Here is a 72,089-nt window from a genome sequence, read left to right as displayed (position 1 = left end):
CGAGTCCGCCTTTAATATTTCCTAAACATTCCCCATTTTGTCTGTTAGTGTCATCAGTTGCCTTAAATTTTCCCTCCATATAATTCATCATTGTTAACATGTCTTTAACTTCATCCTGTCTTTCAGTACGAGTTTCAACTTTTTATACAGGATCCAGACTATTCATGTTGCAGTCATGTTCGTATGATAAATTTACATCGGTACTAGCGTTGGCAATACCATCACCAATGCTTTCCTCTTTTACAATTGTCATCTTTTTACACAGGAATAAACAACACAATAAATGTATCTTTGCTAAAGGATACTATATTTTCTTACTCACAGTTTACTGTTTTTCTTATCTTATAATATCTTCTTTATTGATTGGTGCCTGATGGAATTCACAACACTGAAACACTACACTTATATGAATATTGCTTTTTTGTTGCACAACACTTTACACTTTTTTCTTCTTTCTTGACTTATTGCACCATTATTATTGCTACAGTAACTGCACTCCGTTGTCTTGAAGGCATCAGCATATGACTTCCTTGAACATTTTCATCCAGGATGTACGAATTCTGTTGTCTTTGCAATATCACTTGTAATTTATTTCGATAACTTTTTCAATAATCCTCTATGTCACCACCATATTGTACTGGTTGGTATCTTACGCATTTCTTAGAAAACTGAATAATTGTTTGTGGAATATTACACGGTATATTGTGGTAGGACAACACTCTCACCACATGTTTCTGAATGGGAATAATACGTCCAGCTCCAGCACAATTTCAGCAAGAATTATTTTTTTCGGTAGCTGCTGAAAGATTACACATTGCCAATCTTGCGTGTCTAGGGGGTTTTCATAGTTTTGTCTGCAAAATAATCTTTCCAATATCAAGCATGGCCTTGGGTTTTCTCCTGTTTAAAATAAACTCCACTGGGTCTGAAATACTTTCAGCTAAAAATAATATTTATTTGTACATTTTTCTCTATCAACATTGATAATCTAAATCCATTATACTACACTTGTCACAAAGACACATCCGTTTACCTTCAAGACTGAAAAAGAAGTGGCAGGCAAGCCAACATTTGCCTGGAAATTGCAGACATTCCCATTTCCTATCTTCTTTGGTCTACTGACCTTATAAACTCCTTTAACATCTTAAAGAAGTGCATTATTTATCATAAAAGACATATTCATAATTAAATATACCAAACACTTTTTCTGGCAACATAATACTATAATGAAATTACCTAACTCTTTACTGTGGGCATTGTACTTTTCGCTTAAGGTAAACCATATCTCTGACAGTTGATTACATTACGGGTGACACTCGTGAAAATGTTTCTGATGTGATTATGGCTGCAAAGTGAGAATCAGGCGACTTTGAATGTGGAATGGTAGTTGGAGCTAGATGCATGGGACATTCCATTTTGGAAATTGTTAGAGAATTCAATAGTCAGAGAGTGACAGTGTCAAGAGTATGCTGAGAATATGAAATTTCAATCTTTGCCCCTCATCATGGACAATACATTGGCTAATGACCTGCACTTAATGACTGACAGCAGCAGCTTTTGCATAGACTTATCAGTGGTGACAGACAAGCAGCATTGTGTGAAATAACCATAGAAGACAGTGTGGGACATACAACAAATGTATCTATTTGGACAGTGTGGGGAAATTTGGTATTAATGGGCTATGGCAGCAGATGACTGATGCCAGTCCCTTTACTAATAGCACGACATGACCTGCAGCACTTCTTCTGGGCTTGTGGCCATGTTGGTTCAATCCTAAATGACTGGTAAACTGTGGCCTAGTCAGATGGGTCCCATTTCAGATGGTAAGAGATGATGGTAGGGGTTTGAGTGTGGTGCAGAGCGCATGAAACCATGGACTCAGATTATCAACAAGGCACTCTGCAAGCTGGTGGTGGCTCCATAATGATACGGGCTGTGTTTACAAGAAATGGGCTGGGTGCTCTCGTCCAAGTGAACCAATCATTGACTGGAAACAGTTATGTTCGGCTACTTGGAGACCATTTGTGGCCATTCAGTGATGGAATTTTTATGGATGACACTGCACCACATCACCAGGCCACAATTGTGTGCAATTGGTTTGAAGAACATTCTGGACAACTCAAGCAAATGAGTTGACCACCCATGATCCCCGACATGAATCCCATCAAACATTTATGGTACATAATTGTGACAATAAATAGTTTGGGCAAGAAGAGAATAGAAGCTGTCAAAATGTGGTGCTACAGAAGAATGCTGAAGATTAGATAGGTAGATCACATAACTAATGAGGTGGTATTGAATACAATTGGGGAGAAGAGGAGTTTGTGGCACAACTTGACAAAAAGAAGGGACCGGTTGGTAGGACATGTTCTGAGGCATCAAGGGATCACAAATTTAGCATTGGGGGGCAGTGTGGAGGGTAAAAATCGTAGAGGGAGACCAAGAGATGAATACACTAAGAAGTTTCAGAAGGATGTATGTTGCAGTAAGTACTGGGAGATGAAGAAGCTTGCACAGGATAGAGTAGCATGGAGAGCTGCATCAAACCAGTCTCAGGACTGAAGACCACAACAACAACAACAACAATTGAGGGTTAGTTTATGTACAAAGTCCAGCAACGGCAACACTTGTGCAATCATGGATGGCCACGGAGGCACAATAGCTCTGTATTTCTGCAGGGGACATCCAACAGCATGTTGAGTCCGTGCCACATCGAGTTGCTGCATTAAGCTGGGCAAAAGGAGGTCCGACAGGATATTAAGAGGTATCTCGTGACTGTTATCACCTCAGCATACAATGACAGTAGAAAATTTGTCAGGACATTTTAAATTGTAAAGTGGTAGCTTTTCTTGCAGACTGTGTAAATAGAACTGATTGACTAACAGCATTATTACTGTTGTCTGTGCTGATGAAAATGTTATGTTGTAAGTATATATGATCACTTTTGAATGTTTATGGTATGTCATAAAAATTTAGTTGTTCAATATTGTAATGTATTTGCTGGCTGTGCAAAAATGGTTAAAAAGACCAATGAAGAGTACAGCAAAATACACAACACGAAAAGGTATATATTCTAGAACTATTGCTTGGCACGTTCATTCTGAAGATAATTACCATTTCTTTTCTTACATCTTTAGGCTCTTCCCTTTACAGTGCACTCCAATTGTTTAGCTTCTCCTTCTACTTTTAGTTCTCCTTTTACCATCTCCCCTTTTCATCTTTTTTGTTTCTATTCCCCCACCACTTATGTAACTGTGCCCCCATAATACTCACCCAGACGTGAAGCCTGGCTGCCATAACGTGGCTATATTATCTTATCAGTTGGACAAAATACAGCAGCAGCTTTGAGACCATGCACTGTTGAAAGTACCAATTTTAAGATTCTTTGAAGTGTTCTACTTGGTCTTTGAAATATGAGGGAAGACCATGTAACTTGGAATCAAGGTGGCTGGTTCATCCGTCTTTCTTTTTCGTATATTTTGAAAGCAGTTTGTCTCTGCCTCATTGTTGTTGGTCTTATCTTGTGTTATCCATGTTTAAAAATATTTTGGAGCATAAGAGCAGATTTGCAGAATCTTAGAAATTGTGAAAAAGTGTAAACATGATGGTGTCGATGATTGAGGCTGGGAGAAAATGAGTGCAGTTTTAAATAAGAATGTATTTTGGCATCTGTTCAAGTTTTATATCCAAATATTTCATCGAGCAAATGCCCACAACTGAGTAACATATTAATAAAATAAAAAAATCTGGTTCAGCTGCCAGTAATGTATTATATATTGCATGACCAGTTTTGAAGCCTGAAGAAAGATTTTCATGTGCCATAATAAAATTATTTGAATGCAACTGACGATGGAGCTTTAGAGTTAGAAACCGGTCGTGCAATAAAAACGAAGTTACTGGCAACTGAAGCGGATATTTTTTATTGTATTAAAGTTTTACATGTTTTAACCACATCTGTCTAATTATTTTAGTGAGTAACCCCTTTGTTGAGTGCCTATAAACCAAGTACACACACAGACATGTGTGTGCATTAGGGCACGCACACACGCGCACACACACACACACACACACACACACACACACACTATAAAGGCACATTTGCATGCCGAGCGTGAGTTTCCTCGGAAACTCGAAATATTAATTAAATAAATAATCAGTGACAAATAAATAAAGCCTATGGCACACGATTGCAGCGCTGTGTCGCTGATAAAACAAAAGCACAATTACGTTACTCTTATGTTTGATTAAGAAAGGGGAGAGCTCTGGTAGAAGTGGTGCGAGAAGCACGTATTTTATTCTATTGTCGGGCACACCGCCATATTTCATGTTATAGAAGAATACTGCGAGTTGCAACCAGACTAGGCACTCGATTCTGTAAAGAATTTATATTTATAAAAGTAAGTAGGATTATGAACTGTAGGCTTATTCACTGAATATATCTGATTTAACTAACTGTGTAACTTTTTTATGTTTAGTAGACAATCACCTCTGTACGACGTTTTGGCATGGCTGGCAAATTATTGTAATATTGAGATTTAGATTATGAGTCCGCACCTACCGCAGCAGTCTTTGGAAACGATTTAATTACGAAGTCCGATTATTTCAGTTTTATTTCACGGTCAACTACGAGTAACATTGCCTTTACGAAAAAAGCCATTGTCAAGCGTCTGATACCGAATAATTAAACGTCCACGTTCCAGATAAGCAAATATCAATTACAATTACAATCACCATCATACAGATAGAATAATTAATATTTAAACAATAATATTTTTATTTTATTTATTTTATATTGGCGACTGCGTGTCGGACTTGTTATTTTGTCATTTGTTACATTGTTCTCTTTGTTTCATGTGAAAAATCAACTTTCTGGACCTGGACGTGAATGTATGAGAGATAACAAAAAATCTGAAGATATTTTCCAATTCTAAAATTTTGCGGGAAGACGCAATGAAACTTCCAGCAAAATAAGGTAAGACGCAGCATCTTTGCATTAGCAGGCTTGACCAGACGTATAATTCAGTGTATTAGCTTTTCAGTAGATTCTGTAGTGTTTCTTTCGTGCATAACAGTTTTCAGTGATAAATTTCATTCTCAGTACTTTTCCTTAAACAATAACGTATGCAACAATACCAATACACGAGTGTACAATATGGCCGACTTCTGTACGATACGTAGTAACATGGACAGCAGCCATTACCAATAATCTCAAATTCAGTTTATATTTTTAAATTAACAGACAGCCATTGTTGCTACGAGCGATTCATGCTAAACTGCATTTTATTTTAAAATCAGTGTCAAATATTTCCTTGAAACATATATCACGTGTGGCATGGTAATAACTAGAAATCAATACGCAAAAATGGAACAGCAAAGACGTACTATTCAGACGCAATCCGACTCGGACGAGAGACAAATGTTAGAAAATGACTTTACGACAGCAACCGGTAGTGACGATTTATCAAACATTGACGCAAGTGTTGACGGAAATTTTGGCAATAGGCCGTCCACTACAAAAATTTCAAAGTCTCAGTCAGAGCCCATGTTGATGCATGACGTCACGTCTAATGACGCGACGGGGGCACAGACCTTGCAAACAGTAAACATTGCCGACATGTTACAAATGCTAATGAAACAAAACGCAGAAAATATGGCATACATAAGGAAACAGAACGCCGAAAACATGGCAACCTTACAGACACAAAATGACGCAATTAAATCTGACCTCATAGCACTCAAGACAGGTAATGACACTTTATGTAAACGTGTGGAACTTATAGACGACACACTGACCAAACAGATGACTGAACTCAGTACTAAATTTTCCCAGCTTAATACGAGACAAGAAAAGACTACAACTGACGTAGCACTTTTACAGACACAAGTAAAAAACCTTAATGTCACGTGTGAAGTTCTTACTGAACAAATTCAAACATATCCTTCAGTACATGACAACCTTGAAAAACGAATTACTGACGTACAGAATAAATTTGACAATGTTGAACAACACCTGACTGACATCTTACAATCTGATGCCACAGCTCATTTTTAAAATATTAATAAAGAATTTCATGATTGGGTAGTGAACAAAGACAAACATTTTGATAGATGCTTACGTGAAAATTTACCAACAATTGTGCTCGACTCCGTAGCGCAATACATTACTAATAACAAACAGCTGATCAGTGACGCAGTACAATCCGTCACTGCACCCATGAGACAATTCACCGATCGACCACAGTCTGAATGTAACGAAAATATCAGTCAAAATGCACAGTTCAGGAACCAATATACATTCGAGTATGACACACACATACCGCACACGACAAACACACAAGAACAAAACACACCACGACTACAACACATACCACGATGTGCAAACACAAACACAAGCTATTATCATGGTAAACCACAGCAACATTATCGTAATTACTCGCCAGCTGAACATACCAGTAATTACAGTGGAATAAATCCATATCACAATGCGAAGGAAGAAGAAAGCTTAATGAAACACAGGCAATTTCAGATTTTTATCCCAGAAAAACGAACCATTCATCCAGCGATTTTTCTTAAATCTTTTAGTAACGCATTTCCACGCACTTGGAGTGACCGGAAAAAGATTTCATATATTGTCGGTTACATCCAAGGCGATGCAGCTGTCTGGGCATACAGTCAAGCTGACGTATGTACCACGTACAGAGAGTTTGAGCGTGCTTTTCTGAACAAATTCTGGTCGCAATCCGTCCAGGAGCGACTCAGAAGACAAATTTTAGAACCTGAAACTTTTAACAGTATAAATGGCAACTTACACAGATATTTTGAAAAATACTTGAACATGGGACACTTTTTAGACGAACCAGTCGCAACGCGTGATATACTCCGTGCGTTGAAGGCCAAATTGCCTTTCAACATTAAAGAAAAACTCCTACATATCCCGGATGACGATTCAGATTATTTTTTAACAGCCTTAGATTCGGTTGACATGTTACTTGAAGATCAGCGCTTCGTGCGGCAAAACAGCAGCCACAATGTTTACACTAGTGGTATGCAAAACATGCAGGCTTGCCAACACAATTCTGGCGCGCCCTCAGTTGGATACGCGGTACAACAAAAACAGCAAACTCACATGCCGTCTCAGTACGGAAATCAAAATCAACACGCGTATTCCAATACAAACAATAGTTACAACAGTAATAACACTTCATGCGGCAATCCATACAAAAGGCACCGCGGTAATAACTACAACGGTAACAACGGATACAAAGGTAATAACAAAAACACAAACAGAAATAGAAATAATAATAACTACTAGCCAAGACAGCATCAAGGTTGGACTCGTAACGATCAGTACTTTCATTCAAACTCTGCTTTACCACAGCAGCCACCAGGACAAAATTGGAGCATACCTTACGACCGACAGGTAAGTTATAATGCGCAACAGCAACAACAACCGCAAAAGTTTGGAGATCATAATAGGCAATATCCGAATGTGAATATAATAGAAATGACACCTGATGCACAACCTCAATCTGTGTCAGTACCTAGTACAAATGCTAATCCAACAAACTAGAAACAGTCACTACTTTGCCCCAGGTCGTGGCTGAAGAATTCTTGGGGGGCGGCTTCAATGTTAATCAGTTATTTGACACCACACTTGAACAACAGAATAATGATATGCCGAGTAATTCTAAACAAAAACTACCTGTTTTATTTATAAGATACAACCACAATAACAATATATCAGATGAACTTTTACAAGACAGTACACAATGTCGTTTAAACACAAATGAAATTGTTTTAGCATCCACTACTGGTGTAGTAGGTGGGATTCCAACTACTATTGTCCTAGATACAGGTGCAGCTGTGAGCGTTTTATCTTTTAATTTTTATAAAAAGATGTGTGAATTGGAACCTTTGCCTGAGTTTCCTGCCCAAAACTGTAAAATAACTACTGCACTAGGTAATAAGTCATGTAGGGTTACGAAGCAAGTTTTTGTAAACGTTAAAATAGGTAATGGAACCGTACAATGGCCATTCCTGGTTGTACAAAACCTTGTGACAAATTGCATATTAGGAAGAGATATTATGAGCGAGAAGGACTCTATTATAGACTTCTCGCAAGGTAAATGTATTTTAAATGATAAAGGCAGTGTAATTATTATTGATTTGGACAGGAGAACTCTAAAGCATGACAAACACTGTACAGGGTACAAGGTTCAGTTAGTACTTGACAATGACATTCAAGATATGCAAACACACTCATCTGACACAGAGCTAATGGACTTGAAAACATTGCTTGATCATAAGATAAGTGAAGCTACAGCTCTCAGAGTACATGAACGTATAAAACTACAGGAAGTGTTATCCAAATATTTACAAGTTTTTACCAAACTATTAGGTGTTATCAACACGTATGTATACAAGATTGAAGTTAAGCCTCACAAGATCTTCTACCACAAGACATATAACGTACCGTTATCTCAACGACCTGCTGTGTGGCAAGAATTAAAACAAATGTTAGACTGGAAGGTCATTGAACCATCCACCTCACCTTATTGTAGTCCTCTACTTGTTGTCAAAAAATCAAATGGAAGCATTAGGTTAGTGTTAGACGCACGAGCAATTAATGAAATAATTTTACCGGTTCACACAAAACCCGAAAATTTAGAAGAGCAATTACAGAAATTTCTAGATGCAAAATATTTTTCCACAATAGATCTCGCTAATTCGTTTTGGCAGGTGGGTATCACTCCTGATTCACGGAAATATACTGCATTTATGTTCGGGGGGCGAACCTATCAGTTTTGTGTTCTACCCTTCGGACTGAATGTCAGCTCTGGGGTATTCATTACAGCCCTGGATACCGTGCTTGGCGACGATTTAGTTGAGACAGTCACACACTATGTAGATGATATACTGATAGCTACACAGTCTTGGAAGGAACACGTTGACACACTTCAAAGAATTTTAGAAAAATACGCACACCGAGATCTTAGAGCATTTCATGCTGAATAATGTCAAAGTCATACCCATCAAAATATTGCTAAGCAACTCGAAAAACGCTGTTGTTACAACACAGATAATAAGTAGTGTAGAAATTTTCTTTTCAGCGGTTCCAGAGTCGCAGTTGAAGGCAGAAGAACTCTTCTTTCAGCGCGCGCCACCACCTGGAAGACGGAATATTAAAATAAAATTTATGATTACGTAGCAGTGAATGATATATTAATTTTTCACGGAACATTTGTTATTGTAGGTACCACTGACTTGGTATGACACCTGATGAACCGACAAACGTCATCTGTGAAGCGATCTTTTACTTTGAGAAATAGATTAGACGCACATCTCTCAACACGAAAAGCATCTATCTAGTCAAGGCCACACAGACACTCTACACACACGCACAAAACGCGAGGAATCGAACATTTTCTCTCTCTTACTATTTTGAATATTTATTGAGTAGTGAAAACGCCTGGTCTTGCCTACTGATGTAATGAATGTTGTGTCTAACCTATCTTAATTTCAGATGACATCACGTGACACAATGTAATAACCTATAGCTATGTAATGATGATGCAAACATGTTTATGTGCAACTGTATTATGTTTATGCTAAGAAAATATGTGACGTGTGTATGTATAATTACTTATTTTTTTAACTGATGTATCATGTAACTGTTACTATGTAAAAATTTGAACAAAACGAGTGCCAAAAAGACATTGCATAGTGAACCTCTGTTCACGGACATTAACGAACATTACTAACTCTGCAACTACGCAGAAACCTATGTGAAGGAAACGGTTAATGCCATTCATTATGCATCGTACCTATGTAAACGCGATGAACGATTTCCATGATTAATAAATACGAACATTTAGGTGAACTATATTCAGCAAAAAAAAAACTGAAAATGTGAAGTGCATAATTCGTGCATCGTCTAGTGACATTACTACAGTACCTAACTTCAAGATGTTAACTGGATTAAATGGACACAAAGTGCCTGTCCAGAAAACAACACGACGGGTGGAAGAATTTTGGTTGGAACTTCAGGGAATGAAATGTTCTCGAAATGTGACGGACACTCTTACCTGGACTGTCCAAGGATCGACGCCAGCTATGTGCCGTCCGAGGTTCTGCAACCAAGCTTCCACGGAATGTAAAAAAAAAACGAACTGCACGTGGACCAATTACTCGACGAGTCACGTCTGATCTGTAATGAGCAATGCCTTTAGTCACAACGAACTGCATCACAACGACTATAATGGAAATGGGAAATGGACACGCTTATGTATTAATCACGTTGTTATACAACGATGTTACTGTGATCAAAAAAACTTTACCGCGACGATACTAACCTGTAAAAAAAAAATTACTGTGCAGCAGATGAATATGAACTGTAATAACGACACGATGTGTATAGGTCAACGCACCTGAAACATACGGACATTTTTCTTTGAAGTATTTCAAAACAATACTATGTAACTAAGAACATTCAACAATCTAAGTTGTATTGTGTTATAACAAATATTGTAAATTTAAAACTAAGTTACCTGTCATAGAATGTAGTCTTCATATGTAGTCTTGGTTGAATATTTTCTTTGTGCAACGACAGAGAAATGCGCGCACACGAACAATATGAACTGCAATACTGTGCCGCGTGATCTAACTGTACGATATAACGGCAGTGCCGGAGTCACACAGACGCTTCTGCGCATGCGCGCACTCTATCTGCCAACATAAGAACTTTTACGGCGCACCCGCGTCATTCAAATTTTGTATATAATGTGTATAATGTAGGTCATGTAAATAGTTGTAGATAACTTAGATTTTCTTGTGCCTTTAGGTGAATTGCTCGCCTGCAGGTGTGTCCTTTCGCCTCGCAATTCAGGGGGCAATATAAAGGCACATTTGCATGTCGAGCGTGAGTTTCCTCGGAAACTCGAAATATTAATTAAATAAATAATCAGTGACAAATAAATAAAGCCTATGGCACACAATTGCAGCGCTGTGTCGCTGATAAAACAAAAGCACAATTACATTACTCTTATATTTGATTAAGAAAGGGGAGAGCTCTGGTAGAAGTGGTGCGAGAAGCACGTATTTTATTCTATTGTCGGGCACACCGCCATATTTCATGTTATAGAAGAATACTGCGAGTTGCAACCAGACTAGGCACTCGATTCTGTAAAGAATTTATATTTATAAAAGTAAGTAGGATTATGAACTGTAGGCTTATTCACTGAATATATCTGATTTAACTAACTGTGTAACTTTTTTATGTTTAGTAGACAATCACCTCTGTACGACGTTTTGGCATGGCTGGCAAATTATTGTAATATTGAGATTTAGATTATGAGTCCGCACCTACCGCAGCAGTCTTTGGAAACGATTTAATTACGAAGTCCGATTATTTCAGTTTTATTTCACGGTCAACTACGAGTAACATTGCCTTTACGAAAAAAGCCATTGTCAAGCGTCTGATACCGAATAATTAAACGTCCACGTTCCAGATAAGCAAATATCAATTACAATTACAATCACCATCATACAGATAGAATAATTAATATTTAAACAATATTTTTTATTTTATTTATTTTATAACACACACACACACACACACACACACACACACACACACACACTCCACCAAACAGTGAAATGTATTATACAGTTATGAATATTTTTTACAGATCAACACAGTTTAGTGTATCAATACACAAAATCCAGGCCAACAGACAAGATATTGGGTTCAAGCAGTCAGCCAAGCAAGGAGTTTTAATCTGTACAGAAATTCAAAATAAACTTGAAAACACACTGACGTCATCTGATGTGGTTTCTTAACACTGGAGAACACAAGCATAATAACAGATTCTCACACTGAGGAAGGAACCAACACACTAAGTGGACATGACTCAGTTGGGATTAACATGTAAGCGACCCAAACCAACAACACATGACACTGCATGCCATAACACAGCCACAAACAATACAAAAGGCAGTAACAATCATAAAACAAGAAAAGCGCTGGCACAAACAGTGAAACCACACACTAATACTCTAGTAATAAGGTAACCTTGCTTGGAATAAAAGTTCTTCTAGCCTTTTCCTCCCGAGGCTCCATCTCCCCAATGACACATTGTGTATTGTATATAGTACACTGTACACAAGCAGCAATGTATTATTCATCTCATTATGTGTAGGCAGAAGTATACCATCTTCTTCATGTAAAGATACAATCAATTGTTACTTATAGAATATTCTCTGTATAAACCATGTATAAAACTGAAAATGTAACGTATGGTTTAAGAAATACTGCACTCAATTAGCAATGAACTACATTCTCTTTCTCCTAATAAATTTACAGCCATAAGTTTATTCTTCCCATAAAGCTAAAATTTATGTATTCCATGTATCAAATGCTCAGTCAGTATATAATTTGTATAACACCAGGTGTGTATTTATCTGATGTATCTCACAGAATATAGCACAACTACCAACAACTAGACAAACAACTACTGAACATCCCACAGTGACTAAGATGCATAATTCAAAGTAATAAATCAATACACACAAGCATAGCAAACCTACATAAGCACACATTATTTGAGATGAGAACAGCTCGAGGTTCTACTGAGACCTTCTCGTATGAAGTACGTAAACTAGGCTGCTATCAACCAATGCGCTACTTAGACCATATTACACAGCCAAAGGTAGCATATCACTTTATTCTACATACTGCAACTTATTTTTACCACACTTATTGCATCACACTTGAAACCTGGTTTATGAAGGAAGGCAGGATTTGGTTGCGATTGTGGATGGGGCCATAATCAGTTACTATTGGCTGCCTTTTTCAGTTACACACATTTATTTTTAAAACAGTAATTCCAAACTCAACAATAAATAAAAAATACCACATGTTATTAACGAAGCAGTAAACAACTGTGTAAATAATAGTGGTTTAATTGTGTTACACTTTTACAAATCACTATAAAATACAGGTACAGATAATGTTTAAAAAGCAGGCCACTGTGATCACAGCTGGTCTTACTCACCTAGAATGGCAATAAATTAAGAATGTTTAAGATCTCGCTGCAATTACAAATTACAGGTATTGAAATATTAAAAGGTAAGTGGCCATAAACACAGCAGAAGATATCAGACAAAGGAATGGCAGTAAATAACGTTTTAAGGCTTATTGCTAAAACACCAGTACAAATTAGAATTTTAAGGCAAATGGCCACAATCACGGCTGAAGGCCTTAAACGCCAGGATCGGCAATAATATTAAAAAAAATTTGAAACCTTCTATAAAATAGCAAATACAATAGCAAAATTTAATTAAAAAAAATAAAAAAAACCACAAGCAACTAATCCAGATGGTGCTCCAACAACCACATCTGAGAAGGTCCGACAACAAACACTTTCGCGGACTATGAGATTGGTTAGCCAAGAGTTGCATCACTTCAAATGATGGTAACTCAGACTAGTGGCAGTTCAACGAATGACTAATGATAACTTGCTGAAGCTACCTGACGTCCGACGAACCAAATACAACGATGGAACAATACGCCAAAGCTGGAACTGGCGGTCTGCACTACGCCCCCAGAATACAGTGTTCAGAGTGCCTGGAACGAGAAAGGAACCACTAACAGATTTCCGTCCGATTCCACAGACCCAAAAATCTGGACAAACAAGTCGCAGTACAGAACACCAGACAAACTAACAGTAACTAAAGCCACACTCTATTTGCTTGCGAAGAAAAACCGAAATGTAACCAACCAGAATCAGCAACCACACATCATCGCACAAACAATCGCAAAGCGAGCCGAAACCAAGTACCAAATGAGCGACATCAAATTCATTAGGCAAACAAACGTACACTGAACTCACTGTGACGACACTGACGATGGTTGGCAGAATGAAACAAATCTCTTCACTGCTTTATTAATTCACAGCTGAGTAACCTCACCGTCAAATTACTGAGCCAAGTGCTTTTAACACAGTAGTACTAAGCGGTACGCATATCCACAGAACTGCACATGATGGCGCAATGGTAACCTGTCACAACATCAAAAACGTACTATGGGGCACACACGGGTGGCTGACTCTGTTCTATTTGGATTAAAATGCTCTCATCTTAAGGCTTGCTGGATCTGGTTTACGACGAGGCCGTGCACCCTCGTGACCACAGCCCTTCCATCCGGCAGTCCATGCGTGCCGCCAGTGGTCCCGGCGTGTTCCCGCACTGTGCGGACCTGGCTCCTCCTGAGTCCCCAACCAAACTGCCCACTCGCACGACCCAGAAGAACCACGAGGTCACACCAAAGATAGGACAACAGATACTGCATATCGATAACTGCCACTGCTGCCAGTAACAGACAGGCGACACTTGCGAAACGAGAAGAGGACAAACAACCGCAACCATGCCAACTAAAGGATACGGCGTGGCCTCCAACAGAGGGCGGAAACCTACAAACGGCACCAACGCGAGCCGCAGCACAGCTCAACACTTCTTTTGATACTTACATTATATAAATTATATTCTCCTCAACTAGGCAGAAACAAATTATATAGAACCTCATTAACAATCGTGAACCATTAAATTCTCTGTAACTCAGAGAAATTTTTATATATTGTGTTATTTATAGTATTTAAAATAGCATTAAAACTGCATATCATTAAGATTGTAACAATAAGAAGTCTTTTCCATTAGGTTTAGTAGCAACTGACCCACCTTCCATTTCAAGGTGGTGGGTTACTCCGTACTGTTAATGAAATAAATAATAAATAATAAATAACTGCCCTTGAACCACTACTCACAGTATCCTAGAGTGTAAGCTGACCTAGTGTCTGGGAGATGCCTAACGTCGACTGACAGTTTGCTTTGGCTGTGGTTCCCAGGAGTAGCCTGATGAGGATCCGGGTGCTCATCCTGCAGCTGCCAGTGGTGCAGTGGCTCATCCACCTGGTGCTCTTCGTCTTGGCTGAGGACCAGGTGGGTCTCCTGGCACATTCCTGAAGCATGATTGCCATGTGCTGTGTCTAAAAAGATAACCACTCTCGCTTATAGCCATCACCTTCGTCTGCCATTTGGCATCTGCTGACGGTCATAGGTCTCCTCTAACATCCTCCATGAATCACGTCTTCACACATTTGCACAGGTAACCATAAAGTTTCAGTTACCACCTTGGCAAACCAAACTACATAATGAATTACTGAAAAGAGGGAAGAGTCGCATAACAGACCAGAAATTACTCTGAAATGAAGCATTGTTACAGGAATCACTTTGTTCACTGAACAATTAATGTGGGTACTTTTTTAATTAGAAAAACTTCAAGTTCTATAAGTGCATCCTAGTGCTGTACCAATTTCACAACAAAAACGGCATATCTGAAAATAAATGTTATGTTGTAAATATTTTATTCTATATTTGCGATTTAAAATGTATCAGCTCTGTATTATTATGAGGTTAGCCATAGACATCAGTTACAACAATCAGAGAGTGGATATGTTTACTTTGTGAGCATATCTCCTCCCCTGGTGTCCTTTGACAAGTTTCTGAGTAATCCATTGAAGTATCTAAACAGGGTCTGTAACTGTGTTAGGTGCGAATGAAAGACATCAGTAGATGACAATGAAACAAGAAAATATTTATCTGAGTATATGAACACATTATAATTGAGTCCTGAGGATCCATGCTGGTTACATTCACGTGAGGACAAGCACATTATGACAATTGTCCCACACGGCTACTGTTCTTGTGAAGGTGGGCTTCAGTGTGTCTCTTCATCGATGCCAAAAGTCCCACACTTGTTCCGAATGCCCTGACAACCATTCCCGTGTTCCCACAGTTCATCAGCACTATCAATGGGCTGTAGTACACTAAAGATTTTAAATATCCCCACACAAAAATCCAGTGGGTGTAAGTCAGGGGTCCTCAGAGGACATGTTATTGGTGATCCTCCACCAATACACTTATTGTCGAAGATTCAGAATGCAGGTTGCCAAACAGCCACATGAAAGTGTGCTGTTTCACCACCATGCATGTACACCATACACACATTTTCATTGTAAGAATATCATCCAGACATCATTAACAGTATGGTAACACTGGCTTGACTGCGCTGGTGTAAATGTTGTGTCAAAGAAACCATTGACCCCTGGACCTATCTTCATTAGGAGTATTTGATTGTTTTGTTGTCTCCTGCTAACACCTTTCACTTGCACCTATAATTGTAAAAACACCCTATACCTGTGTATAGAGGTTAATTAGATTTGCAGTTCAGTTCCCTAGTATTTTAGCCATTTAGTTTCTCTTTTATTGTTTCAATATGCTTAAAAACCGGGAGCATTTATTTGTATGACTTGACACTCAAAAAATTTTATAAACATTTCACCTGGCTTGTGTTGACAAAATTTAATCATGCATTGCTGAAGATAAATGATGTCCTGAAACTGTGTGAGTTTACTAAGATTATGTTAATAAAACTTCCACAGATTAAAACTATGTACTGGACCGAGACTCGAACTCGGGACTTTTGCCTTTCACTGAGAAGTGCTCTACCAGTTGAGCTACCCAAGCATGACTCAAGTCCCGTCCTCGCAGCTTCACTTCCGCCACAGTAAAGCTGTGAGGACGGGGTTTGAGTCGTGATTGGGAGGCTCAGATGGTAGAGCACTTGCCCGGGAGAGGCAAAAGTCCCGAGTTCGAGTTTCAGTCCCGCACACAATTTTAATCTGCCAGGAAGTTTCATATCAGCATACACTCCGCTGCAGAGTAAAAATCTCGTTCTGGATTACGTTAATTACTTTTTAAACTTCTCAAATGGCTATATAGTGTACCTGATAACGTACTATGGGGGGCAGATGGTGCTAATAGTGTCATCGATAATAGGAACTTTTGGGTTAATTGAATTATCTTCCTCAGGATACTGTAGTATCTGTAAAGTCTACCCTAGGTTAAGAAGACCAATTCAAAAATATACGCTTTCTTGCAACATTCTGTGTGTGTGTGTGTCAGAAATAATCTGTACCATATTTCCACAGGCGGTGTACCAGGCAGTGTACCAGTGGGTGCAGGTGGTGCCCATGGTTTCACTGATGGTGGCGCTGTGGGGCGCCAACATGTTTCTGTCATTGCTCGGGGATGCCCTCGCCGAGCACCGCGCGAGGTCCAAGTTATTCGCCATGCAGGTGGTGGTAGCCCTGAATGCGATGCTCAAGGCCGTCTCCCGGCCAATAGCAGCGGCGCTGGCCTGCTACCCACCTCTCACCCCTGCACTCTACTGCCACAGTAAGCACACACCGGGCAACTCTGATACATTTTCTAACCTCTTCACATTTTACGTCTGCATCTACACCTACATACTCCACATGCCACAAACAGAGTGAGCAAAAAACAGGTTGTCTATATGTTTCTGTACGAGCCCCAGTTTCTCTTATCTTCTTCGGCCTTATGCGACATGTACGTTGGTGACAAGAGAATTGTTCTACACTCAGCTCCAAATGCCAGTTATCTAAATTTTCTCAATGATGCTCCTCTAAAAGAATGTCATCTTTCCTCCATGGGTTCCCATTTGAGTTTCCAAAGCATTTCTGTGAAATTTGTGTGTTGTTCGAACCTACTGGTAACATATCTGGCTTTGAATTGCTTCGCCGATGGCCTTGCCGCAGCGTTAACACCGGTTCCCGTCAGATCACCCAAGTTAAGCGCTGTCAGGCTGGGCTAGCACTTGGATGGGTGATCTTCCGGTCTGCTGAGCGTTGCTGGCATGCGAAGTGCACTCAGCCCTTGTGAAGCCCTAAACCGATGGGAGAGCGGTGTGGTAAAACTGCACTGAAGTCAGCTGTGGCCACGCTTGTAACATTCCACCGAGAGGAGGAGGCTCGTGGTGTAAACTGAAACTCACGAGGCAACGTCACCATGGTGACCTCACATTTTAAGTGAAAAGGTATACTTGCAAGACATTGGACCCGGCTATCAATCCCCTCGCGAATATTTGGGCCATAATTCTTGAGGACCTTTGGAAAGTACAGATTCTAACCTGCACACGGACCGGTTGTCTGTTACTCTCTCCGCCACACTGCAGAAGCGTAACGCTAGGAACGGCGGTTATAGTGGAAACCGATTTTCAGTTATAGCGTTTTATTCCTCTCCAGTTTACACTGGTTCTAAAAAACGATAAAATAAACCGATTTTTGAAACAATCAGTCTTTTTATTGCTTTTATGTCCAGCTATAAAAGTAGACTGAACAGCGATTGAAAATTTCTATTAAAGGTGAAGGATTACGAGACCTAGGTCGATAATGAGGCTGATACTGTGGCAGAAATCGGTCTCAGAGTCTCCAGCAATGGTTGAGAAGGCAAAGCAAGCGGTCGGGACGACAGTGACAGCAAAAGGTCACGAACTGATGACTTTCCTATATCGCCACTTTTAGACTATTTTGCAAGGTTGTGTTTATTTTGGCACAAGACAGTATACTCCGTTTGACCCGCCAGGTTAGCAGAGAGCGCAAATGCGCTGCTTCCTGGAATCGGGTAGGCGCGCCGGCCCCGGATCAAATCAGCCCGCCAGATTAACGACGAGGGACGGTGTGCCGGCCAGCCTGGATGTGGTTTTTAGGAGGTTTTTCACATCCTTCTAGGTGAATACCGGGCTGGCCCCCATGTCCCACCTCAGTTACACGACTTACAGACATTTCAAACACTTCCACACTTTTCCCTGATTTCCACTAGATGCAGACAGATGGGGTACTCTGATTCCATCCCAGGGGGTACAGGGTGGTGGCAGGAAGGGCATCCAGCCAACCCTTCACATTAACATGCCATATCAACCACGCCAACCCTGTGCATGGTACGGGACAAAGGCGCAAGCGATAGATAGATAGATAGATAGAAGTATACTCAGTTGACAGTAAAGTAGAAACAACGTTAAGAATACAGAATGTAAACAACTGCAACATGCATAACGATAAACAAAAAAATGTTGTTTTTCCACTTAACGGATTTGCACACACTTTCTGACGACTGGGTAATGTGATCAGTATGGGACGTGACCACCTCTGGCAGCAATGCAGGAATGACAGCGACACGGCATGCATGTCATCAGTCTCATGTTGTGGCAATAACGCCCATTCTTCCTGCAGAGCTGCTCGCAGTCTTGGAAAGTGGTTGGTGGACGCTGACGTGATGCAACTCGTCTCCCTCTACTGGAGTCAACTCGGGAGCGTTTTTCGTTGCGACGGAATCTTCTCACGAAATTCCAATCACCAACGTTCTCCTCCGAATGCGAAAATATTTTGTTGACACCGACTTACATAGGGAGGAACGATCACCAAGATAAAATAAGGGAACAGGAGCTCGTACGGAAAGATATAGGTGTTCAATCAATAATAGAGACTTGTGAAGGTGGTTCGATGAAGCCTCTGCCAGGTACTTAAATGTGATTTGCAGAGTATCCGTGTAGATGTAGATGTAGATGTAGATGTAGCCAGTGCACACGACTGCTGGCAGCGCTGGTCACGAGAATGTACGGTCACCATAAGACCGGGATCCAGATGGAGACGTCGCACTACCGACATGGAAGACCATCGTGTTTGGGGTATGACTCCGGAGCACTGTACTGCATCAGCAGCAGCAGTGTTAGCAGCAGTTGGCACCACAGTGACACAATGAACTGTTACAAGGCGGTTACTTCAAGGACAGTTGGGAGCCAGATGCCCTGTAGCGTGCATTCCACTTATCTGAAACCGCCGCCATTTGGGCCTTCAGCTTTGTCAAGCGAGAGCTCACTGGAGGGCAGGGTGGAAGTCTGTTGTGTTTTCCGATGGAAGCTGATTCTGCCTCGGTGCCAGTGATTGCCGTGAGTTTATTACAAGACGGTCAGTTGAAGGCCTGCAACCAACCTGTATGCATGCTAGGCGTATGGGAATTACACCTGGAGTTAGGGTCGGGGGTTCGACTTCGTGTGGCAGCGGGAGCAGTCTCGTGGTTATCCTAAGCATCCTGACTGCAAAACTGGTGATTCGACCTGTTGTGTTGCCATTCGAGAACAGCGTTACTAGCAGTACTTTCTAACAGGATAACGCTCGCCAACATACCGTTGTAATAACCCAGCATGCTCTACAGAGTGACGACATGTTGCCTTGGCCTGCTCGATCACCAGATGTGTCTCCAATCCAGCACGTATGAGTCATCGTCGGATGACAATTTCAGCCTCATCCACTAATAGCACTAACCGTCCCTGTGTTGACCGACCAAGTGCAACAGGCACGGAACTCTACCCCACACACTGACATCCGGCACCTGTACAGCACAATGCATGCACGTTTGCATTTAACATTCTGGAGGTGTCACTGGTTATTAATGTACCAGCATGGCCTACCTCCCTCATACATTAACCTGTGATCTTGCAATAGGAACCACTTAAATTTGTTACCTAGACAAATGTGTTCTCTACATTTACATGATTACTCTGCAATTCTCATTTAAGTGCTTGGCAGAGGGTTCATCGAACCACAATGATACTATCTCTCTGCCATTCCACTCCCGAACAGCGCGAGAGAAAAACAATCTCCTAAACCTTTCTGTTCGAGATCTGATTTCTCTTATTTTATTTTGATGATCATTCCTACCTATGTAGCTTGGGCTCAACAAAATATTTTCGCCTTTCGGTGTCCGCCGTCAATCCCACCTGGTAAGGATCCCACACCGCACAGCAATATTCTAACAGAGGACGAACGAGTGTAGTGTAAGCTGTATCTTTAGTCGACTTGTTGCATCTTCTAAGTGTCCTGCCAATGAAACGCAACCTTTGGCTCACCTTCCCCACAATATTATCTATGTGGTCTTTGCAACTGAAGTTGTTCGTAATTCTAACACTCAGGTACTTAGCTGAATTGACAGCCTTGAGAATTGTACTATTTATCGAGTAATCGAATTCCAACGGATATCTTTTGGAACTCATGTGGATCACCTCACACTTTTCGTTATTTAGCGTCGCCACACCATACAGAAATCTTTTCTAAATCGGTTTGCAACTGATACTGGTCTTCGGATGACCTTACTAGACGGTAAATTACAGCATCATCTGCGAACAACCTAAGAGAACTGCTCAGGTTGTCACCCAGGTCATTTATACAGATCAGGGACAGCAGAGGTCCCAGGACGCTTCCCTGGGGAACACCTGATATCACTTCAGTTTTACTCGATGATTTGCCGTCTATTACTACGAACTGCGACCTTCCTGACAGGAAATCACGAATCCAGTCGCACAACTGAGACGATACCCCATAGGCCCGCAGCTTGATTAGAAGTCGCTTGTGAGGAACGGTGTCAAAAGCTTTCCGGAAATCTACAAATACGGAATCAACTTGAGATCCCCTGTCGATAGCGGCCATTACTTCGTGCGTTGCACAAGAACGATGTTTTCTGAAACCATGCTGATTACGTATCAATAGATCGTTCCCTTCGAGGTGATTCATAATGTTTGAATAAAATATATGCTCCGAAACCCTACTGCAAACCGACATCATTGATATAGGTCTGTAGTTAGATGGATTACTCCTACTACCCTTCTTAAACACTGGTGGGACCTGCGCAATTTTCCAATCTGTAGGTACAGATCTATCAGTGAGCGAGCGGTTGTATATGATTGCTAAGTAGGGAGCTATTGTATCAGCGTAGTCTGAAAGCAATCTAATCGGTGTACAATCTGGACCTGAAGACTAGCCCGTATCAAGCGATTTGAGTTGCTTCGCAACCCCTAAGGTATCTACTTCTAAGAAACTCATGCTAGCAGCTGTTCGAGTTTCAAATTCTGGAATATTCCATTCGTCTTCCCTGGTGAAGGAATTTCGGGAAACTGCGTTCAATAATTCCGCTGTAGCGGCACAGTACCATCGGCACTGCGCAGCGAAGGTATTGACTGCGTCTTGCCGCTTGTGTACTTTACATTTCATCTCTCTACATTAATTAGTTTTTGGTACTGTGTGTACTAAAACATGTAAAATATGTTAATATGTGTGACATATACACACATTAGGAAACGTTTTGCATCACCCTGGTTTCCAGAACTCCTGAAGATAGACGATGACTGTCCCTTTGACAGTTCAGATATATCACTAAACCCGCCCAAAGATATAAACAACCATGCATGAGCACACGGGGGTCCAACAGCTGATCAGTTCCAGTCATTCCACCAGGAAGGAGGTACACGGCTCTGACTAGACGGTCAATACCGCGGTTCGATCGCGTCCGCATTGTTACCTTGTGCCAGGAAGGGCTCTCAACAAGGGAAGTGCCCAGGCGTCTCGGAGTGAAGGAAAACGATGTCGATCGAACATGGAGGAGATACAGAGAGACAGGAACTGTCGATGACACGCCTCGCTCAGGCTGCCCAAGAGCTACTACTGCAGTGGATGACAGCTACCTACAGATTAAGACTCGGAGGAAACCTGACAGCAACACCACCATGTTGAATAATGCAACCATCAGTGCAAGAGAACATAGTACTGGGTATTGGAGCTACTGGTGCGTACAGCAACCTCGACCACCACTTCTGAAGGTTCCGCTGTATGGTGGTACGAATGGAATGTGTGGTTTTCATGAGCAATAGAAAGGGCGGAAATGATGTTTATGTTGATCTCTATTCCAATTTTCTGTACATGTTCCGGAACTCTCGGAACCGAGGTGACGCAAAACTTTTTTTGATGTTTGTCTTTGATCTATGTGTATGTGGGCAATGCCATTGGTAAGAAGGTCACCCTTTCTCAAAAACCAAATGTGGTACGAAAGTTACTTCCCATCTGGGAGGAAGTATTGTGGGGGTAAGAACCACCATTCTCCTATTGGGGTGAGTGTGGTAGCGTGGCGAGGGAAGGGAGAGGGGGGAGAAGATGGGCACATAGTGGGGGAAGGAGGACAGAGTGAGGGGGAGAGGAAAGAGGAGGATATGAACAGAGAGAGGCGGGAGGTAGAGATGAACGGGAGAGGAGGAGGAGGACATGAACAGACAGAGGAGGGGAAGGAAATGGATAAAGAGCGGTGGGAGGAAAATTGCAATCAATACATGCCCGGAAAACGCATTAACACATTAATAAATTTCCATTTGAGTTGCGGGTGTACAGCTTGCTAAATTCAGTGGACAGGGCGGCACCTGTGACAACAGCACTGGCGCTGATCGGGCTGGAACTCAAGTGGAACTGAGTTTGGATGAGAGGCACGGTAGCTGATATTTACTTTTGATCGTCTTTTAAAAACCTCAGTGGTTCTATCCGAGATGTTAACAAGTACACGGTACCGAGGCATGTTTAGTTTTCTTCACTACTGCATCTCTTACAGCCAAGGTAATGTCAGTATGAGCTCTCGCTCTACTTTCCTTTAATTTATCTGTGTTAATTTCATTTATTATTAGTGGATTCAAACAGTTGCTTCCATACTTAGTACACACTGGGTACGTTGACGCGCCACACAAAGAAGGGAATGCCTTCTCGAGGTCTGGGATCTACAAAATTAACTGTAGCTAATGCAAGAGGTTTTATATAGATCAGACGGAACGTAATTTCAGCGCAGGATATGAAGAACACCCCAGGTTGACGGAGGGCAGTAATTTTATGTTGGCAACACGTTTCAGAGAGGCCGGCCGGAGTGGCCGAACGGTTCTAGGCGCTACAGTCTGGAACTGCGCTACCGCTACTGTCGCAGGTTCGAATCCTGCCTCGGGCATGGATGTGTTGAAATGTTCAAATGTGTGTGAAATCGTATGGGACTTAACTGCTAAGGTCATCAGTCCCTAAGCTTACACACTACTTAACCTACATTATCCTAAGGACAAACACACCCACCCATGCCCGAGGGAGGACTCGAAGCTCCGCCGGGACCAGACGCACAGTCCATGACTGCAGCGCCTTAGACCGATCGACTAATCCCCATGGATGTTAGGTTTAAGTAGTTCTAAGTTCTAGGAGACTGATGACCTCAGAAGTTAAGTCCCATAGTGCTCAGAGCCATTTGAACCATTTGTTTCAGAGAGACCGTCTACATTATTTTTGAAGCCAGCGAATCCGTTCAAACACTACCTACAATCAAGGGATGAAGAGTTCTGGATGCACTCGTGGACATGGGCATGGAAACGAGCGTGTGAAGCAAGTTCGTAGATGTGTGAGTGGATCGAAGACTTCTTATATATATGTGTGTGTGTGTGCGTGTGTGTGTGTGTGTGTGTGTGTGTGTGTGTGAGAGAGAGAGAGAGAGAGAGTGTGTGTGTTCGCTGTGTGATGAATATGATTGGATGTACCTTTTAAAATGTAACATATTTAAATTATAACATATGAAATATTTGAGACTGGCTAAATGAATAATGTCTGAAAATAACAATAAACAAAAAATGGGGATCAGTAAAAGTAGGATGATGTAATGTCGGTGAATGATATTAGACAGTGCCATGAGAATTACACACACATCAAATAAAGTTTTGCTTCACCTCGGTTCCGAGGGTGCCGGAACTTCCCCAGAAAATTAGAATGGAGATCAACATAAACATCACTTCTGCCCTTTTTATTGGTCATGAAAACCACACATTGCATGTTGTACCACCATACAGCGAGACGTTCAGAGGTGGAGGTCCAGAATGCCGTACACACTGGTACCTCTAATACCCAGTGAGACGTTCTATTTCACTGATGTATGCCTGTACTCGTCGTGACGTACTATCCACGAGGCACTGTTGGTCCAGATTGTCCCACTCCTCAACGGCGAATCGACGTAGATCGCTCAGAGTCGTTGGTGGGTCACGTCGTCCATAAACAGCTCTTTTCAATGTATTCCAGGCATGTCGATAGGGTTCATGTCTGGAGAACATGATGGTCACCCTACTCGAGCGATGTCGTTATCCTGAAGGAAGTCATTCACAAGATGTGCACGATGGGGACGCGAATTGTCGTCCATGAAGACGAATGTCTCGCCAGTATGCTGCCGATATGGTTGCATCATCGGTCGGAGGATGGAATTCACGTACCGTACAGACGTTACGGCGTCTTCCAAGACCACCAACGGCGTCCATCGGCCCCTCATAATACCACCCCGAAACAGCAGGGGACCTCCAACTTGCTGCACTCGCCGAACAGTGTCTCAGGCTTTAAACCTGACCGGGTTGCCTTCAAAGACGTCTCCGACGATCGTCTGGTTAAGGGATATGCGACACTCATCGGTGAAGAGAACGTGGAGCCAGTGCTGAGCGGTCCATTCGCCATGTTGTTGGTTGATATTGTAATTTTCAATTGGAGGCGCAGCGAAATCTCTGTTATTACCAGTTACCACAGATGATTAATTCTTCATGTCAGAATGTGTGTCTGTTTCGCTTTTTTAATTTCCCGATTTATAAATTGCTTTTGTTGTTCTGGTTTATTTGAAGCCAATAATGAAGGTTACGCTGTCTAAGATATTATATGGTGTGTCTGTTCTATGTACGTCGCTCGGATAAATTTTAGACCATTCCAGAAAGCATTTGTTCTTTCCGAACCGCTATGGACTAATGTGAATACTGGTGAGCTTTCAATATCATGCAAGTATCCTTGGGGCTGTTCTAATGGTTTGCTTCAAACAATTTTTTTTATATTACCTTATTATTGCTGCAACAACTTTTTTAATATATTTGTTGTTGGTTTGTTAAATCTTTTGGTTAACTTATTAAAAAGCAGTTAACTTTTATGGTGTTGGGTTAGAGTTCAGAGTAATTAATTCTACCCTGAGACTTACGGGGATTGTCCAGAAAGTAAGTTCCGATCTGTCGCGAAATGGAAACCATTGGGAAAATCCGGTAAAGCTTTGCACAGATGTGTTGGGCAGTGTCTCTAGTACGCCCGTCGATCGTGTCGCGTCGCTCTTTTCAGTAAAAGTAAAGACGCGTATTGAATAGCGTCTCCCGCCAAGTAAGAGGGCCTGGTTAGAGATTTCGCCTGTGTCATGCAGCCCACGTAACACAATTGTCGAGCAGTTCCTTCGTCATGCCAATTCTCGGCCGCACACTGCAGGGGCAATGAAAACGCTCCTGCAACGTTTCCAACCAGAAGTGTTTGATCACCCACAATACAGTCCGCAATTGGCTCCCCCTGACTCTCATCTCTGCTCACAAGAACCGCTGGCTATGAAGACAAAATTTTTCCACAGACAACGAGCTGCAGACCAGTGCAGATAACTGGCCGAAAGCACAGGCGGCTGCTTTCTATGACGATGATATTGGAAAGTTGATAAAACACTACGACAAAACTCAAAGTTGGAAAGGCGAATATATAGAGAAGTAGGAGGAAGGTGTACCTAACTGCTCCAAATAAAACGTTTCTGGTTTTCACTGTGGTTTCCATTTCGCGACCGATCGGAACTTACTTTCTGGACAACCCTCGTATCTATTTGATGCACAGCTGTGTGTTGAAATTCCGCCAAATTAAAATTATCTGTGCTGCGTGGAGATGTCGTTAGTAAGTCTCTTGTCCCCCACTGCTCGTGCGTGCTACGCAGGGTCGGGCCCAGCTTACTTACGCCCCGTCGGCTTGCTTAGCCGGGCTCTTCCCGTCATCTGGCGTGCGTATGCTCAGCAGCCCTCGCCGGTGACTGTCTTTCGCGCTGTTTCTTCCAACTGATTACTGTCGCTGTTCAAGTGAAGTTTATACTTGGAATAATTCTCGATTTGTATCCGTTAGCTTGTGACCTTCACCTTAAGCAAATATTGACCTGTATTGGGATGCCACCATATACCTTAATCTGTTGTAACTTAATTATTCTTGTGTTATAGAAAAAAAAGTGTTTAATATTCTATTGATGTGTGTTCCTCAGCGTAAAACTGTCATGTCTAGATAATGGAGCTAAATTGTTTATCATTGTTTCAAGTGTGGTTCCAGCGTTTTTTTCTTTTTTTAATCAGTGATGTATAAATCATGTTTTATTCTCACCATTCGGTAATTAAGGCCCTTCTAATCTGTTCTCCTACTGTTGTATAAATTTACTTCTGCCTTTATTATGGCATTACACTTATTAAATTCTGTATCTTATACAGGGTGTTACAAAAACGTACTGCCAAACTTCCATGAAACATTCCTCACACACAAATAAAGAAAACACGTTATGTGGACATGTGTCCGGAAACGCTTAATTGCCATGTTACAGCTCATTTTAGTTTCGTCAGTATATACTGTACTTCCTCGATTCACCCCCAGTTGGCCCAATTGAAGGAAGGTAATGTTCACTTCGGTGCTTGTGTTGACATGCGACTCATTGCTCTACAGAACTAGCATCAAGCACATCAGTACGTAGCATCAACAGGTTAGTGTTCATCACGAACGTGGTTTTGCAGTCAGTGAAATGTTTACAAATGCGGAGTTGGCAGATCCTCATTTGATGTATGGATTAGCACGGGGCAATAGCCGTGGCGCGGTACGTTTGTATCAAGACAGATTTCCAGAACGAAGGTGTCCCGAGAGGAAGACGTTCGTAGCAATTGATCGGCGTCTTAAGGAGCACGGAACATTCCAGCCTATGACTCGCGACTGGGGAAGACCTAGAACGACGTGGACACCTGCAATGGACGAGGCAATTCTTCGTGCAGTTGACGATAACCCTAATGTCAGCGTCAGAGAAGTTGCTGCTGTACAAGGTAACGTTGACCACGTCACTGTATGGAGAGTGCTACGGGAGAACCAGTTGTTTCCGTACCATGTGCAGCGTGTGCAGGCACTATCAGCAGCTGATTGGCCTCCACGGGCACACTTCTGCGAATGGTTCATCCAACAATGTGTCAATCCTCACTTCAGTGCAAATGTTCTCTTTACGGATGACGCTTCATTCCAACGTGATCAAATTGTAAATTTTCACAATCAACAAGTGTGGGCTGACGAGAATCCGCACGCAATTGTGCAATCACGTCATCAACACAGATTTTCTGTGAACATTTGGGCAGGTATTGTTGGTGATGTTTTGATTGGGCCCCATGTTCTTCCACCTACGCTCAATGGAGCACGTTATAGTGATTTCATACGGGATACTCTACCTGTGCTGCTAGAACATGTGACTTTACAAGTACGACACAACATGTGGTTCATGCACGATCGAGCTCCTGCACATTTCAGTCGAAGTGTTCGTACGCTTCTCAACAACAGATTCGGTGACCGATGGAGTGGTAGAGGCGGACCAATTCCATGGCCTCCACGCTCTCCTGACGTCAACCCTCTTGACTTTCATTTATGGGGGCATTTGAAAGCTCCTGTCTACGCAACCCCGGTACCAAACGTAGAGACTCTTCGCGCTCGTATTGTGGAATGCTGTGATACAATACGCCATTCTGCAGGGCTGCATCAGCGCATCAGGGTTTCCATGCGACGGAGGGTGGATGCATGAATCCTCGCTAACGGAGGGCATTTTGAACATGTCCTGTAACAAAGTGTTTGAAGTCACGCTGGTACGTTCTGTTTCTGTGTGTTTCCATTCCATGATTAATGTGATTTGAAGAGAAGTAATAAAATGAGTTCTAACATGGGAAGTAAGCGTTTCCGGACACATGTCAACATAACATATTTTCTTTCTTTGTGTGTGAGGAATGTTTCCTGAAAGTTTGGCCGTACCTTTTTGTAACACCCTGTATGGAGTACGTTCTGTCGAAAAGAATATTAAGTCATCTTGGGTTAAAATTTTCTGTAAATTATTTAAACTTGCATTGGATTTTAAATGACAGTCTCAGTGCTTGGCCTTTCAATTAACTAAAAAAATAACTAAAAGCTTAATTTGCTGCTATGTGATTGAAACTGTGAAATAAACTAGTGTTCTACCAGTGAATGAAGTGTGTAAAATCCCTACTGGTCCATCCGTTACCGGTTTTCCTTCCTGACTGAATTTAAAGGCCGTAATTATCACCACTCCAACCCGTTCCTCATCGCCAGTGTCAACTGTCCAAATTATCTCTTCAAAAAATAGTTAAAGAAAACTATGTACTTTGCCCGATACATTTTGTATTTACGGACAGCTATGAAATTGTTGACCAAATTAAAGGTCTTCATATACCTCCCGACACGACCTTGGATCCGTTACGTCTTAAGAATTTATATGTACCGGAGAGGCAAACTATCGTGATAAAAATATCTTATTACAGTATAAAAAAGACAGTATAGGTGAAATTACAGAAGTTGTAGAATTTCTCGACTTGGCACTTTATTTCATCCTCTTCGTGTGTCACGACGACACATATCTACGGGTCGGGGGTTTTGCTATACGTAACGTTTGTGTGGCACCACTGCAGGCATCTCTGCGAATAACTTTGAAGCCGGCCGGAGTGGCCTAGCGGTTCTAGGCGCTACAGTCTGGAACCGCGCAACCGCTACGGTCGCAGGTTCGAATCCTGCCTCGGGCATGGATGTGTGTGATGTCCTTAGGTTAGTTAGGTTTAAGTAGTTCTAAGTTCTAGGGGACTGATGACCAAAGAAGTTAAGTCCCATAGTGCTCAGAGCCATTTGAACCATTTGAATAACTTTGAAATTAACTTTTTCCAAAATAATCCGTTAGTTAAAAACATGGCTCTTTACTATAAAAGACACACCGATGACGCAATAATATTCCACGGGGATGAAGATGACCTCATGTTACACGATGCAGAAATGTGTACAGTGTACCACACACCAAAAAAGCATCCTCAGTTATCTTGGTTAAACCATCTCAAAATCGAGTGGTATAAACAAATTCAGTGTATTCAGGCTACCGACGTGCACCTGTAGTACAAAACTAAACTCCTCCCGAACATGCAATGAAGGCCCAAAGCTACGGACCGGCCGCCGTGTCATCCTCAGCCCATAGGCGTCACTGGATGTGGATATGGAGGGGCATGTGGTCAGCACACCACTCTCCCGGCCGTATATCAGCTTCCGAGACCGGAACCGTTACTTAAGTAGCTCCTCGGCTTGCCTCACAAGGGCTGAGCGCACCCCGCTTGCCAACAGCGCTAGACAGATTGGATGGTCACCCATCCAAGTGCTAGCCCAGCCCGACAGAGCTTAACTTCGATGATCTGACGGGAACCGCTGTTACAACTGCGGCAAGGCAGTTGGCCACCGATAACGTAATCCACACGAAATCATACTATTGAAAACGGTACAATGAAACAAGTTTCATTCCTAGTCGTGTAGGGTGTTACGTATGCGTTCATCACAGGACGGGACTGGTAACGACAATGAGATCTGGAAGTACAGGATAACCTAAGTGTTCGTTAAATTTTGAAAATGAACTACTTCACGCGGAATAGCCGCGCGGTCTTAGGCGTCTTGTAACGGTCCGCGCGGTTCCCTCTGTCGGAGGTTCGAGTCCTGCCTCGGGCGTAGGTGTGTGTGTCGTCCCTAGCGTAAGTTAGTCTAGGTAGTGTGTAAGCTTAGGGACCGATGATCTCAGCAGTTTTGTCCCATAAGACCTTACCACAAATTTCCAAAATTTGCACTACTTCAAGGAATAATGTAGATAGAGGTAACACCTGACACTCACGCCTGCAGTGACACGGGGTTCTATTGAAACCGAAGGCGGGGGCAAAAAATCAGCCAGCAGATAAAGCCCCATGAGAATCGAGTACGAGGTGTGTTCAAAAATTTCAGAAATTTTGTCCACACAATTACACTCCTGGAAATTAAAATAAGAACACCGTGAATTCATTGTCCCAGGAAGGGGCAACTTTATTGACACATTCCTGGGGTCAGATACATCACATGATCACACTGACAGAACCACAGGCACATAGACACAGGCAACAGAGCATGCACAATGTCGGCACTAGTACAGTGTATATCCACCTTTCGCAGCAATGCAGGCTGCTATTCTCCCATGGAGACGATCGTAGAGATGCTGGATGTAGTCCTGTGGAACGGCTTGCCATGCCATTTCCACCTGGCGCCTCAGTTGGACCAGCGTTCGTGCTGGACGTGCAGACCGCGTGAGACGACGCTTCATCCAGTCCCAAACATGCTCAATGGGGGACAGATCCGGAGATCTTGCTGGCCAGGGTAGTTGACTTACACCTTCTAGAGCACGTTGGGTGGCACGGGATACATGCGGACGTGCATTGTCCTGTTGGAACAGCAAGTTCCCTTGCCGGTCTAGGAATGGTAGAACGATGGGTTCGATGACGGTTTGGATGTACCGTGAACTATTCAGTGTCCCCTCGACGATCACCAGTCGTGTACGGCCAGTGTAGGAGATCGCTCCCCACACCATGATGCCGGGTGTTGGCCCTGTGTGCCTCGGTCGTATGCAGTCCTGATTGTGGCGCTCACCTGCACGGCGCCAAACACGCATACGACCATCATTGGCACCAAGGCAGAAGCGACTCTCATCGCTGACGACGACACGTCTCCATTCGTCCCTCCATTCACGCCTGTCGCGACACCACTAGAGGCGGGCTGCACGATGTTGGGGCGTGAGCGGAAGACGGCCTAACGGTGTGCGGGACCGTAGCCCAGCTTCATGGAGACGGTTGCGAGTGGTCCTCGCCGATGCCCCAGGAGCAACAGTGTCCCTAATTTGCTGGGAAGTGGCGGTGCGGTCCCCTACGGCACTGCGTAGGATCCTACGGTCTTGGCGTGCATCCGTGCGTCGCTGCGGTCCGGTCCCAGGTCGACGGGCACGTGCACCTTCCGCCGACCACTGGCGACAACGTCGATGTACTGTGGAGACCTCACGCCCCACGTGTTGAGCAATTCGGCGGTACGTCCACCCGGCCTCCCGCATGCCCACTATACGCCCTCGCTCAAAGTCCGTCAACTGCACATACGGTTCACGTCCACGCTGTCGCGGCATGCTACCAGTGTTAAAGACTGCGATGGAGCTCCGTATGCCACGGCAAACTGGCTGACACTGACGGCGGCGGTGCACAAATGCTGCGCAGCTAGCGCCATTCGACGGCCAACACCGCGGTTCCTGGTGTGTCCGCTGTGCCGTGCGTGTGATCATTGCTTGTACAGCCCTCTCGCAGTGTCCGGAGCAAGTATGGTGGGTCTGACACACCGGTGTCAATGTGTTCTTTTTTCCATTTCCAGGAGTATATATATATATATATATATATATATAAGAAGAAATGCAGATGATAAAAGGGTATTCGTTGGACAAATATATTGTATTATACTAGAACTGACATGTGATTACATTTTCACGCAATTTGGGTGCATAGATCCTGAGAAATCAGTACCCAGAACAACCACCTCTGGCCGTAATAACAGCCTTGATACGTCTGGGCATTGAGTCAAACAGAGCTTGGATGGCGTGTACAGGTACAGCTCCCCATGCAGCTTCAACATGATACCACAGTTCATCAAGAGTAGTGACTGACGAATTGTCACGAGCCAGTTGCTCGGCCACCATTGACCAGACGTTTTCAATTGAGAGATCTGGAGAATGTGCTGGCCAGGGCAGCAGTCGAACATTTTCTGTATTCCGAAAGGCCCGTACAGGACCTGCAACATGCGGTCATGCATTATCCTGCAGAAATGTAGGGTTTCGCAGGGATCGAATGAAGGGTAGAGCCACGGCTCGTAACACATCTGAAATGTAACGTCCACTGTTCAAAGTGCTGTCAATGCGAATAAGAGGTGACCGAGACGTGTAACCAATGGCACTCCATACCATCACGCCGGGTGATACGCCAGTATGGTGCTGATGAATACACGCTTCCAATGTGCGTTCACCGCGTTGTCGCCAAACACGGATGCGACCATCATGATACTGTAAGCAGAACCTGGATTCATCCGAAAAAATGACGTTTTGCCATTTGTGGACCCAGGTTCGTCGTTGAGTACACCATCGCAGGCGCTCCTGTCTGCGATGCAGCTTCAAGGGTAACCGCAGCCATGGTCTCCGAGCTGATAGTCCATGCTGCTGCAAACGTCGTCGAACTGTTCGTGCAGATGGTTGTTGTCTTGCAAACGTCCCCATCTGTAGACACAGGGATCGAGACGTGGCTGCACGATCCGTTACAGCCATGCGGATAAGATGCCTGTCATCTCGACTGCTAGTGATACGAGGCCGTTGGGATCAAGTACGGCGTTCCGTTTTACCCTCCTGAACCCACCGACTCTATATTCTGCTGACAGTCATCGGATCTCGACCGATGTGAGCAATCGCGATAGGCTACAATCCGACCTGTATCAAAGTCTGAAACGTGATGGTACGCATTTCTCTTCCTTACACGAGGCATCACAACAACGTTTCACCAGGCAACGCCGGTCAACTGCTGTTTGTGTATGAGAAACTGGTTGGAAAATTTCCTCATGTCAGCAAGTTTAAGGTGTCGCCACCGGCGTCAACCTTGTGTGAATTCTGAAAATCTAATCATTTGCATATCACAGCATCTCCTTCCTGTCGGTTAAATTTCGCGTCTGTAGCACGTCATCTTCGTGGTGTAGCAATTTTAATGGCCAGTAATAAGACTCATACAAAATGTTTACAATGGTTTATCAGAACAATTAAACGATGATGCGTTCATCTGCCAAAAAGTGAAATTTATTTCGATGCAGTGCGATTAGTGACGTCACACTGATAGGAAGATGATGTCTGCTGCCCGTGGTGTCGCAGTAACACAGTCGATGTCCTCCTCCGTGTTGCAGTGACATAAGGCCGAATCAACCAACAGGTGTATCGGTGAGAACAGCCCATGGCTCAAGCGGACGTGAAACGTGGCAGCCGGAAACTTTCTGTGCTACACACTATCCATTCCGTTGCTACACACTATCCATTCCGTGAAACCGCTCCTCCAATTCTTATTGCGTCTCTGTCAGAATTGCGATGTCATCAGCAAATCTGCAAGTCACTGTTACTTCTGTCAGAAAATTAATTCGGTTTCCAAGTTTTCTCCTTTGTTTCCTGAACTGCTTGCTCAGTGTTCAAAGCGAATAACATAAGGGGTAGGTCACAACCGTGTCTCACTCCCATCTCAGCCAATGCTTTCCATTAAGGTATTTCGACTCTTACAACTGCAGTGTGGTTTATGTGTTACGAAGTCTCTTTTGAATGTATGTAACAGGTGTGTAGACTTATTTCATCTTGCTCAGATAGGAATGCACAAGTCATATTTTAAGGTCTAAAACAGTAAACCAGTCAAATCTTTTGTGAAGTATTTTAGAGGAAGAAAGCTAGACCCACTGAAGATGACACATAGGTGTCGAAACATGTATACATAAATAATAAATGAAAAATGTTTTGTTAAAGGTGTAATTTTAATACCAAATGTAGTCTAATGTGTTAAGTAAAATGTGGACAGCAAATAGGACGAACAAAATGACAACATAAGCGTTTTAAATATGATGCTACACATGACTACTGAAAATTATACATGTAGATTGAGAAACAATAGAAGATCTACTGATCTAAATAGTGAGAAAGAGTTTTATGACACTACTTCCCAAGACGTTATGGATGTGATGTTACATGGTATTATGCTCAAGGTTTTTCAACAAGTTTCAGTATATTAAGCGTGCATGTATTTTTCACACGTGCTTCTCGAAAATAATCAATGGGCGGCCTTAAATTAAAATGTAAGGGGAAACAAAGAGATAGGGCACATACTGAGGTGTGAAGGAGCGTTTTAAAATGTGACAGTTTGGCAGTGGGTGCCACTGGGCAAGTGGGGGGGGGGGGGTAATAATTGTGAAGGGAGACTTAAGGCTTAGCTCCAGTGACTCGAACTAGTCTATTAATAATGATTTCAGTGTAACATTTTCAAAGGATTATATGGTGTACTGCTCACTTGTCATACTCGGTGTGTTCTTTTTTAGTTTGGTATCTTTCCTCAGTCCTGGTTAAGATCATTGTAAGCAGTTACTTGTATCATATTTAAAATTTGAATGGTCACAAAATCTTTTTGGGCCAATGAATAATTCTGTATTTAGCAACGAATGAAACAGTGACTATATATGTTCATAATAACATTTTATTTTATACAGTAATATAATGTGGGCTGACAATCAGAATCCGTGCTCTGCCATCGTCTTCTATTCCTTAGTGTTAGCCACTGGAGCGTGATTCAAGTCATGGACAAGTTGAAGGCTTCAGGTCCTGAAACAATTTGTACATTGTCAATGAGTCGTACTTCACACATTAGAGTTCTCTCAAACAATAACAATACATAATGAAATTTGGTGTATACATAAAGATTCATTGCCTGATTCTGATGGAGTTAACATATTCATTCAGTCTAATGAGTTAACAGACTAATCTACCCTTCGATTCCGTAACAATGGCAGAAATCTGATAAATATATGAAACACTTTTAATCGTTTCTTAATATTGTTGTGTATAATACCATGTAAAGACAAGTTGTTGTTTAAAGTTGTTAGCAAATATCTGGAAAAGTTCTTGAGTGATATACATCATATTTTACATGATATTTTAATAAATGTTCGGACAGACATAGCTCACACATTTTAAAATATATGTGGTGTATAAAGTTAAATGCACTACACAAAGGGGAAATGTTTTTATGAAAAATTTCGAAAAGTTCTTGACCGATTTACTTCAAATTTTAACGCAATAGTCTAATAAGTGTTCAGGTAGACCTAAGCTAAATATTTTTAAATGTATATGGCATACAAATACATATATGAAATATATACAACTATACAGAGGTGCTGCTACCGAAATTCTCGAGAAGTTCTTGACCGATTTACTGAAAATTTTGACACGATACATTTTTTGAAACAACATTGTACAGGCACTCTATTAAAAGCGACTGCAAGAAAGAGAATGTTGTGCAGTGTTTTGCTCTGCTGTGAAAACGTGTGGTTTTCTTTTATTTTTAGCAGTTAGTTTTAACTACAAAAGCAGGCGCTTCAACCATCAAACAAAATGTTTCTCCTGTACATATATTTTCTCGCTATACATATTTTAAGCAAAAATTGTGCCCTCAACAACTTGTTGTTTTGTTTTCCTCCTCACATTCGGTTTTCACAGAGAACAGAAAACTTGTATTGACGTCTTATCAGCATATGATTAGAATACTACTACGGAATCTGAACTTTCAATAACAATAAACAAGACTCAGAGTCTAGGAGAGGTGTTAATAGGAGGTGGACAGAGAGGGCAGGGGGAGGAAATGGACATAAGTAGGAGGAAGTCGGAAATGTAAAGAGAGAGGGGGAGCAGGAGGTGTACAGAAAGAGGAGAAGAAGGAGAATAGGACGTGTATCGAATTCTCCTACATCTTTAGCAACTGCGTTACTGGGTCTGTTAGTTATATTACATTATGTACTTATTTTGGACCCTTTTTTTAAAGTGGCTTGGACAATGTGAGCCATGACACACCGTTATGGAATGAAACAGTATGTATACGATAAAATATTAATTTGAAAATCAATATTCATAAAATTAAAGAATTAGAAAAACAGAGAAAAATTGTGAGAGTAGAGAAATAAACAAGACATTACAAAGGAAAGTTCATATCTACCAGAAGGAACTCCTGTACAGAATAGAAGAAGTTATTCACAAGGAAGTTTTACAGCTTACATCTGAAGGCTTAGGATGTACTATTAAATTTTTTCAATTTTTTTCAGGTGTTGGAAGGCTATTGAAACTGAAAGCATTCTGTACAGTACTTAAAGAAGTATCTAAATGCAAGTGTTGTCTGAGTGCGTAGAATTCACTGAATGCATGTAGCAGTTTCACCCAGTTAAGTCAGTACTGTGAACAACAAACCCTGTGATGAAATATGTGACAGAGATGGTAGAGTTATAATTCAGAGGCACCCGAACGATGTCTTACATGAAGTTCGTGAGCTGACGCACTAGACCAATCTGAATACCGTTTTTTTGCCCGAAGAATAGTCTTGATGGGTGCACAGAGCTGTTCGAACATTTGATACCACAGAAAATAATAGTATGATAATAAAATTAAGCAAAGGAGCTCGAATGCTTCAGTGTGAGACATTGCAGCATTCGGCACCTGCGCAAGGTCTTGAACCTAAGCTCCCAAGTAAATTTTTGATCTATTCATAGTCCTAAGAATTTAAAATGGTAGATTTCACTGACTCTTTGGTCACCTTGGAACAATAATTTTTTTCTTTTACAAGAGCTATGTGCCAGAAAATGCGTGCACTGCATTTTGTGGCTGTTAAGACTTGATCCTTTCTCCGAAAGCCATGTGCTGACATTAAACGCTACCGAGGACAGAGCTCTGTGGCAGCCCACACCTACCCCACTTTACATGACATTAATTGCACCAGGCAGATCCGAATATCCTCCCTGTTTGTTGACACTGACGCTGGAGGACAACCTTCTGGTCCCTAATGCAGATAAGAAGAGGATAAGAAGAGGATGTGTGTGTGTGTGTGTGTGTGCGTGCGTGTGTGTATACTGGTATTTTGATCGAAATAAGTATACTTGATAATGGGAATATCAATAAAATCGACTTATTAGAGTTATTTGTCTATTTCAGTTAAATATTCTCAGCAATATAACGTAAGTCTAATATAAACTTAAGCAAATGAAATCTACCTTGATTATGAAACAAGTGTTCACTAATATTATTTCTTATATAGTACTTACCAACACTTTACAAATCTCATTCCAGAGGTTTGTGCGTAATTTTGTTTCATCGTTCTGGCTCTGAAAGCAGATAAACAGGAAGTCAGTTGAAGATGATTACAAACACCGCTAGTGTCGAATAATAATCTACATTTAAATATATACGACCGTCAAAAATCAGCAGTTTCTAATTTAAAAAAGAATAAATTGAAAGAAAAGGAATGAATAATTTTCATAATGTGAAAATATCTGCTGTATATGCTTCACAGAAGTGAAACAGGGTTTTGGCCACGAAAGCATAGTGTCGGGCTAAAATCGAATGAATGACAAATACTGAAGAAGGGGAAACTTCAAATACGATATTAGATGGTTCAAATGGCTCCAAGCACTATGGGACTTAACATCTGAGGTCATCAGTCCCCTATAACTAAGAACTACTTAAAGCTAACTAACCTAAGGACATCCCGAGGCAGGATTCGAACCTGCAACCGTAGCAGCAGCGCGCGTCCGGACTGAAGCGCCTAGAACCGCTCGTCCACAACGGCCGGCCACGATATTAGAAATGACGTTTCACACACCAGTAGAATGAGCTGTGTGGAACAACCTTATTGTTATTGTTGTGGTCTTCTGTCCTGAGACTGGTTTGATGCAGCTCTCCACGCTACCCTATCCTGTGCAAGCTACTTCATCTCCCAGTACGTACTGCAGCCTACATCCTTCTGAATCTGCTCAGTGTATTCATCTCTTGGTCTCCCTCTACGATTTTACCCTCCACGCTGCCCTCCAATACTAAACTGGTGATACCTTGATGCCTCAGAACATGTCCTACCAACCGATCCCTTCTTCTAGTCAAGTTGTGCCACAAACTCCTCTTTTCCCCAATTCTATTCAATACCTCCTCATTAGTTATGTGATCTAACCATCTAATCTTCAGCATTCGTCTGTAGCACCACATTTCGAAAGCTTCTATTCTCTTCTTGTACGAACTATTTATCGTCCATGTTTCACTTCCATACATGGCTACACTCCATACAAATACTCTCAGAAACGACTTCCTGACACTTAAATCTATACTCGATGTTAACAGGTTTCTCTTCTTCAGAAACGCTTTCCTTGCCATTGCCAGTGTACATTTTATATCCTCTCTACTTCGACCATCATCAGTTATTTTGCTCCCCAAATAGGAAATCTCCGTTACTACTTTAAATATCTCATTCCCTAATCTAATTCCCTCAGCATCACCAGAGTTAACTCGACTACATTCCATTATCCTCGTTTTGATTTTGTTGATGTTCATCTTATATCCTCCTTTCAAGACACTGTCCATTCCGTTCAACTGCTCTTCCTAGTCCTTTGCTGTCTCTGACAGAATTACAATATCATCGGCGAACCTCAAAGCTTTTATTTCTTCTCCATGGATTTTAATACCTACTCCGAACTTCTTTTGTTTCCTTTATTGCTTGCTCAATATACAGATTGAAGAACATCAGGGAGAGGCTACAACCCTGTCTCACTCCCTTCTCAACCACTGCTTCCCATTCATGTCTCTCGACTCTTATAACTGCCATCAGGTTTCTGTACAAATTGTAAATAGCCTTTCGCTACCTGTATTTTACCCCTGCCACCTTCAGAATTTGAGAGTATTCCAGTCAACATTGTCAAAAGCTTTCTCTAAGTCTACAAATGCTAGAAACATAGGTTTGTCTTTTCTTAATCTAGCTTTTAAGATAAGTCGTAGGGTCAGTATTGCCTCACGTGTTCCAATATTTGTACGGAATCCAAACTGATCTTCCCCGAGGTCGGCTTCTACCAGTTTTTCCATTCGTCTGTAAAGAATTCGCGTTAGTATTTTGCAGCCGTGACTTATTAGACTGATAGTTCGGTAATTTTCACATCTGTCAACACCTGCTTTCTTTGGGATTGGAATTATTATATTCTTCTTGAAGTCTGAGGGTATTTCGCCTGTCTCGTATATCTTGCTCACTACATGGCAAAGTTTTGTTAGGCCTGGCTCTCCCAAGGCTGTCAATAGTTCTAATGGAATGTTGTCTACTCCCGGGGCCTTGTTTCGACTTAGGTCTTTCAGTGCTCTGTCGAATTCTTCACGCTGTATCATATCTCCTATTTCATCTTCATCTACATTCTCTTCCACTTATATAATATTGTCCTCAAGAACATTGCCCTTGTATAGACCCTCTATATACTCCTTCCACTTTTCTGCTTTCCCTTCTTTGCTTAGAACTGGGTTTCCATCTGAGCTCTTGATATTCATGCAAGTGGTTCTCTTTTTTCCAAAGTTCTCTTTAATTTTCCTTTAGGCAGTATGTATCTTATCCCTAGTGATTTGCGCCTCCACATCCTTACATTTGTCCTCTAGCCATCCCTGCTTAGCCATTTTGAAATTCCTGTCGATCTCATATTTGAGACCTTTGTATTCCTTTTTGCCTGCTTCATTTACTGCATTTTTATATTTTCTCCTTTCATCAGTTAAATTCAATATCTCTTCTGTTATCCAAGGATTGCTATTAGCCCTCGTCTTTTTACCTATTTGATCCTCTGCTACCTTCACTATGTCATCTCTTAAAGCTAGCCATTCTTCTTCTACTGCATTTCTTTCCCACATTCGTGTCAATCGTTCCTTAATGCTCTCCCTGAAGCTCTCTACATCATCTGGTTCTTTCAGTTTATCCAGGTCCAATCTCCTCAAATTCCCACCTTTTTGCAGTTTCTTCAGTTTTAATCTACAGTTCATAACCAATAGATTGTGGCGAGAGTCGACATCTGCCCCTGGAAATGTCATACAATTTAAAACCTGGTTCCTAAATCTCTGTCTTACCATTATGTAATCTATCTGAAACCTGTCAATATCTCCAGGCTTCTTCCATGTATACAACCTTCTTTTATGATTCTTGAACCAAGTGTTGGCTATGATTAAGTTATGCTCTGTGCAAAGTTCTACCAGGCGGCTTCCTCTTACGTTTCTTACCCCCAATCCATATTCACCCACTACATTTACTTTTCTTCCTTTTCCTACTATCGAATTCCAGTCACCCATGACTATTAAATTTTCGTCTCCCTTCACCGTCCGAATAATTTCTTTTATCTCATCATATATTTCTTCAACTTCTTCGTCATCTGCAGACCTAGTTGGCATATAAACTTGTACTACTGTAGTAGGCGTGAGTTTCGTGTCTATCTTGGCCACAATAATGCGTACACTATGCTGTTTGTAGTAGCTTTCCCGCACTCCTGTTTTTTTATTCATCATTAAAACCTACTACTGCATTACCCCTATTTGATTTTGTATTTGTAACCCTGATTCACCTGACCAAAAGTCTTGTGCCTCCTGCCACCGAACTTCGCTAATACCATACAGTAAAGCTGCATGGCCTTGGGAAAAATTACGGCTGTAGTTTCCCCTTGCTTTCAGCCGTTCACAGTACCAGCACAGCAAGTGCCGATTTGGTTAGTGTTACAAGGCCAGATCAGTCAGTCATCAGACTGTTGCCCCTGCAACTACTGTAAAGGCTGCTGCCCTCTTCAGGAACCACACGTTTGTCTGGCCTCTCAACAGAAACCCCTCCGTTGTGGTTGCACCTACGGTGCGACTATCTGTATCGAAGAGGCACGCAAGCCTCCCCACCAACGGCAAGGTCTGTGGTTCATAGGGGGGGGGGGGGGGTACAACAACATTATTAAAGTTGATTAAAGTTGTTTAAATTCTGTGTGTTTAATTAAAACAAAATTTGCATTTAGTTTTATTCATATAAAACACTATCAGCTGTCTGCAATGTAACAAATTTGGAACCAGCTGTGACCTATAGCTGCACTCCCACATTAGTAGTTTTGTTATGGCGAGTGATGGTGAGTAAGTGGGCAGTTGTACATGCAATGACGTCAGCTGTCCTCAAGTGTCTCCCTGTTCAGGCGAGCATGGCTTGTCCTGTGCATCCCCCCCCCCCACCCGCACCCCCACCCAGTCAACTGATCTAACATGTGGCGTGGTAGCACGCACGTCGTCGCTGCCGACCAGTGTATGCAGGGGCTAGGGGCAGGAATGCACTTCTATGCATTGTGCTATTGAAGTAGCTACGGAGCACACAGCGCTTAGACTATACAACAAATTTAATAATTTTTTAACATGGTTTACCTTCACTAATAGAAGAAAGATATTCCATTGCTTACTTCACCCTCTTAGGATTAGACTGTTGTATGCTATCACGATATCAAATTTCATCGAACTAGATCAGCAGTTTAGTCGCGAAAACAAAAGACAGAGTTATTTTTGTATTTCGTAATATCACTATGGGACTGGTAAAATTGCGTCAAAATATACAGACAATGTAAAATACAGACACTGACCTACTGCATTTCATGGCAAAGCAAGCAGCCTGACGAAAAACAGATTCTCTCCCTGTGTGGGAATCACACGATTTGTGTGCGAGCACCAAGGGACGTAGACACCAAGACACATGGAAGTTATTTCGGTCCTGTAGATGTCCTCAGACAGCGTAGGTGGTTAAGGTGACCGCTTGCGTGTAGTGGGAGATCGGGGTTCATGTTTCTGTCTGGTACAAATTTCGTATGTTACTAGAAAATCGTATAGCCATTGTACAATCGTGTTCTCCATTGGCGAATGCATTTCATAGTTTAATATGGCTGCTCCTCCAGAAATGCATGCATGTAAGAAGGTATGTTACATCGAACTTTAAAGACGCTGTAAAATGAAGGGGGTCGACCGAAGCGTCCGATCCCACCCGTCGGTTTTGAGCAGTAACGTAAGGCTGTTGTGGTGTGTGACGTCACGACGGCGTGGAATTTAGTTTGTGAGAGTTGCGTCTTTGTAGGTGTCGTTTTGATACGAACGGTGGTGCTCACTGGTGGTGCGTTGGGTGATGTTTTGGTTTAATTGGGGGGGGGGGGGGTGGTGTCGTGTGTGAATTTTGGTAAATTGATTTTTTTTATGTCTTTGGTAGGTATGGATATGACTGACATGGTCAACAGTTTTCCGTTGTCGCTCCACATACCGCCGACCGCCGCCCCTTGTCCGAGACGCCGGAACTTTAAGTAAGCCCCATTTCTTCACGACATACTGAACACGACTTCATCCAAAAATTCGAATAGTTGAAGAAATTTTATTAGAGACAACGCATTGTCCCCCATCATAGCCGACAACCGAAAGCTGTTGACCCTGTCAGTCATATCCATACCTACCAAAGACATAAAAAAATCAATTTACCAAAATTCACACACGACACCACACTCGCAAACTAAACCGAAAACATCACCTAACGCACCACCAGAGAGCACCACCGATCGTATCAAAACGACACCTACAAACACGCCACTCACACAAACTAAATTCCACGCCGTCGTGACGTCACAGTGTCATTAGGCGTTTTGTGGAACGTGTGTGTGTTTGTTTTTCGATGTATTTTCGTCCTCATAATGTGTACGTAACGACTTTATATGCGCCATATTGGACTCATGGTTTATGGTCGTTTCCGCCATATTTGTGATGTCATGGGTCAAAGCAGACGGGCGGGATCGGACGCTTCCGTATTTCCAATGAAGGCACCGCTCCACTGGATGATATATGAAATTTAATGCATTCCACTTTAGTTATTTACACAGCTGGTGGATAGAAAGATAACAGGAGTTTAAGACAGTTATGAAAATCAGTAATATGACCAGTTTTTAATGTGCAGGGTGTCCACAACAGTCAGCGCCAGCTCTGGAGCAGTAAAAAGGCTAGGCACCAGCTGTGTGGAATATGGATGAAGATTAATGTGAAGAAGACTAAGGCAATGATTTTTACAGGGCAATCAACGAAAATTAAAAGTAAAAATTAGTGATGCGGTAGTGGAACAAGTTGATAACTTCGGTACATAGGTTGCAAAATTGCTAGAAACATGATGTTTAATCAAGAAATAAAATTAAGGATAAAAATTAAAGATTGCTATTGCAGAATTGTGTCTTACACAAGGAGGTGTATTTTCCATGGTCCTTTAAAGAAACAGTTAAAGAAAAGATATGTGGTTTAGATGGAGTGCTATCGTCTATTGTGACGAAAAATGAACAATACGGTGAAGAGAGTAGAAATACGTAGAAGCTTTTGAGATGTAGAAGTGGAGATGAATGGGCGGTGTGCAATGGGCAGATGTAGCAAAGAGTGTTATTGTGTTACAAAAGCTGAACGAGAAAAGACAAATACTGGAAACAGTTTAGAGGGCCAAAAGAAATTGGCTAGGCCACTGCATGAGAAATGACTTTATAATAAATAACTTCTAGAAAGCATTTCATTTCAAAGATAGAGAAACAACAGATAAAATCACAATCGAATTTGGTGTTACAGCAGAATCAGTAAACATGTTCACATGGGGATGAAATGATGATGAGACAACACAACACCCAGTCCCTGAGCGGAGAAAATCTCCTACCCAGCCGGGAATCGAGCCCTGGCCCGTAGGACGGCAATCCGTCACGCTGACCAATCAGCTAGCGGGGCGGACACCATGTAACTGATGTGGAGGTATTGAATAGAATTGGGGAGACCAGAAATTTTTGGCACTGGAAGAAGGGATCAATTGATAGGGAACATTGTGAGACATTAATCGATTACGAATTTTGTACTGGAGGGGAGTGTGTGTGTGTGCGTGTGGGGAGGGGGGGGGGGATTGGGGGGGGGGGCGTAAATATGTTAGAGGGAGACAAATGGTGAATGCAGTAAGCAGATTCAGAAGGATGTAGGTTGCAACAGTTATTTGGAAATGAAGATGCTTGCATAGGATGGAGAAGCTTAGAGAGCTGCATCAAATCATTCTTGGGACTGAAGATCCTGACAATAACCTGCCATCTGCGAAAAGCCGCTTATGGGACAAGAGCCCCATTCTCGGCGGAAGTTTCTTTCCGCAGCATTATCTCCACAAACAGGTGTTTCAACCTTAAAGAATGCTGTGTTGTGCGGTGATAGACCTGCCTAATTAGCAGAACACATGGTCGTTGTAATCATCGTAACCAAGCAATTTCACCGAAAATAAAACCTCGTTCAAATAGTCGAATAAAAAGGATAATTTCCGTCGTGGTCGGTCACCCACTTACCCCGTTCAACGTGATGGTGGGTAGTTCCTCAACTCCCGGGTTCAGCTCTTTAGTTTTGTCTCCGTTGAGTTTCAGCAGTTGGCTGCCCCTCGCCGCCTTGGCGCAGTCCGCTATCGGCCTCCATTCGATCCCCAGGGTCGTGGCACACTGAAAACAAACCCAACAATAAACAAAGATAAATTTTCTTGAGGGATAAAAGAGTTTATGTAGAAATCCACATGGATTTACAAAGTATAACTCGTGCTGAATTTATACGCATACAAAGTATTATACAGGGTGTTGCAAAAAGGTACGGCCAAACTTTCAGGAAACATTCCTCACACACAAAGAAAGAAAATATGTTATGTGGACATGTGTCCGGAAACGCTTACTTTCCATGTTAGAGCTCATTTTATTACTTCTCTTCAAATCACATTAATCATGGAATGGAAACACACTTTGTTACAGGAAATGTTCAAAATGTCCTCCGTTAGCGAGAATACATGCATCCACCCTCCGTCGCATGGAACCCCTGATGCGCTGATGCAGCCCTGGAGAATGGCGTATGGTATCACAGCCGTCCACAATACGAGCACGAAGAGTCTCTACATGTGGCACCAGGGTTGCGTAGACAAGAGCTTTCAAATGCCCCCATAAATGAGAGTCAAGAGGGTTGAAGTCAGGAGAGCGTGGAGGCCATGGAATTGGTTCGCCTCTACCAATTTTGTCGTGTTGGGACCTGTCTTAACTTAATTAGGTGTTCAAATGGCTCTGAGCACTATGGGACTCAACATCTTAGGTCATAAGTCCCCTAGAACTTAGAACTACTTAAACCTAACTAACCTAAGGACATCACACACACCCATGCCCGAGGCAGGATTCGAACCTGCGACCGTAGCAGTCCCGCGGTTCCGGACTGCAGCGCCAGAACCGCTAGACCACCGCGGCCGGCTTAATTAGGTGTTACTTAACAAAAGATATAACGTGAACTTATTTACAAAATGCACTTTGTTGACGCTAGGAGCGCTTGTAAGCATCATTTCAATATGTCGCACTTAGTGGCCGAGAAATAAAAACAATATGATAAAGCGCGATCTTTTGAACACTTACTTTTGAAAAGTGACAGTTTTGCGTATTAATTGTTGCTAATAGTTACCCTCATGAGTTTGTGTTTTATTTCTCGGCCACTAAGTGCGACGTATTGAAATGATGCTTACAAGCGCTCCTAGCGCTAACAAAGTGCATTTTGTAAATAAGCTCACGTTATATCTTTCTTTAAGTAACAACTAATTAAGTTAAGACAGGTCCCAACACGACAAAATATGCAATACTTCCTATAACGTACTTTACGTAGCCATAGCAGTCTTATAATTCATTTTAGCGTATGAAGCGTAAAATGTCACTGTTACGTGCTATAGTATTTTTAAATATCTAGCACATTACAGACACGAGAAAAAGTAAGAATTGTAATTTTAAATAGTTTTACTCATAATAAGTTCATGTTACTACTTAGTTATTATACAATATAAATATTACAAAAAACGTCGTTAAAACTGTAAACTTCAGGCGCAGCTCATAGAGGGCGCCATACGCAAAACCGATCTGTACTGTGAAACCAACATATAATTTTACGACAGTAATGGTTGAACTGTGTAAGCGTTCACTTGAGCTCGAACAACTGCTACAAATCCGCACTGGTATATAATGTGAACATTAAAACACAACCATGTGATGGACTTGTAACTTTTGTAAATCACATTGTAATATATACTCTTGTATTTGTTTTTAGCATTGATAATGACCTGACACAGGTCGAAATCTGATCTGCGTTGTGACTATAAATGTCGTATTAAAGCGACTTCATTCTACGACTGATTGCTGCTCTATCTAACCCAGTATTATTTTATTATTGACAATAAACAACAAAATATTACTGGTTCACCAACTGTTGCGATTTTACTCCATTTTGAGAAAATGGGCATATACAGTTGTGGTTACACAACGAAAAGAAGTCTTTGTACCATCAACAGTGTGCCATGCCCTCACTTGATAAGACACTACACACGGTTTTGGAATTTAATATCGGATATTGGCGCAAACTCTGATGATCAGAAAATTTACGCGACGACCTGTCCTCCCCTTTACTGTCCACCAGATACTGGCAGTTAAAATTTCATCCACCTCTAGGATTTGAATCGGCTTACTTCCGAGCGGAGTGCCGCCCAACTGGGGTGCACTAAAATACAATGAACTACGATGTTATACAACTGTTGATACAAACTTTTCACTATCAAACCATCCTTCAAATGATTACATTAATCAAGAAATTGAGTTTTCAAAAAATTAAGTGAACAAACTATAAGGCAAAATCAGCAAACACAATTCTTGAAACACTAACACTGACGATATCTAAAGATAAATTTGTAGGAGCACTACCTCGGCCATTTGAAATAAAAGTTGCTATTAGACAAGGGGACGGTTCGTCCCGTTTACTGTTTCACTGCGTTCTAGGAAAAATACACTACTGGCGATTAATATTGCTACACCATTAAGATGACGTGCTACAGACGCGAAATTTAACCGACAGGAAAAAGATGCTGTGATTTGCAAATGATTAACTTTTCAGAGCATTCACACAAGGTTGGCGCCGGTCGTGACACCTACATCGTGCTGACATGAAGAAAGTGTCCAACCGATTTCTCATACACAAACAGCAATTCACCGGCGTTGCCTGGTGAAACGTTGTCGTGATGCCTCGTGCAAGGAGGAGAAACGCGTACCATCACGTTTCCAACTTTGATAAAGGTCGGATTGTAGCCTATCGCGATTGCGGTTTATCGTATCGCGACATTGCTGCTCGCGTTGGTCGAGATCAAATGACTGTTAGCAGAATATGGAATCGGTGGGATCAGGAGAGTAAATCGGAACGCCGTGCTGGATCCCAACGGCCTCTTATCACTATCACTCGGGATGACAGGCATCTTATCTGCATGGCTGTAACGGATCGTGCAGCCACGTCTCGATACCTGAGTCAACAGATGGGGACGTTTGCAAGACAACAACCATCTGCACGAACAGTTCGACGACGTTTGCAGCAGCGTGGACCATTACCTCGGAGACCATGGCTGCGGCTACCCTTGACGCTGCATCACTAACAGGAGCGCCTGCGATGGTGTACTCAACGACGAACCTGGGTGCACGAATGGCAAAACGTCATTTTTTCGGATGAATCTAGATTCTGTTTACAGTATGATGATGGTCGCATCCGTGTTTGGCGACATCGCGGTGAACGCACATTGGAAGCGTGTATTCGTCATCGCCATACTGGCGTATCAGCCGGTGTGATGGTATGGGGTGCCATTGGTTACACGTCTTGCTCACCTCTTGTTCGCATTGACGGCACTTTGAACAGTAGACGTTACATTTCAGATGTGTTACGACCCGTGGCTCTACCCTTAATTCGATCCCTGCGAAACCCTATATTTCAGCAGGATAATGCACGACCGAATGTTGCAGGTCCTGTACGGGCCTTTCTGGATACAGAAAATGTTCGACTGCTGCCCTGGCCAGCACATTCTCCAGATCTCCCACCATGTGGTCAATGGTGGCTGAGCAACTGGCTCAATACGCCAGTCACTACTCTTGATGAACTGTGGTATCGCGTTGAAGTTGCATGGGCAGCTGTACCTGTACACGCCATCCAAGCTCTGTTTGACTCAATGCCCAGGCGTATCAAGGCCGTTATTACGGCCAGAGGTGGTTGTTCTGAGTACTGATTTCAGGATCTATGGACCCAAATTGCCTGAAAATGTAATCACATGTCAGTTCCAGTGTAACATATTTGTCCAACGAATACCCGTTTATGATCTGCATTTCTCCTTGGTGTAGCCATTTTAATGGCCAGTAGTGTAGTAAGGATCTGTAATTTGGAGCTAGATAGATCACAAAATTGAATCAATAATTCCACGAAGGAAGACAAATGGAATTAAGGTAAACTGCCTGGCTTTTGGAGCCGATTTTGGAACACAAGAGACGCAGTTATTCAAATAAATCTTCTGGAAGAAATAGTGAAAAATCTGGTCTCAAAATTTTAGCTAAAAAAAAAAACCAAATTCATGACAAATATAAAGAAATGCACCAAAATTCATAGAAAAACTGGTAGGTAAAATAGAGCGAGTAAGTAAATTTAAATATCTTGGAGAAGCTATACAACAGAAGGGACTAGAAAATTTTGAAATAGATGTAACGATAAGGAAGGAGCATATGATCTGACAAAGAATACTTACAACGAGAAATACATATCTAGAAAAACAAGACTAAAATACATTACCACAATAATACTACCAGAATATTATATGGATCTGAATGCCTAACAATGAACTATAAGCTGGATAGGATAGAGGTCCCTGGAAGATGCATTGTTGAAAAAAAATGATGGGCGCAATACAAACTACAGATACCCGGAAAATGAGAAGTAGTGAGGAGATCGACAAGAATACAAAGGAAATATCAGAAGCAATGGTTACAAGAAGATTAATCTTTTTTGGACACCTCTACCGAATAAATGAGAACAGGCTCGCGAAATAAATGTTTCTGTATTTCTGGAAGAAGAAATCACAACAGCATGAATTATAGAAATAAGGAAAGGAGTAGAAAAAAATTAGAATAAAAAATCGGAAATAGCAGAACGAAATCTTTTTAACAGTAAAATACTACATTCAGTAGGCTTTCAGCGGAGATAAAATAAGAAATTCGGAACAACATGGAAAGAAGAAAGGAGAAGGCAACATAGGGAGAAGGTGAAGGACTACTGCAATAACAGAATACAAGGAAAGGAGAGGGTCTGAATTTATTACGTGCCCGCAGCTGGTTAATAAGAAGATAAAAAACTATAAAAATAAGAAGCAATATCTGCAAGGCTACAAAGGCGGGGAGCGCTTGGTTAAGTCGTTCTGACCGCCCCAGCTCAGCTAATCTGAGTCGACTGAACGATAATCGATGCGAATTCACGGCTGGCTTACCTCAGTCAGAATTCACGGCTGGCTTACATCAGTCAGAATTCACGGCTGGCTTACCTCAGTCAGAATTCACGGCTGGCTTACCTCAGTCAGAATTCACGGCTGGCTTACCTCAGTCAGAATTGCTTCTGGGTCTGTCTGGTTGCGGATCGTGCACTCCGCCAGCCTTAGCAACGAGTTCTGGTCTTGGACGAGGACTACGGCACACGAGTGGATTTTGAGTCCTTCACACTCCGTTTCACCGTGGTCGCATATGAAAGTGAGAGGATTCGTGCTATTAACCTGTGAAAGTAAAAGCAATTGACACACACAGTCGGTAATAAACACAAGCAAACAAAAACTGCATAAGTTAGTAACAAAGTTAAGAGAATCTTCCGTCAGTTCTTGGTGCTTTTCATTAATTAGTAACAAGTCATCGAATCTGTAGCTGAGTTTCTGTACACTGCTAAAAAAACAAAGAAGAAAAAAATTCACACACCTGGAAAGACGACGTCGATTTCCATCCATGACGGCATATGATACGTGGGATACATTCATGCTCATAAATTGAAGATAACGCTGATACATGATGAAACAACGCTCTGGTGGGCGGTTTGCTGGTTTGAATCACCCCGGGGTATGACCATGCGGTGCATTTGACCTGCGGTCGTCGCACGATGGCACTGGCAGCAGTCTACATATGCAGAAGTGTGTTGGTGCATGTCAGAGTACGGTGCAGCGAATAAGTGTGCAGACGTTTTCAGACGTGCTAATGGTGAGTGTGTGCTGAAAATGGCTCAAAGAGCACATATTGATGACGTTAGGAGGGGTCAAACACAGCAGGTCGTAGCACAGGCCGTCCGTGTGCCACAAAGTGTGATGTCAAGATTATGGCAACGATTCCAGCACTCAGGAAACATGTCCAGGCGCTACAGTACGGGACGTCCACAGTGTACAAGAAGACCAATATCTCACCATCAGTGCACGCAGACGGCCACGGAGAACTGCAGGTAGCCTTGCTCGGAACCTTACCGCAGCCACTGGAACAGTTGTCTCCAGACACAAGGTCTACAGAAGACTGAACAGACATAATTTATTCGCCCAGAGACCTACAAGGTGGATTCCACTGACCCCTGGTGTCAGGAACACAGTACAAGGTCACAGGAACAGTGGTCCTAGGCTATGTTCACGGACGAGTTCAGGTATAGTCTGAACAGTACACCCCTGCATGTCTTTGACAGAGGAGCTGTGACAGTTCAGGTGTATCGGGACGTCAATTTGCACCAGTATGTCCGCCTTTTCAGGAGTGCCGTGGGTCCCACCTTCCTCATGATGGATGATAACGCACGGCCCCACTGAGCTGCCATCGTGGAGGAGTAACTTGAAACAGAAGATATCAGGCGAATGAAGCGGCCTGCCTATTCTCCAGACGTAAACCCCATCGAGCACGTCTGGGATGCTCTCGGTCGACGTATCGCTGCACGTCTTCAAACCCCTACGACGCTTCCGGAACTCCGACAGGCACTGGTGCAATAATGGGCGGCTACACCTCAGCAGCTGCTCGACCGCCCGCTCCAGATTAAGCCAACCCGTTCTGCGGCCTGTGTAGTGTGCGTGGTGGTAATATCCCATATTGATGTCGGGGTACATGCGCAGGAAACAGAGGCGTTTTGTAGCACATGTGTTTCTGGACAGTTTTCTCAACTTATCATACCGTGGACTTACAGATCTGTGTCGTGTGTGTTCCCTATGTGCCTATGCTATCAGCGCCAGTTTTGCGTAGTGCCACGTTGTGTGGCACCACATTCTTCACTTATCCTTAATTTATGAGCATGAGTGTCACCCACAGTAAGTGGCGTAGCTACATGAGCGCCGTCTGTGTCTACACTTTAATCGGGAATGCTCCCACACAGAAGGCTCAGTATGGTGCAAAAGTGTGAAGCAGGCAGGCAACCATGCCACGGACAGACACTCGTGCCACCTACAGCCAAATGAGCGTGAGTGACAGGGATCAGATTGTGGCGGGATGGTTCTTTTGGAGAATTACCACACGTTGGACGTGCTGCGTCAGTTGTGTAACGATGCTGAGATCAGCAGTCACGTGAACGTTCTCATAAACCGTAGGTGACGTTCTGGACGTTGACGCAGCAGAGACGCCCACCAGGATCGTGGTATTGCAAGGGCTGCAGAGGTAAATGGTACAGCTACCAAGTGGCTCATGAGAAAGCTTGTGAGCCGAGACGTGTCAACAAGAACTGTTGCGAACTGTTTATTAGCAGTGGGGACAGGTACACGATTCGCGTGGTGTCGTCAGAAGATCGCTCGGGAGAGGAAATTGTGCGCCGAGGTCTTGAGCAATGAAGGTTCCATGGGACTGGAAGAAGGCCGAGTCATAGCAATCTATAAGAAAGGGTAGAAAATCGGATGCACATAATTACTGGCCCATTTCACTGACATCGATTTGTTGTGTTCAGACATAATGACCTTTCTAGACTCTGAGAAGCTGATCTGCAGAAACCAGCACTGTTTTAGGAAACAGCGGTCATGCGAGACACAGCTGGCCCTCTTTGTGCATGATATACAACAGGCTCTAGATACCAACTCCTAGGTTGATGCCATATTTCTCGACTTTCGAAAGGCGTTCGACTCAGTTCCGCATTGTCGCTTGCTCCAAAAAGTGCGCGCTTACGGTTTATCCGATGAGATATGCGACTGAATAGAACGTTTTCTAACAGACAGGGAGCAGTATATCGTCCTGATCGCGGAGACTTCAACAGAAGCAAGGGTAACTTCAACTGTGCCCCAGGGTGGCGTAATAGGTTCGCTGCTTTTTGCGATTTACATGAACGATATGGTTGATGGTATTGACTGTTTGCCGATGATGCTGTAGTCTACAGGAAAGTAGTATCAAACGAAAGTTGTGAACATATCAATGAGGATTTGCAGAAAATAAATGCGTGATGTAATGACTGGCGAGTTGCTGCCCCATCATGTCTCATTTGTCCTCGACTGGAGACAAATTTGGTGTTCGAGCAGGTCAAGGCACATGTCGACATTTTGTACAGCATGTTCGTTTACAACAGCGGTATGTGGGCGACCGTGGTCCTGTTGGAAAACGCTCTCTGGAATGCTGTTCATTAATGACAGCATGACAGGCCGAATCACCAGGCTGCGTACAAATTTGCAGTCAGGGTGCGTGGGATGACCCCGAGAGTGCTCCTGCTGTCATTTGAAATCGAACCCCAGACCGTAACTCCAGGTGTATGTAAAGTGTGCCTAGCTCACAGACAATCTGGTTGAAAGTCCTCCATTGGCCTCCTCCTAACGAACGAATGGCCATCGCTGGCACCGAGACAGAGAACCAGCTTTCATCGAAAAACACAACAGACCTCCACCCTGCCCTCGAATGAGTACTCACTTGGCACCACTGAAGTCGCAAATGGTTCGGGGCCATTGGAATGCACGCTACAGGCCGTGCGGGTCGGAGATGTCCTTCAAGTAACCGATCTGTAACAGTTGTGCCATTGTTGTGCCAACTGCTGCTCAGATTTCTGCTGCAGATACAATGCGCCATAGCCATACTCCAAACACAATAATAGTCTTCCCTCTCGGTAGTGCCAAGTGGCTGTCCAGAGCACCACCGCTGCCAGTAATTATGTACAGTGGCTGAAATATTGCAGAAGGAACGTCCAGCTTCTCGAATCGTCAGAGACGAGAGTATGGAGTCCCCCATGGAAGAGTAGGTGGACCACTCTTATTTTCCACACACAAAAACGTCCCGACGAACAGGGTGAGCAGCAATTAACAGCTGTTTGCTGATGTACAGGAAGATGGCGAGTACGGGTGGCGGATGCGAATAGCCTCTAACTTCGTATGAACATGCCTCTCAAGGCACAGCGGCACCGACCTACCGCCGTGTCATCCTCAGCCGTTAGATGTTACTGGAAGCGGACGTGGAACGGCATTTGGTCAGCACACTGCTCTCCCGGCCGTTGTGAGATTTCGTGACCAGAGCCACTACTGCTCAGTCAAGCAGCTCTTAAACTGGCTGTTGTGTACATAGTTCCGCGTAGTCAGTGCATACACAACTTTCCCACTAGAGCGCGCCCCGCTAAGCACAACAGCGCAGGCGCAGCGCTCGTCCATCTCCACACTACGAGATGGCGCTGCCTTAGAGATGGACCAAATTCTGCTTCCACTGATCCGTGTATTAATATGTAACGCAGCCAATGAGATTGCTGCTAAATCACACTCGCGCAGTGATACATGAACGCGCGAGGTATTATAACGAGTGTACAGACCTCCGAACTTCAGATTGTCAATTGTAAACAGCATCCAGAATCAAGTTACGTAATGTCTATGCTTTTTATTATTTTAATAAATGTGTGTGAACATTAATCAAGTTCTGTTTAAAGTTGGTCACCGTCAATATGCTACTCTAAACTTGCATGTGGCATTTCTATCTGACCTAACGGCAGAAGATAAACGTGCCATGATAAGACCACGAGACATATTACTGACACTCGCCTACTTTGTTAGAGCGACAAGTCAAATAATCTGATGGTGTGTGTACCGAAGGTCTTACAGTAGGCACACCACACTGGCCTCACAGGCTGATTGCATACTGTTTGCCAACAGTGTTCGGCAGACCCCAGATGGTCACCCATCCGAGCGGTAGCCAAGTCCAACAGCGCTAAGCTTTGGTGATCCGGTGGGAACCGATGTTACCACAGTGGCAAGGCCATTCGACGCTAAATGGTTAGACACAGGGAGTGCTTCTTCGTACAGCCGGGCAGCTGGATTTGGCATTCGCCAGGCTGTAGTGTGATGTGTCTGGGCTAGTGGTCGTCCCACCATAGAGCCTCCTGGAGCGTCGCTGTGCTGTGGAAAATGGTTTGGATCCACTTTTGCCTTGGACAGTAATTTATTTCTTGACTAGTGAGGTGTTTTGGTATTGGGAAGATGGCTGATTATGTGGGTAATACCCATTTTCATGCATTGCAATTCCTTATGCTTTTACTTGTGGCGCTGTTCACTGTGTATTTTAGGAAGTGCCTTTTAAGCTGTGATATGAAGATATGTGTTACCTTCATTTTTTAAGAAAGGAAAAGGAAATACAAAACGTTCCAGCTGATTTCCTACCAAGTGTTATTTAAGATGTCTGTTTCTGGCATAAGCTTGATCTTGATAAGGAATGAGCTCTTTCTATGATGCTAAGACTGAAATGTGTCGAATTTTTTCATTTTGAGAATACTATAAGGCATATAGGCAGTCGTCTTTCTAGCGCTCTGTCTGCGGGTGGAACAGCAATAGAAAAGAGTACTAGGGGTACAAGATACCTTCCGCCATGCACCGTAGGGTGGTTGGCGGGCTACGTATGTAGATGTAAATGTAGATGTAGATGTATAGAGTAGAATGTGCTGTACTCTGCAGCAGGTGTGTGTGTGTGTGTGTGTGTGTGTGTGTGTGTGTGTGTGTGTGTGTGTGTGTGTGTGTAATGTAACACTAACGAGTGGTGTGAAATAAAGCTTTATGTGTAGTTTACTGTGTTTCAGTCGTCTTAAACAGTAGAAAGTAGAGAGAAAGTGTTACTTACCACAGTGTTGCCAAATGGGACCAGTGTAACGGTGATACGATCTGGAGCATGTTTATAAGCCGGAAGCAGCTGGTTTATGAAGAATTCTCTGCACTTTGGGCTTAGCGTTTCATAGTAGACGCCAACTGTCACTGTGTTATCAGCAAATACCTGTAACATAATATCTTCCATAACGACTGGCAGTACACATACATGATGAAGCTGCCTTACACGATAAAACGCACTGAAGGCGTAGGTAAAAGCCGTGTACGGCAGTGGCTTAGTGAACAAAATAAGAATGTCGGCCAGATTTGTGATGGATTCAGGACTTATTAGCGGATACAACTTTGCAAGGCGCTCTAAACGGATCAGAATTATTAGATGTGGAAGTACCCTAAGGGAGCCCGCCCGGCTAGCCGCGCGGTCTATTGCGCTGCTTCCCGAGCGAGAAGGCATGCCGGTCCCCGGTACAGGCGTGCTGATCTCCTCAATTTCGCGCATCTGGAGAAATCTTGTGCTCTTGGATGGGTACTGGACAGCAGCTACGTACTCGATTCGCTGTGTTCCTTTACGAAACGTGGAATGTAGAGGTCTTCTTCTGGTCAGCTGCAGATTAAACTGGTGATGATGGCCGGCCGGAGTAGCAGAGCGGTTCTAGGCGTTACAGTCTGGAAACGCACGACCGCTACGGTCGCAGGTTTGAATCCTGGCTCCGGCAAAAATATGTGTGATGTCCTTAGGTTAGTTAGGTTTAAGTAGTTCTAAGTTCTAGGGGACTGATGACTTTAGATGTTAAGTCCCATAGTGCTCAGAGCCATTTGAACCATTTTTGAAGAACCATTACCCAGCGCACATTTTTGCCAAGAGCAAGATTTATATGTTGTAGTTCCGTTTTCGAAATGTGGAAGTAGAGTGCGCCCAGGTAATTACTACTCCTCACATATTCCATGCAATGCCCAATGTGAATGTAAAACGTCAGTTGTTTCCCGGTAGAAACAAGATTGTATTTAAAGCGGAATTTTATGTGGTCATGCAACAGAGTGGTTCCAAATTGTTCTGTTGTCACACGTGTTCTATCGATACTTATTAACGCTGACTGTAAAGCACGCAGAACATCTGCAACTCCAGCACTCCAGTCCTCGGCCAGTTTGGTCGTTTCGCACGCCATCCCGGCCCGCACTCAGTGTCGCTGGCAGATGGCAGCGCTGCTCAGTCGGTCGTGGAGTAACTGCTACTCTCCTCGTTTTACTGTCACTGTGAATGCATGTCACCAAACCGAATATCGCAATAGAGTAATTTTGGGCCGCCCTATCGAGTGAGCACGAAAAATTCTGCTTTAAGAAATGATTTCTGTTTACACTGGGAAACAGACCAAAATTTGGTGCAGCTTGGAAAACATGATGAGCAGTACTTGTTTGAGCTGACTCCTGCTAGACATTGCGAAAAACGCAACATAACTGTTGTAAGGTGTCAGGCAAATCCAACACCTTCCATGAAAACTCTGACATGATAGAAAATCCGGCAGTATGTCACATAGCTCTGAATAAATCCTGACATTAAATTAACCAAAGTAATACGATCAACGAGTGAGCAAATGGAATACCACAGACTAACACAAGAACGCCTAAATGCATGTCATACCTTCCCACCGTGAAACGCCGGCCGCGGTGGTCTAGCGGTTCTAGGCGCTCAGTCTGGAACCACGCGACTGCTACGGTCGCAGGTTCGAATCCTGCCTCGCGCATGGGTATGTGTGGTGTCCTTAGGTTAGTTAGGTTTAAGTAGTTCTAAGTTCTAGAGGACTGGTGACCACAGATGTTAAGTCCCATAGTTCTCAGAGCCATTTGAACCATTTGAACCACAGTGAAACAGACGCAGTTCCGAGGGAAGAAACGAGAACAGAAGCCAAGAGCAGAACCGTGTTAAGCTACAAAGCCCTACGATAAGGGACGGACACCCACATCGCGGCTGACCGCTAGGACCACCCCCCAGCCCATGTTAAAAGATAGAGCCCTCCAGAAGAACAGTATAGATCTTACTATAACACTAAAAGGGCTACACCAGCTGAAAGTGAGACTATACGCGTCTCTGTTACGTTGCAAACATTAAAAACATTGACCCACCGGGAAAAGTATAACGTTCCTCATTGTATAGACAGAACTTTTGTAGGCGGACTTAAGGTTAACATTGATACCCTGATTGGTCAGTTGAAAACACAGCTAGATAGCTTTTCTTAAACCAACTTCAGTAAATTGTATTAAGGAAAAGTTGGAGAGAGTTGCTTCCGAGACAGCGAGGTGTGTGAGGCTGCGCCGCCCGCCGCACCCTGACGCTGCCTAACCAACGACAAGGTAATGAACACACGCGATGCCACATAAGAGTCATAAGGCTTTACTCAGAACTGCAGAAGTCGCATCCGTTACATCCCCTTTTTGCGTAATACTAGTGTCGATCGTCAATTAAAGCTCATGGTATTCACATTTGCTACTAGAAGTTAAAATCTGAAACCCGATGATTTTTCTGTTATATAATTATTGTGAAGCCACTAATTTACGACAAGTTAAATAAGTAATTAAAGATAATTGAGGGTCACTATAGACCGTTTTGATAGTTTTCTCTTTTATGAAACTTAACTTAAACCTAGATTATAGATGCGATATGGCATAGGTCATCCTTTGATCCATTGTAGAACTTGGAAACCCATTCAGGGAATATTCGTTCACATTTTTGTTGAATGCAGAAGGTTTTTATCATCCTGTATTAAAATATTTCCTTTTATCAATATTGCAATTTATAAACAATGTTTTGTGAGTAGAATAAAAATTCCAATGGTAAACTTAACTGCTTTTTCGACGTTATTTTACCAGCTAACTAAAAATAGGGAAGCCTTGAACCCCTTCCACTAAATTTAGTTAGTATTAAGATTCTTTTACAGGGAGTGCAGTGGAGCTGACGCTGAAATCATTAAGTATTTGTTTATATCATCGCTAGTCTCACTGAACTCTTCTGAACTCTACGTGTCATGTGTGGTCTGGTGTCTCCTTACCAGCAACAAGTCCCAGGTTCAAACTAGTCAATTCCCTAAAAAACACGCTCAGAGCGTCGTTGCGCGAAAGTGGTAGGGAGACATGACTTAGAACAGACAGACACCACGCAGAATGTTAGACTGTTCGTAGGAGTCCGTGCTGGAAAATGTCTTCGACCAAAAGAGACCATACTGTAAAGCAGATCAAATTGTTACGTAATGTGATTTCTTCATATTCTTGAATCATTTTTAAAAAACAAAACATTTTGTCAATTTCAGTTATGAACTGTATGAAAATGCAAGTCGTTAAAAAAAATTAAAATTCCTTACCAAAACGTGTAAGATGAAATAGAAAAAATACTTTTTTTTATTTTTTTATGTACCTACGTTTTTCAGGATATATCGTTTCTTATCTCTCTCCAAATTGTAGTTCATTTTCATGCGATTAGTGAGTGGAAACAAAAACATTTTATTTTCATTTAGACAAAAATGTTCAAATGTGTGTGAATTTCTAAGGGACCAAACTGCTGAGGTCATTGGTCCCTAGACTTACACACTACTTAAACTAACCTATGCTATGAACAACACACACACACACACACACACACACACACACACACACACCCATGCCCGATGGAGGACTCGAACCTCCGGCGGGAGGGGCTGTGTAAACCGTGACACGGCGCCTCAAACCATGCGGCCACTCAGAGCGGCTTCATTTAGACAATTATGACACAATATCTTTGGTTGAAATTTCCATTTCATAGTAAACTAGCTTAGCAGCCGCTGCTTTGCTTATGTAGACTGTATGGTCTCAACAATTTGTTTTTATTTAATTGATTTATGTTTTTCACAAAACGCAGCATCACCTAAACTTTCCACGCTAATTAAGGCCATAGTAACAGAGTCTTTTCCGGATGTACTTCTGACCAAAAAGCGGTTCTGGTAGCTGGAGCCGGAGCTCCTTGTTAAACTTGCCTTATGAGTTCTCGTGGTGGCAGTTGCATAGAAAGTCTCATCCCCTAACATACGTTTTCTTACAAGTCACAAACCGATTTTCATAAATTTAAATCAAAAGAAATTTTTTTATATGACGAAATACTTTCATAAAAATTTCATTCCCTATATCAGTGTGTCGGCAACGGCCTTGCCGCAGTGGATACACCGGTTCCCGTGAGATCACCGAAGTTAAGCGCTGTCGGGCGTGGCTGGCACTTGGATGGGTGACCATCCAGCCGCCATGCGCCGTTGCCATTTCTCGGGGTGCACTCAGCCTCGTGATGCCAATTGAGGAGCTACTCGACCGAATAGTAGCGGCTCCGGTCAAAGAAAACCATCATAACGACCGGGAGAGCGGTGTGCTTAGCACACGCACCTCCTATCCGCATCCTCCACTGAGGATGACACGACGGTCGGATGGTCCCGATTGGCCACTTGGGGCCTGAAGACGGAGTGCATATATCACTGTGTCAGAGGTTGTATTTCCAAAAAAAAACTCTGAAACACATATTTTTTTATTTGTAACTGACAAGCGCAATACAAATATTCACAGCTTTAGCTTTGAAAATGTTTTCATAATGACACGCTTTATTTCCATAAAAGCTTATGGGTTGAATTTCGAAATAGACAAACACTTATTTTTTAGTTCTAACTTACAAGTCAAACTCCAATTTTCATTGATTTAAATTGCTCTAGTACTTCTTTAATAATGATTTATTTTCAAGAAAGCTTTCATTCACTGTTAGACCTCCATACGAAATCCGCCCCGTTAGCTGGGTGGTCGGCGCAACGGACTGTCATACCAAGGGGCCTGGGTTCGATTCCCGCCTGGGTCGGAGATTTTGTCCGGTCAAGGACTCGGTGTTGTGTTGTCTCTATCATCGTCATCTAATCCCCATCGACGCGCAAATCGCCGAACCGGCGTCAACTCAGAAGACTTGCACCAGGCGACCTGTCTACCCCGCGTGAGGCCCTAGCAACACGACGGTTCCATTTATCTCCATAGGAGTTAAATTTCCACAATTGCTAAAACACGTATTTCTTTATTTCTGATCAAGAAACCAATCGCCAATTTTGGTTGCTGGATACTTAGCAGTGATAGGAAATCTTTTAATCTTCAATTCCGACTTTTCCATACTTTCATTTTACTTCATTTTATTTACACTACTCGCAATTAAAATTGCTACACTACGCAGATGACGTGCTACAGACGCGAAATTTAACCGACAGGAAGAAGATGCAGTGATATGCAAATGATTAGCTTTTCAGAGCATTTACACAAGGTAGGAGCCGGTGGCGACACCAACAACGTGCTAACATGAGGAAAGTTTCCAACCGATTTCTCATACACAAACACCAGTTGACCGGCGTTGCCTGGTGAAACGCTGTTGTGATGCCTGGCGTAAGGAGAAGAAATGCGTACCATCACGTTTCCGACTTTGATAAAGGTCGGATTGTAGCCTACCACGATTGAGGTTTATCGTATCGCGACATTGCTGCTCGCGTTGGTCGGGATCCAATGACTGTTAGCAGAATATGGAATCGGTGGGTACAGGAGGGTAATACGGAACGCCGTGCTGGATCCCAACGGCCTCGTATCATTAGCAGTCGAGATGACAGGCATCTTATCCGCATGGCTGTAACGGATCGTGCAGCCACCTCTCGATCCCAGAGTCAATAGATGGGGACGTTTGCAAGACAACGACCGTCTGCACGAACAGTTCGACGACGTTTGCAGCAGCATGGACTATCAGCTCGGAGACCACGGCTGTGGTTATCCTTGACGCTGCATCACAGACAGGAGCGCCTGCGGTGGTGTACTCAACGACGAACCAGGGTCACGAATGGCAAAACGTCATTTTTTCGAATGAATCCAGGTTCTGTTTACAGCATCACGATGGTCGCTTCCGTGTTTGGCGACATCGCAGTGAACGCACATTGGAAGCGTGTATTCGTCATCGCCATACTGGCATATCACCTGGCGTGATGGTATGGGGTGCCATTGGTTACACGTCTCGGTCACCTCTTGTTGGCAGTAACGGCACTTTGAACAGTGTTCGTCAGATTTCAGATGTGTTACGACCCGTGGCTCTACCCTTCATTCGATCCCTGCGAAACCCTACATTTCGGCAGGATAATGCACGACCTCATGTTGCAGGTCCTGTACAGGCCTTTCTGGATACAGAAAATGTTCGACTGCTGCCCTCGCCAGCACATTCTCCAGATCTCTCACCAACTGAAAACGTCTGGTCAATGGTGGCCGAGCAAGTGGCTCGTCACAATACGCCAGTCACTAGTCTTGATGAACTGTGGTATCGTGTTTAAGCTGCATGGGCAGCTGTACCTGTAGACGCCATCCGAGCTCTGTTTTAGTCAATGCCCAGGCGTATCAAGGCCGTTATTACGACCAGAGGTGGTTGTTCTGAGTACTGATTTCTCAGGATCTATGAACCCACATTGCGTGAAAATGTAATCACATGTCAGTTCTAGTATAATATTTTTGTCCAGTGAATACCCCTTTATCATCTGCATTGCTTCTTGGTGTAGCTATTTTAATGGCCGGTAGTGTATTTATTCATTTGAGATCTGCTGGATACTGCATTAGAAATTAGATGTATGGGCTCTAATCTAATTCTACAGGAAGTAAATTTGATTATGCGAGTCCGTGAGGACCCGTTTGTTAGGCATAAAGTATCTTGTAATTTTTTTTTCATTGTCTTGATAAAATTGTATGGAGAAACGAGCGCTCATCACTCCTACAGTGATCCTCGAATTTCCTGCTAAGGAACGAAGGAAGACATTGGGAGGTACTTACTTGTGCGTGAAACAAGATGGCGAGACCGAACGCAGAGAGAACACCCCGTGGCAGAAACATCTTGGCGGTGTGGCGGCGGCGACAGTCCAGGGAACGGCAGCTCTGTCCATTTATACGCTGCCCGCCGGCTGGTGTGCGTCGGAAAGTAAACAAAACCCCACCGACGTGTGTTGCGTAGGAACGAGGGTGCAGACCCTGACCTGCGACTCGCAGCTGCAACGAGGTGACTCCGTGCCAAGCAGGAAGACCTGTAATCTCTCGCGAGGCGATAACACACCCCGCTACTGAGGTCAGCAGACTTATTCCATTGCGGAGCGGATAACTGGCAGACTCACGCGATCAAAGACCGCACCGTCCTTTAGGCAAGCCAGAACGGAAGTTCGCAAAAACCACAGAATAACACTCGGTCATAAAAAGACACTGGTCTGTGTCATTTCTATAGAAAAGTTTGCATTCTGCCACGGGTGACATCTTAACAGAGAGAAACAAAGTAACAAGATATTAGTACCAGACGAGGAAAAATATGCATTACTCAATGACGTCAGTGTATCATTACATTTTCCAATCAACGGTGCAAAAAACCCTCTCCTTAAAATTACACCAATAAACAGCGCTCGGTCACAAAATAATTTGACCTAGGTTTCGGCCACTTCTAAGAGTGCCTTCATCAGAAATAAAACATTGAAACTGGCCTATAACATGAGCGCAAAGTTTTAGGGAAAACATGTTTTTATAAGTTTAAGTACTGACTAGCAGTATGAAAAGAAAAGGCACAGTACTTACATGTCAAGTATGAAGTAAATATTAAGCGATAAAGCTTTAGTCACAGAATTCTAAAATAGAAAACATAGAAGGCAACCCACTGTAGGCTGCTCACACCTATCGAGCTGCAGTAGCATCAGACTTAGGCGCCCGGCAGGTGAACATTACGCCAAAAGTGCCATCTAGTAGCCGCAAATACAAACAGGCTTCTTAATATTCGAAATATAGACAGGCGAATAATGTGATGAACATTATTTAATATATGAAGTAAGAGGCTCCCTTTATTCAGCTCCCTTTGTAATTCTTTAATGGCGTTTTCAGCCTTTAAACTGTACTTCTAAGCTCTTATGTAGACAAATTGTTACCACGTCTGCTGCTGACAGATAAAATATTGTCTCTTACTTCATATATTAAATAATGTTCATCACAATATTCGCCTGTCTATATTTTGACTGTTAAGAAGCCTGTTTGTATTTGTGGCTACTAGATGGCACTTTTGGTGTAATGTTAACCTGCTGGGCGCCTCAGTCTGATGCTACTGCAGCTCGACAGCTGTGAGCAGCGCACTGTTGGTTGCCTTCTATGTTTTCGATTTTAAAATTCTGTGACTAAAGCTTTATCGCTTGATAATTATACGTCACATGTAAGTACTATGCAGTCTTAGAAGTGGCCGAAGTCTAGGTTAAAAAGACTTCATTTTGCGACAGAGGGATGTTTATTGCTTTAACTTTACGTTGCTACTTCTAACAACTCTACCATAACAAAGGTCAAAAATTAATTATGATTGTAGTGTTGCTGACGCTGCTAAATATTGCATTTTCGGACAACAACAATGTTATATTATGTGGCAGGTGTCATTAGAGCACAGTTAACAAAGTCATTTCTTGAAATAATGGATAAACTAGGCACTCATCTTTCCGTGTTTCCAACGCTGGTCTCGTTGTGAATTCATGGCTCAATCGTCGAAAATCTAGGAAGTGATGATTCCAAGCTCGGATGCAAAGAGGCCTAGGTGCTATTCTGCGACTTTCAAAAGTTTTATAGATGTGTTTCATACACCATTCTTGAAGATTAAACTTTTGCAAGTTAGGACAATGGTGATGTAAAAAAGTAATCAGCACTCCGAACTTAAGTTACACTTCTTTTTTTATTACTTTTGTTGCAATATCACGTAACTCGCTCCAAAATATCACTTCACAAATTAAAATATAGTTGACAATATTTTCCTCACTGTTAAAGTTCACATTTCATAAACTGACTACAGTTTGCGTCTTTTTAACATGACGACCAAAACTTGACTCTCTAATAACCGCTCACGCGCCCAAAAATCAGAGTTACAAGTACGTCAGTGATCGTAGTGGCAAAAGAAAGAATACACATAAGAATAATACCATTGCAATACATACATATCGATGTATGGAAGTACCTCTACATTAATGAAATCGAATCTGAATGTTGTCACAGAAATATGTTAACTATTTTAAACACAGTAGAATATTGCAGGTATCGAGAGGTTGAGTTGAGGTGCCGTAATGGTTACGTAATTCAAGTACTATTACAAACTGTCGCTGACTTTAAGATCTTTGCTTAAAGTAATTATAATAGCACGAAACACACTAATCCCACACACCTGATAGTGCTTATATTAGTCCTCGTGGTGCATATGTGGAATTTCGATGAAGTGGAAGAGAACAATGTCCACAACTCACTAAAGCCACATTTTTTACATTTGAGGTCAATTTCGCAAGCAAGTAGTCCGATAGCAAGAGCCACACTAACTACATTTTCAAATCATGATACGGGTGTGTCAATGTCATTACCTGCCTTTCGCCAAACGTATTGCGAATTCTTTGCTGCAAAAAATGGACTCTAAATCAGAGAGTAAAGTTTGATTATGAAATAACGATCATGTATTTTCACTTGTGGTTTGGCGCGTTGTAGCGTTACAAAATCAGCAGTCCTCCTGATATAGAACTTATATTGGCGAAAGATGTAAACGTCAGGGTTGGCAATATTTTGTTGTTTTCGGTGGCAGTATCTTCAGCGTAACAAGTTTGTTCGTAAAACTTGGATCCGACCAGGAATCACACAAGAACAGGCTCTTTTCACTTGTGGCATGGTCGCCAAGGAATGAAGTTAGAAAACATTTACTGTGTTCTTTATTCATTTTACCAATTTTGCCTGCCGCCACATGAATGTTTCATGGGCAGGTTGTTTGAAGTTTGTTTGAAACATTCGTGCAAATTGCCTTATCCCTCCTGAATGCAGATGTACGCCTTGTCTGTCAGTTTTTCTATCACTCCAATTGTGTAGTTGTGGGCAGAGTTACGCACAGACTGCAACTAACTAGCTGCAGTTTCCCCTCCTCTGTGAGACAGTGCTGATGATGAAGATCTTTCGTACTGGAATCGACTCGGCTCATCATTCCAAACATTTCCTTTCTCTACACCCTGCTCTGTCAGAAACGTGATCACTGCCCCTATAGACTGTTGTGACTTCTGACGTATGCTATTATTGTGTTCTATGTCCTCGCGGGTGCCAAAGGTAGTAAAATGCCTGATCAATTGCCATATTCAGCTTTAAGGCTGACGGCAAAACAAACTGAAGCTTTGAAATTGTCCAAGTCATTCATTTTAGACGCTTCTAGTGCCCACATTTGCAGATGCCAATATTGTAGATGCATACCATCTTGCTCTATCAAATTTGGATATTACATGCTATTTTACGGTTTGTAATAGTGACAGTTAGTTTCCTTTGAAACGATCTCCTGCTCGCCTTTTGCTAGACGCATAATTTAAAAAATAATCTGCAATTTGATTTACTTTTAAAGGACTTGTAGTGCCTCATTAGCTGGCTATAGGAATTTAAAACTACGATTCAACAGTCTTTATGAATGTTCTCTAGTACGCTGTCATCAGTATCTTCTAAAACACTGGGCCTCGACTGTTTGGGAGGAGACTGTTTGTACTCACTTTGACCGGACTCTCCATGTTGCTCTGGAGACGAACTTGTTTGCTTGAACACCGACCACCAGATTCAGCTTCCATCTGTCCTTCAAAATCAGTGTATCTACTAGATCTACAACTTTGCTTCCGCAGTTTTTTCTCGAAGTTCGGGGCTTTATTGTGAAAACCGTACAACAAATTTATGATTCATGGTATTGCCCATCGCTGGCCACTACATTCTCCCATCTTTCGGATAGCATACGAATCCCGGGGCGGAAGAACTGGGCGTGTTTTGAATCGATTCAATTTTGCACTTGTTCATATGATCGGAAGTGCTGGTCAGTCAGACTGTATGCCACTGACCGATAAAGGAGGTAGTCAGAGAGAGCGACAAAGTATGGAGAATACGGCGGGAGGGATAGAACTACTCATTTCAACGTTTCCGTGTATATTTTGACGGGTTTTGCGACATGGGGTCGTGCACGACCTACTGAAAAATTACCTTTACGTGTCTATCGCTGTATTGTGGCCGTTTGTGTTTCAGTTCTGCGCTCGAACGCATCAATTGCTTTCGATAATGATGGTCGAAGTAGAGAGGATATAAAATGTAGACTGGCAATGGCAAGGAAAGCGTTTCTGAAGAAGAGAAATTTGTTAACATCGAGTATAGATTTAAGTGTCAGGAAGTCGTTTCTGAAAGTATTTGTATGGAGTGTAGCCATGTATGGAAGTGAAACATGGACAATAAATAATTTGGACAAGAAGAGAATAGAAGCTCTCGAAATGTGGTGCTACAGAAGAATGCTGAAGATTAGATGGGTAGATCACATAACTAATGAGGAAGAATTCAATAGGATTGGGGAGAAGAGAAGTTTGTGGCACAACTTAACCAGAAGAAGGGATCGGTTGGTAGGACATGTTCTGAGGCATCAAGGGATCACCAATTTAGTATTGGAGGGCAGCGTGGAGGGTAAAAATCGTAGGGGGAGACCAAGAGATGAATAAACTAAGCAGATTCAGAAGGATGTAGGCTGCAGTAGGTACTGGGAGATGAAGCAGCTTGCACAGGATAGAGTAGCATGGAGAGCTGCATCAAACCAGTCTCAGGACTGAAGACCACAACAGCACAACAATGATGTCCTGTGACTGTCTTAGTCTGTTTCAGTAGCTACGAAAACGTTCTGTCTTCCACCGTCATGCTGGTCTTGGACATCAAAATCACCGTTCTTAAGGCGTTGAAAACATTCTCTGCACGTTCTTCCACTGATAGTTCCATCACCATAGGTCTTACCCAGCATTTTACGACCCACAGCCGCAGATTTCTTCATGTTAAAGCAGAAAATTAAAACTTCCCGCAAATGGCGAGAAATTGGCACGTAAATTGACGTACTTAATCGAGAATAACCTTATGATGCAATCACAAATCGACTGATATTTTATGGCATTATGTTTACAGATGCCTAAGCTTATTTTATTACACCTATGACATACCACCCGAACCCAACTTGCCGCCACTGCCGTCTATTGCAAAACGGCGGAAGCGAAGTTGCAGACCTAATACCTAGCGTAACATCAAATGGTTCAAATGGCTCTAAGCACTATGGGACTTAACATCTGAGGTCATCAGTCCCCTAGACTTAGAACCTAACTTAACCTAAGGACATCGCACACATCCATGCCCGAGGCAGGATTCGAACCTGCGATTGTAGCAGCAGCGCGGTTCCGGACTGAAGCGCCTAGAACCGCTCGGCCACAACGGCCGGCGTCCTAGCGTAACATCGTAGTTTTCTGTGTCATCCCCATTATATTTCTGAATTATTATGTTACATAATACACTCAAGAGCGAAAGAAAGTGGTACACCTACCTAATATCGTATAGCGCCCCCGAGAGCACACAAAAGTGCCACAACGCGGCGAGGCATGGACTCGACAAATCTCTGGAGTAATGCTGGAGAGAACTGATACCATGAATCCTAAAGGGCTGTCCTTCGTAAGAGTACAAGTGGGTGGACATCTCTCGTGAACAGCACTTTGCCAGGCATCCCAGATATGCTCAATAGTGTTCGTGTCTGGGGAGTTTGGTGGCCAGCGGAAGTGTTTAAACTCAGAAGAATGTTCCTGGAGCCACTGTGAAGCAATTCTGGACGTGTGTCATGTCGCATTGTCCTGTTGGAATTGTCCAAGTCCGTCGGAAAGCACAATGGACACAAATGGATACAGATGATCAGACATGCTTACGTACGTGTAACCTGTCAGAGACGTATCTAGACGTATCAAGGGTCTCACATCACTCCAAATGCACACGCCCCACACCATTACAGAGCCCCCACCAGCTTGAACAATCCCCCGCTGATCTGCGGTGTCCATGGATTCATGAAGTTGTCTCCATACCCGTACACGTCCATCTGCTCGATACAATTTGAAACGACACTCATTCGACCAGGCAGCATATTTTCAGTCATCAACTGTTCAATGCCGGTGTTGACGAGCCCAGGCGAGGCGTAAAGCTTTGTGTCGTGCAGTCATCAAGGGTACACGAGTGGGCCTTCGACTCCAAAAGCCTATATAGATGATTGTTTTCGTTGAATGGTTCGCACGCCGACGCCTGCGGATGCCGCAGCATTGAAATCTGCAGTAATTCGCGGAAGGGTTGCACTTCTGCGACGTTGAACGATTATCTTCAGTCGTCGTTGATCCCGTTCTTGCAGGATCTGTTTCCGGCAGCAGCGATGTTGGAGATTTGGTGTTTTACCGGATTCCTGATATTCATGGTACACTCGCGAAATGATCGTACGGGAAAATGCCCACTTCATCGCTACCTCGGAGATGCCGTGTCCCATCGCTCGTGTGCCGGCTGTAACACCCCGTTCAAACTCACTTAAATCTTGATAACGTGCCATTGTAGCAGCAGTAACCGATCTAACAATTGCGCCAGACATTTGTTGACTTATATAGGCGTTGCCGACGGCAGCGCCGTATTCTGCCCGCTTACATACCGTTATCTCTGTATTTAAATACGCATGCCTATACCAGTTTCTTTGTCGCTTCAGAGTACATGCGCGAACTCTTTATCTTCGAGCCCAATTTCATTACCATATTCAGCACCTCGCAACTTTTTCGCTAACGTTTGGACCACGTTCCTAGGATTACTCTCTTCATGATGTGACTGTACACAATTTACAGGCAGCCCGCATGCGAACGCTTCAAGAGAGGCGCTCGCTCTGCAGCTATACTGTACACGCAAATGGAGGACTTGTTAGTGCAGTTACAACATACCACCGTCTGATGGCTTAGCTGAGAAGTTCAGAGTTTTGCATGGAAATGACACAGACCGCTGTTGTCTCTATGATCGAGTGTTGCACTAGTGATACTCCTCTTCTGCAAAACTCTGCAGTCGTCCGTTAGAGGTCTCTGCGTCTGCCATGCAGCATTGCACACTGACCTGCCGGTTCGCCAGTCGGGACCCGTAGGGACGATGCAGTGTGCCTCTGAAGTTGCGTTTTGTGACATTATTTGTGTATTGAAGCGTCAGATGGCTCGGCGATTGGTAATCAATCCTGCTAATGTATTGCGATTGGTTGAGACGAAGTTACGAAGAACCCTTCTTCGTGAAGATGGTATTGGTGTAGAAGACGAATCATTCTCATGTTTTCTGGTATCTATTATAGTGCAGAAATATGATCATAAGTTAGAAACAGATACTGTTGCACCACTAACACATAATGATGATGACAGGGATGATAATGACGGACAACTCATTGCAAACGGTAGTGCTACGGCAAGTGCGGGAAGAGGCGATGGAAGCAGTGACAGTGAATACCAACCGTCTCCCAAGAAGAAGGCTAAAGTTGCAAGTATCATCACGGCGATTGATAACAACACACTGGAGAACATGTACGATGATTATTACATACGACAAGCTTCTGAAAAGATACTCTAAAGTGAAGTCTAAAAGCAATATTAAAAACATACTGGATTACGTGCCAGCGAAAAGAGAAGGAAATACAGTTTTCAAAGGAAATCGTACACTGCTGTGTCGAAATTCGATGAAGCGCGAGAATGCGGTTCCGCCGTTCATTATTGGCATTTACAACATTGGGCATTGGACGTAGCGAGAAATATCGGGTGTACAAACTTTACAGCTTCACTAGGATTTATTACTAATTTGAAAAAGGAGTTTAGGATAACATCACGCCTTATCACTATGCTCCAAGCACGAAAAGATAACGATGACGAAGAAGAGCTGATTGAAAGAGCTCAAACGTTTGTTGCTGACGTCAATGAGCATATCATGAGAGAAAACATCGATATTAGTTCTGTATGGAACTGTGGTCAGAGTCAGTTCAACTATGAACTTTCTTGTGACAGAACACTATCCATGAAAAGGGAGAGAAACACTGTCGCGATGTTGCAATCAGTTAACTGTGCAACACATAGTTACACGATCGATGTTGCTATATCAATGGACGGATGATTGGCACACAAACTCTATATTTGCTTCCGAGAATCCAGTAGAAAGTTTGGACCCGCGTGTCAAGGGAAATAGAAAGGCGGTGCCCTCCAAATGTCGTCGTCGATGCAAGTGTGAGTGGGAAGATGACGAAACAACATCTGAAGACGTTTTTTCTGTCAGTTTTGAATCCAAATTTGTCGAGAAAGTCATTAGTACTTTGTGACTCCTGGTCTGGACATAAGGATGAACGAGTACTACTGGAAGCATCTGGCGGAAAACGATTTAAAAATCATTCCGCCTAAAACTACAAAATATGCACAACCTCTGGATGTGTATTTCTTCAGGCAATATAATATATATGCCAAGAGAATAACAGACTTCACTGAACTACGTTCCAGTAATATTCAGCCGAAATTGCACGAGAGATTTTTTTATCGTGAATATACATTCAGTCATTTACAATCAGTTATCTGCGGGAGTATACAGACCAATGCTTCGTTACGCGTGGCAGAACGCTGGCTACGATATTGCTGAACCAGTGAACAACTTCAAAAGCGTCATTGACGTGGCGTTCAACACCGATATTATAGAATGTGCGAATACGCCATTCGATCAACTTGCATTTCTTCGCTGTGCGTTTTGCAGTCATTCGTATTGCTCGGAGCATTTTATTGACATTCCGCATTTACATTTATAGTTAAAATTGCTGCATTGCGTATGATGTCTACAATTACATCTACAGTGATATCTAGAGCATGACTGCAGAGTTTTGCAGAAAAACGACACCCACCAGCACATTCAGAGGTACATAATGGTCCTGTAACCAAACATCCATACAGATCTGTTTGCTCGAGCCCAAGTACTTTCCTGGTCAGTGCATGCAACCCACACCGTTTTGGAGCGACCACAGTGTCTTCTTGACAACTTGGGTCCATGGCTTCGAGAGGTCTGCGCGCCACTCGAACCCTCCTATCAGCTCTTACCAACTGAAATTTCGCTGCACTGTCCTAGCGAATACCGTCGTTGTAGCACCCAAATTGATTACTGCTGTTATTTCACACAGTGTTGCTTGTCTGGTAGCATTGACAGCTCTTCGCAAATGGCGCCGCTCTCGGTCGTTTAGTGAAGGCCGCCGGCTGCTGCCTTTTCCGTGGTGAGAGGTAATGCCTGAAATTTGGTATTCTGCACGCACTATTGACACTGTGGATCTGGGATATAGAATTCCCTAACGATTTCCGGAATTGCCATGGGTCTAGCTCCAACCACCATTCAGCATTCAAAGTCTGTTAATTCCCGCTGTGTGGCCATTAACTATGTGGGACATCTTTTCACATGAAGCACCCAAGTCCAAATGCCAGCTCCGCCAATGCACTGCCATTTTATACCTTGTGTTCGCGATACTACTGCCATCTGTATGCGGGCATATAGCTGTCTCATGTCTTTTGTCACCTCAGTGGATATACTGGGTGATCAAAAAGTCAGTATAAATTTGAAAACTTAATAAACCACGGAATAATGTAGACAGAGAGGTAAAAATTGACACACTTGCTTGGAATGACATGGGGTTTTATTAGAACAAAAAAAAAAGAAAAACAGTATTGCTAGACGTATGAAAGATCTCTTGCGCGCGTCGTTTGACGATGATCGTGTGCTCAGCCGCCACTTTCGTCATGCTTGGCCTCCAAGGCCCCAGACCTCAGTCCGTGCGATTATTGGCTTAGGGGTTACCTGAAGTCGTAAGTGTATCGTTATCGACTGACATCTCTAGGGATGCTGAAAGACAACATCTGACGCCAGTGCCTCACCATAACTCCGGACATGCTTTACAGTGCTGTTCACAACGTTATTCCTCGACTACAGCTATTGTTGAGGAATGATGGTGGACATATTGAGCATTTCCTGTAAAGAACAT

The 72,089-nt window shown here is 42.8% G+C and overlaps 1 protein-coding gene and 1 pseudogene across 1 annotated transcript; one reads left to right on the top strand and one right to left on the bottom strand.

Moving 5' to 3' along the window:
- Positions 1–34,921: 34,921 nt before the first annotated feature.
- Positions 34,922–62,149, bottom strand: LOC126106554 (gamma-interferon-inducible lysosomal thiol reductase-like). Its single transcript, XM_049912892.1, has 6 exons — positions 62,018–62,149; positions 55,200–55,349; positions 49,736–49,906; positions 44,628–44,774; positions 37,548–37,607; positions 34,922–35,064 (listed from the first exon to the last, which is right to left on the bottom strand). The coding sequence occupies exons 1-6, from the start codon at positions 62,075–62,077 to the stop codon at positions 35,038–35,040; spliced, it is 615 nt and encodes a 204-aa protein (XP_049768849.1). The 5' UTR covers positions 62,078–62,149; the 3' UTR covers positions 34,922–35,037.
- On the top strand, positions 59,341–59,457 carry LOC126106954 (5S ribosomal RNA; annotated as a pseudogene).
- Positions 62,150–72,089: the final 9,940 nt, after the last annotated feature.

Source organism: Schistocerca cancellata, chromosome 10 (assembly GCF_023864275.1).
Source record: "Schistocerca cancellata isolate TAMUIC-IGC-003103 chromosome 10, iqSchCanc2.1, whole genome shotgun sequence".
NCBI lineage: Eukaryota > Metazoa > Arthropoda > Insecta > Orthoptera > Acrididae > Schistocerca > Schistocerca cancellata.
The sequence above is the reverse complement of the archived record's forward strand: the minus strand, read 5'-3'. Positions and strand labels throughout refer to the sequence as shown.

Coding starts and splice junctions, on each gene's coding strand:
- LOC126106554 (XM_049912892.1), bottom strand. CDS start 62,077: ATGTTTCTGCCACGGGGTGTTCTCTCTGCGTTCGGTCTCGCCATCTTG. Junction 55,350..62,017: donor CCATCTTGTTTCACGCACAA/GTAAGTACCTCC, acceptor ATTATGTTACAG/GTATTTGCTGATAACACAGT. Junction 35,065..37,547: donor ATGAGATTTGTAAAGTGTTG/GTAAGTACTATA, acceptor AAATTGTTTCAG/GACCTGAAGCCTTCAACTTG.